We start from the raw sequence: 72,089 nt of genomic DNA on the forward strand, positions 1-72,089 counted from the left end.
TCTGCCACCTTTCAGGATTTGCGATTCTACATCTAAATATACGAACATACTGTACTCTTTATTTTTGATTCAGTCACATGCCCCACTTTCACTGAAATGTGCTTTCACTCTGATCAGTAAAATGTGTGTCATTCGAATTGATTTATATTCACCGTTCCCACTTCAGGCAAAGTGGGCACGAGAGCAGCAGGCGTGGCCGACGAACATGACAGTAAATGAACTAACATTTAATCTACTCTGGCATACAGTGCTTCATCTCATAGTAATAAACTGTAGTCAGTGCTGTAGTTTGACAATATATGAATATATATCGACATTTCCATTTCTTTTAACATCTTGATGATAACAGTTCATGATAACGTTGATGATTGTTGCAGGGCCTGCCGGCTATTCCAGCATCATTTTCACAATCTGTATTTCTTGTTGAAATTCAGGAATTAGCCAGTTCTGTAACCGAGGCACAAATATATCATCTCTGCAGATACTTGGGAACAAACATTTTCCAAAAGCGTTTACAAGACCAAACCTGCAATAGAAGACGAAGCACCTCAGCACAGACTTCAGTATGGATGGCTAGACTTCAACAAACACAGGTAGGAGTTATGCATTCCTAAACTTTAATAATAACAGATAGGAGATTAATAATTAACATTTCAAATGAAAGAAACGTTGAATTGATCAACGTAAAAGTCCTGAACATTGGAAATTAAATTAAATACAAAGTATTATAAGTGCATCAACGACCTGACAGCACCTTGGAAGTATGTGTGTGTGGTGGGGTGTGTGTGTGTGTGTGTGTGTGTGTGTGTGTGTGTGTGCGTGCGTGCGTGCGTGCGTGTGTGTGTGTGGGAAGGGGGAGGGCAGATCACGACTGCCAACTCAAATCTGATTTACACTTGTAGATTCGATTGTGTGATAATCAGATAGGAATTTACCAAAGCAAGTGGGATAGTTAGCGCTTGGAGCCTTTTCTATGATAGCTGTGACCCACAGTCATAGTCTTATAGCATGGAAACTCATCCCTGCCGACTGTATTCCCCAGCCAGCTAGTCCCAACTGCCCGCATTTGGGCCCCAGCCGTCTAAATCTCTCCTATCCATGTACTTATTTAGATCTTTAACGCTGTTAATTTGCCTGCCTCAGCCTCTATTTCTGACAGCTCAGAACCTGATCCAACAAATCTGTCCATTAATCAGATGACATTCGCCCAATCTTTGCAAATCTTCCTCTATTTACTTTGAGTTTCTAAATGTCATCAAATCCAGAGGAAATATTTTGGTTTATTTATTAATTATGAGAAGACGGGGAACCAAGAACGAAAAACTCAGGCTAAGGCATCCTTGGCCATGTATCTACGTTTGAAGTTAAGATCAATCAAGCAGCACAAAAATAAAAAAAAAGCAACAGAAGTATTGAAGGGTAGCTTGTAATGTTTGTACAGAAATTAGTTATGGGACCTCACTGCAACATCGACTGCAAAGAAAATAAAAAATCATCGATTCAACAAATGCATAATCGATCTAAGTATCCTACAATTGAAAACTTGCGTACAATTCCTTGTTTTAAAAAAAATCATGCACATTTGTAAAAACAAAACCGCAGATGAATATTGAGAGAATATCAAGCTGATTTTTCAAGAAACAGCCCCAGTCTACAGCAGCAGATATAATTAGTCGCTTTGACCTCCCTTTGCTTTCTTTCTGCTTCTCTAATTTATTCTTCTCTCTCATTCACTCCCCGTTTTCCCATTCCTTCTGTTTGTGCTTCTCTCTCTTCCTCAATTCCAAGTTGGTTTTTCGCTCTCCATCTCACTGTCGTAAGAACCACCAATGCAGCAGTAGTGGGATGACCAGAAGAGCCCGTACAATACGAAATGCCTCCAACATTCGACAAGTGGGATCCAAAGCATTACTCAACTGCGCGTTAAAGGACTTTTCCTTTCCTGGTGCTCGGGAGGCCAACAGCTATTGCTGGATATTCGCCCAGATAAGGAGAACTGGGAACAGCAAATCCAAGGGAAAACTCAAAAGATGGGAATAAGGGCAGTGTCAAGCAAGCAGTCCGACGTTTTTCCTTCCACATTATACTTCACAATCCGATTTACGGTTTGATGCAAGTTTTAGATGACAGAATACAAAGGAATGTGGTGAACGAGGCTGTTTTGAACACTTGGAGACAGAAGGGACTGCAGATGGTGGAATGTGGACATAACTGTGATGGAGTCTCCAGGTGCGGCTTCCTCCACTTCCAGGAGAAGTCCAAGCGCAAACTGCAGGAACAGCTCCTCAGTTTCCGTCTGGGAACCTTGCAGCCTAACGGCACGAATATTGAATTCTCCCACTTTTAAGTAATCATCTGAACACCCCCACCCAAAAACCCCAACCACGCCTCTACTTTGCTTCCCTTTCCCAGCCTATTTCTCTTTTTTCTACCCTGTATTTCCTCCTTACCTTTGTCCCATCCCCCGGTGGATCTGCTCTCCCCTTCTCCCCCGCAGCTGCTTATCACTATCTCTTAGTTGCATCTATCTATCATCACCTGGTGCCCACCCCGCCTCCCCTCTTTTGTCCACCTATCACGGTTCTGCTTGTCCCTCCTATATATTGCGCCTCCCCTTTCCTTATCTTGAGTCCTGAGCAGGGGTGCTGGCCCGAAACGTTGACCGCCTGTTTTTCTCTACGGATGCAGCCTGGCCTGCCAAGTTCCTCCAGGATCATAGTGTTTTTCATCTAGATATTCCAGTATCTGTAGTCCTTTGTTTCTCTGTTTCTCGCTGCTGCCTGGGTGACCTGACTGTGCATCTTTTTTCCACATGGGAATTATGTGGCTTGTTCAAAAACAATCTCATTGGCGGTAAATAACGGAGATTACAGAAGTGACCAGAAATGTTTGTTGATTGTGCTGCCTTAGCTGACGTTATCCGAATACTTAAGTATACGCCCTTGTGTTCTTTCATCCGATTGATATATACGTATAGCAAAAAGCGCCGGTGCAAGAGCAAACTCCCTAGGAACACCTTTCAGTACATTCCCCTTAATCTCTACTTTCGACACAAAACGCCTAACTACCCTACTTTTCCTGATAAACTCTTGTGAAATGTTGCCAAAGGTTTTCTGGAAACCACGTCCGTTAACTTCACAGGTCCAGGACTTGCAATGACGTCTCTCAAAAATATTTTCCCCCTTGTCTTATCCCTCGGGCCAGGTAGGGCGGATTTTTTTCATTTATTTTTCATTTCCATGTCTTGATGCAAAGGTTTGCGAAATTGCTAACTCAACCTTCTTCTGTGTACAGGAGTGACAACACATATGATGCACTTAAATGGCAATAAAGTACTCTGGGACCAAAAGCAGTCACTAAATGAACTATACAAACAAAAGTGCGTTTCCCCGCGTATTTTACTGTTTGACTTCTTTCATGAAAAGGCCACCTCTCCTTCCCAGTTTATTATCTGCTGCGCTGTTTCTGAAATATGTTTTAGCTGAAAATAATTGACAGTGTTTTCAAATGTCCCCTTGACTTGCCGCAACCGATCACATTGCGACGGCGGAATAAAGCAGGATGTTTCTGCTGGTGTTGATTTTATAACGTCTGCCATTGAAAATATCAATAGTTCATCATTGGACGCTAACAGACAATGTCTGACACATTTAAAACCAATATTTAGCTCATATCAAGACAATTGCTTCGCAGTTCTGTCCAAAATGAACGCGCCACGGAATAACTAAAGGTCAACCTTGCAGAGTAAATATTTAGGTGTATTAGGCAGGATTTCAAATAAGTTATCTAAAATTATCTAAGTTGAACTTTTTCCACTCGAGCGTCAGATGTGATAATGCGAACGGTCTGCAACTTACGTGTTTCAGAGAAACACAACCATCAACCACAGTCAGTTTCCATGATGTCATCAGCAGATTCGCAGGTGTATATTTAATCCTGCGGTTCGCTACTTCTTATTAGCTCGAGCTACGAATGCATTTGTGGTGAGTAATTATCCTAAAACGAAATCAGCTCGGACTCATCTTTTTATAGAAAAGTTGCAAATGTTCTTTCTCAAGCAACAGAAGCCGCGAATACAAGCAGAAAGCTAAAATAGTTGTCTCCTTCGAGAAGACGTGCTCCTCTACATCGCAAGAGATCAAAATAAGAAGGTATTTATAAAGCAACAGAGCAAATGGAATAAGAAGGCCCACAAACACGCGCACGCGCACACACACACGCACGCGCACACATTGAAACGTCGGCGTAACATGCAATGCGTTGCTCACAAATACATATAGTACCAACTTTCATTTACACAGCGACTGCAAATTATCAAGATACATCGGAAGTGCTTTCCAGCGACACTGAGGTCCTGCAACCTGTTTTTGGAGTTAGACAGAAATTAAAAGCAGGACCTTTGTGGTCCAAACTCCAGATTACCTCCTGTGACACGTCCTAGCAATGGGAGAAAAGGGGAATAAGATGGCTGAAAGAGTGGCCGAAGAGCTGGTACAGGAGGGAGGGCTTCAGGTACTTGGATCATTGGGATCTGTTCTGGGGCATTTAGGACCGGTACAACAAAGTGGGGTTACACCTAATCTGGAAGGATTGCAAACTCGGCGCAGGGAGGTTTTGTCACGCTACTCAGGAGTGTTTAATTTAACTTGGCAGGGGGTGGGAAGAACAGAAGCAGTATACAGTAGCAGCTGGGGAGAAAATACAGAGAGTAAACCAATCAAGTCCAGTGGGTAGAGCAAACTGAGGCAGGTTTGGGAGCACGGCAGGTCTGGCTGGCTCAACTGTATTGACTTAATGCAAAGATCCTCACAGTAAGTCAAATTAACTTAGTGTAGTGTTCAACACTTGGAATTAATATATAATTGCAATTACAGAAACATGGTTGAGGTAATGGCTGGACTGGCAGCATCACGTTCCTCGGTATAGAAGTTTCAGAATGGACAGTTGGAAAACAAAAGAGGAGGAGGCGGGTTGCACTGCTGATTAGGGCGAAGGTTATTGGTGAACTCAGAGACACCTTGGGGGACAATGAGGCCAAACGTGTTGAAGAACTTATACCCATTTAAGAAAGGGAGATACTTTGCTGGGGTTATACTATAGTACTCCCAACGGTAAGCAGGAATTATTGGAACAGCTATGTAAATTAATCACAGAAAGGTGTGACAGGAATAGAGTTATAGTCGTGGAGGACTTTAACCACCTCAATATTGACTTGGGTTGTCTTAGTGAAAGGGGTGTAGACTGGCGGAATTTGTCAAGTGTTTCCACGCAAGGTTTTTGAGATAACATCTAGAGTGTCCTGCAAGAGATGGTCCAGTGCTCAATCTTGGCAATGAAACTGGACAGGTGGTGAAAGTGTCTGTGGGGGAACAGTTCAGCAACAGTGACCATTATTCTCCAAATTTCAAAGTATTTATGAACAGGAAAAAGGTCAATCCTCAAGTTTAAGTCTCGAATTGGGGAAAACCTGATTTCAATATCATAATGACGATCCCTTGAAAGTCGATTGGGAGCAGATGATTGAGGGTTAAACAACAGATGACAAGTGGGAGACTTTTTAGAAGTGTGAGTTCCCATCCAGCCTGTTCTAGTTAGGGCGAAAGGTAAGGATGACAATATTGGGGAACCTTGGATGGCAAATAAGATTGAAGGTTTTATTTTGAATTAAAAGAAAGAATGTGGCAGGTAGAGGCAACTGGAATTGAATGGGTCTCTCGAGGAACATAGAGTGTGTAGGAGAGAACTTAAGAAAGAAATTAGGAGGGGAAAACGGGACAATGAAATATCCTTTGCAAGTAAAATTAAGGAGAATCCCAATTCATTCTGTAAGCATATCAGGAGAAGGAGGGTAACCAGGGAAAGATTGGTTCTCTTTAAGGACCAAAGGTGTAATCCATGTGTGTGGCCAGGTGGTGTGGCCAAGAGTATAAATGAATACAACTCCTTTGTAGTCACCAAGGAATGTGGAAGATAATGAGTTCAGGGAGGGGTACATGGATAATCAGGACCTTGTCACTACTAAGAAAGAAGAGATGTCATGGGACACCTACGTGTTGATAAATCCCAAGGGCCACGTAAGATCAATCTCAGCTTGCTAAGGGAAGCATGGGGGGAAGGATATGGCTGGGGCCCGACAGAGGTTTTAGCATCTTCGTTCACTACAGGTGAGGTGCTAGAAGACTGTAAATTAGCAATTGTTCCTTCATTTAAGAACTGAAGCAGGGATTAGCCAGGTAACTACAGGCTGGTGAGCCTTACGTCAATAATGGGGAAATTGTGTATATTTGGAATGGCAGAGAGTGATCAGGGATAGTCATTATGGCTTTTTGCAGGGGAAACCTCTCCTCATAACTTGATTGAGTATTTTTTGAGGAGAAAGCTAAGAAGGTTGATGATGGTAGGATGGTAGAAATTGCTTATTTGGACCTTTGTAAGGCATTTGATAAAGTGCCGTGTGGGAAAGTGGTCCAGAAGGGTCAGTAACATGGGATCCACGGTGAGCTGGGTAATTGGATCCAAAGCTGGCCTCATGATAAAAGGCATAGGATAGTGATAGAAGGATGCTTTTCATTCGAGGTCTGTGATCATTGGTGTATCATTGGAATAAGTGTTGGGACCCTTGTTGTTTGTTATATATTTTAACTGCTGGGATGTGAATGTAAGAGTTCGGCTTAGTAAGGTTGTGCATGATACGAATATTGGTGGTGGTGTGGATAGTGAGGAAGCGTGTAGAAGGCGGCAGCAGGATATAGAATCGTTGAATCGCACCACACAGAAATGGGTCTTTTTGGCCTACCTTATCCATACCGACCATGATGCCTGTCTATGCCAATCCCATTTGTCTGCATCGGGCCCGTATTCCTCTCTGCCTTCACTATCCAATGACTTGTCCAAATGCCTTTGGAAGATTGTAATTTAATCCGTCTCTCCCACCTCCTCTTCCACTTCTCGATAAACACCACCCTCTGTGTGAAAATTCTACCATCAGATCTCCTTTAAAATTCTCCTTTAACTTAAACCTATGCCCTCTAGTCCTAGACCCTCCCGCCCCAGGAAAAGGAAAACTCTGACCATCTATTTACTTATGCCACTAATAATTTTATAAACCACTACAAGGCCACCACTCGGTCTCCTATATTACAATCAAAACAAACCTGCCTTTTCCAGTTTCCTAATCACCACAGCTTTCCATTCCAGGCAACATCATTGGAGAACCTCTTGGGCAATCTCTCTATTTCTACCACATTCTTCGTGTAGGGTGGCGAACCAGAACTATGCACAGTACTTCAAATGTGGTGCAGCTTTCATTGGTCGGCTGACAGCATATACGAGATATGTTATGTTGCAACTTTACAGAACACAGGATAGGAGGACTTTAGTTCTGGCGAGAGATTGGATAGGCTGGGCTTATTTATAAGATAAGATAAGGTTTCTTCATTAGTCACATGTACATCGAAACATATAGTGAAATGCATCTTTTGCGTAGAGTGTTGTGGGTGCAGCCCGCAAGTGTCGCCACGCTTCCGGCGCCAACATAGAATGCCCACAGCTTCCGAACCCGTACGTCTTTGAAATGTGTGTGGAAACCAGAACGCCTGGAGGAAACCCACGCAGACACGGAGAGAACGTAGAAACTCTTTACAGACAGCGGCCAGAATTGAACCCGATCGCTGGCGCTGCAGCAGCGTTACGCTAACCGCCCCAGATGGAGGAGGTTAAAAAGCGACCTGATAGAGATGTATAAAATTCTATGGGGCATAGGTAGTCTAGATAGTAGTAATATTTTCGCCATGGTAGGGCTATCAAAAATACGAGGACATAGGATAAAGTTGAGAGGAAGCAATATTCAAAGGGATTTGGGGAGAGAGATTTTACACAGAGAGTGATTGATATTTTGAACTTACTGCCAGTGGAGGTGCTGGAATCAAATGCAATCACTAAGTTTAAAATACACGTGGACAGGTACCGTGATACTCACGGCTTGGCATGTTGTGGACCTAATGCGGGCCAATGGGATTCTTGTAGATGGGCAACATGATTGGCATGGATGTAGTGGGCCGAAGGGCCCGTTTCTGTGCTGCATAACTTTCGAACTCCAATGTCTTCAAACAGGATATGACTCTGAGACAGGTTAGATCGTATTAGGTCGTGCTACCGATTACTGCTCAAAGCTGCATTGGGAGAATTAATTTCTTGCCGATATCATTTTGTGGATGACATGTAAATTAGATCAGTAGATCACCACGGCCAATGCCAATCATGTTGCCGATCTACATTCATCCCATTTGCCCGCATTGCATTCAGTTGGACGTTTAATTTTCAAGGCGCAGCCTTTTCTTCCGAAGTTCATATATACGTACGTCATTTTTCTGCGCTGGTAGCTTATTTCACGGCACTTTCGAAGTTTACGTCACATTTGCATTGATATATCTTCCAGTAACTTTATATCAGATCTAATTTAGCATAATTCCTCTAATTCTATTCAAAACTGATCTCTGTAAGAAAATTACCGAGCCAAGACATTTTCTGGGCAACGGAACGTTATTAGATATTCTCCACCAATTTATCTGACTGCAGCACAAGTGCCAGAATTTGAATTTTGCAGGCGGGTTGCAGACATCGGAAGTATGATGTGGTGCTTTAACTCTTCAATCATAATGGTAACGAACTTTGTAGTGCTGATAGAGACCAACAATAAGGTGCTGGATTTGCGGCCGAGGTGGGAGAAGGTCGTGATGCTGGGGTGTAAGTCTGCAGCACTTCAGCGCAGCCACAAGGTGGAGCCCGATCTCTGCGCAGTGAAAAGAGGTTTTCTATTACAGATAAGGAGAAAGGATTTTTCTGACAAAGGATTCAGAAGAGAGGGACATAAGTTCCGAATTCCCTTAGGCCATAAAATAACAAAGCCAGGAAACAATTTTTCATTCAGAGAGTTGTAGAATCTGGATCCCTACCCCGAAGAAGGGCGCAAATATTCGGACAAATGGAGATTTTAAGACGGAGATGATGGACTGCTCTTGGTGCAGAATCTCAGGGGATATTTAGTTAAGATAAGCAAATGGAGCTGAACTACAGGACATCCAGTTGGCGAAGGGCTAACTGGTTTATTGCTGCTCCTTTTGTGAGGCCACAGATTCCAATTTTAGATCTATATTAATTTACTAACATGTTTTCAAAGCAAAACTCCGCTGTTGTTTATCGGGCAAAAAAAGGCTCTTATGGAAGTCCCAGACACCCCGGCTTGGTTGACCGGTGGAACATTTGTTGAACCGATGAACAGTGCAGCGGTGTGTACCATCTAATCACTCGAAATCACAATTTCCCCTGAGATTCTGAGCCCGCACTGCAACAGCAAACCCGGCATTATGTGGTGATCGGTACAGGCCGTCCCCGAGTTACGAACGTGATCTGGTTATAAGTCGGAAAAGACACAAAATCAATCGACAAGGCAACCATACTTCCACGTTATTGTAATGAATTGTGTTGGCAAGGGCCAGCGACATGACATTTACTTAGTTTCTTCCCCTGCCGAGATACAATGGTACAGAATCAGGCTGTCCCACGTTCAATGACGGGTTTCGATGGGCTTGAAGAATCAATGCATATTGCACTTTTATTAGAGTATCGTTGCACAAGTATTAATTGAAACGATTACTTGTCAATTTCTAAAGCAACTCCCTCAAGTGGTCTCCTCAGGTGAAACTGGCAGTTTGTGCTCTTAACAGACAATGGTGTCTGATATCTGCGGGGCAGTCACATGAAAACAGCTTTTATTCAAGACTGGTTTTCGTTTGAATTTAATATTTTTTATGGGAACTCATTGCTGTATACGGTGAGTGCATAGGTCGGGCGTTTGTAACTCCTAGAGGGCTTGTACTTCACCTGTCATCGTTGTCTTCCTTCAAACCAGGAGAATTCACTGACCGGGTTTGTGAAACAGATTGGTGGTCTCTAATGACAAGGACTCTGAACACAATCTTACAGATAAATGATTTATTTACAAAGTGAAACGAGGGGAAAAGGTAACGGAGGCAACAAGCACACGCACTGATCATAGCGAGCGTGGGAAAATCGCAACAAGGGTAAAACACACACACACACATACACACACACACACACACACACACACACACACACACACACACACACACACACACACACACACACACACACACACGCACAACGAACTGGGGAGAGACAATCAAGTAAAAGTAATACGATACCTGCCACCCCTTTACTCAGTGCAGCATGGCTCTACGCTACAGTAGATACTAACTGGAATACTCTTGAACCTATCGACAGTGCACACCTTACTGACGATCTCTCCAGCGGCATTCCACGGTTCCTCAGCCTGGGATGAAGTGGGGTGAATCCCTCACAGCAATCAAAAAGAGAATGAACCAGGCACATGTGGCACTCTTTATAGTGCTGGAGGGTTGTTGGGAGGAGTTCCAACCGCGGTAGTTCAAAAAGGCCAATGGCCCAGCGCTGGCAGCGGATAATGGGTCACAATGGCCAATGGCCTGAGGCCAGGTACAAAGGTGTTTAAAGGGACTAATGGGCAGGTGTGCACTGATGGGTGGGGTGGAGCCAAACCTTGATGGACAGTGGTGTGTCTTTTTACCAGGTAATGGGCAGTGCTGTCACGTGACAGCCACAACCATCCACAATACAATCCACCCCTCGAAAGCCACAGCACTCGCCAATCATTACAATGACGGTGACTAAGCCTAGAACTATGTGTCAATGTACAGTACTAATGAAAGTCAGACGTGGTCTTGATAACCTGGAGAGCACAGCATAATATGCAGATAGCAATGACAATGAGAATGAGAGCAGTGGCCCAGTGGATGACAGTTGCCCACCACGCCCCCCCCCCCATAAACCCAAACAGCCACCAGTTTTCCAATGATGAGTGGTGCTGGAGAAGCTGGTCCCTCGCATTTTGAATTTTGGCCATCGAGTCCCCAATGTGAGCAGCCAAGCCGGTAATGTTCATTGACTCATCAGGGATAAACGTGCAGCACTCCTTACCAATCACTGCACAGGTACCACCATCCGCAGCGAGTAGGTAATCCAAGGCCATTCGATTCTGCAGGGCGACCATCCTGACGGCCGTCAGCTCAGCTGCTGTACGCGTCAGGGCGTCATCGGTAAGTTGCAGTGCCACTGCCATTTTGTTGGCCAGTGCCTCGAGCACGCTGGCCATCTGGATGACTTCACAGGGCAATCGGGCCGTGCCATACGTGGGAAAGGCTATCATTCAAAACCCCTCCACCTCCGTGATTACCCTCTTGTCCCAGTGGCCACTGTATGCCGGGTGCTCCCCAAAGTCATCTAGGTCGTGGATATAGGGCACCACAAATGCTGGGAAGCAGCAACTGTACCAGCTCATGGGGAGCCACGGGTAGGCATGGTGGTTGCAAATCCACTGGGTCTCATTCAAGTCCAGGGAGTCTTTAGCTTAGCAGCACCATCAGCAGTGGTTACTGGGGTGACCGGATACCAGTTTCGCTGGCATTCGCTGCGGCTGACTGAAGAGGTGGAGCCATGCTCATTCGGGAGCCTGCACCAGCATTCTTTAGGCTTGGTCACCGGCTGTGCAACAACCATAAGAGTCAGAACTCGGGTGGACGTCAAATTGTAGCAAGGCAAATACTTCTGTGGGGGGCCCTGTGGCTGTCAGACCCATACTCTCCCTGAGTCCTCGGTTTCGGGGGTTTCGGTGTCTTCCCAAGTCGGGAGGTGGGGAGTGTGTCAGATGGCGGGACAGTGGGGACTCTCTCTGGCCAGTGGGCCGTTTATACAGCTGGTCTACGGCCTGTTCCAGCACACGCTCAACCACCCCTGCAGTGTGCGGGAGGGCGTTAGCGTGCGTAATTTCTCTTTAAGCAGGCCAATCATTCTCTCAATCAGGCCTGATGCCTGTGGGTGATAGGGAATATGAAACATGCACGAGGTCCCCGCCTCAGCTGCCCAGTTCTGAATTTTAGCCCCAGCAAAGTGTGAGCCCTGATCTGATTGTATCGCCCATGGGACTCCGTAGATGGAGGAGAGGTGCTGCAATACTTTCATGGTGCTCTTCTGGTCGGCCCTCTCACAGGGCACCACCGCCAGTTCACCGGAGTATGTGTCCACCATCGTCAGGGTGTACTGATTTTTGTTTTGGGATGGGAGCGGTCTGATGTAGTCTATCTGCCATTAGCAACACACTTCCTTGCCACAGCAAATGTGACAGTGGCCATTGTGGCCAACCTCGTGGCCTCACTTGCTGGCAGATAGGACAGTTAGTGACAGTGGTCTGACATTGATCCAATGTCAGAGTGACCCCGAATTGCTCTACCCAACGCCGTGTACCGTCATCCACTAGATGCCCACTCTTGTGGTGTGCCCATGCAGCCAATGCACTGAGGTCGGTTTCAGCTGTGGAGGCGGTGGCACAGCATATTTGGGCAGCGTGGTCCACCGTGGCATTATGTATAGCCTCCTCTGTATTTCTGTGGGTATGAGCATCCACGTGGTGGGATACCTGATCCCAAATAAAACGGCAGTGTCCCTATCCCCAGAGGGGGCTTCCATGAATTTCACACCCCATTTCGTGCCATCGGGCCATCCACACTGTCCTACCATTGGCCACTGCCCAAGAGTCGGTGCAGATTTTGACTGGCCCAGTGGTGTCCCGCAGCGTAAGCGCTACTGCCGCTAGCTTGGCAAGTTGACTGGATTGACCCACTCCCTCATTAGTGAAAGTTTTCCCTGTGGCGGGATGAAATGCCACGGCTGTCCAATATTGCTTCCCCCCTTTCCACCAGCTGGAGCCATCTGTGAACCAGGTGTAGAATTTTTGTTTGGGGTCGAGGGATCGAAGGGTTGGCCCCAGGACACAGGGGAGGGCTGGATTTCGGGTATGTCTGGGGCTTGGTCCTGGGACCGTGGGAAGGAATGACCTGCTCATGGAGGCGGCTGACCCCTTCCAGACTGGGTTCGGCTCAGTCGGCAATATACCATTTCCACTTCACTATGGAAGACGTCTGGGCCTGGCCCTCTATGTGGGTGGAATTGGGGGACTTGATTCAATGCACTATGGGCAGGTGGGTGCGAAGGAAAACAGGGTTGGTGCTGGTTTGGTGTTCGGTGGCGAGGAGTGCCAGGTAGCAGGCGAGCAGTTGGTGATCGAAAGGACTGTAGTGAGCAGCGGCTTCAGGCAGAGATTTGGTCCAGAAGCCGAGCGGGACTCTGCACCCTTGGGCCTTCTGCCAGAGACTCCATTCGGCGACCGTCTCACTGGCAGAGACCTGTAACTCAGAGGGGACAGCTGCCTGGCGGGGAGCAAGGGGCAGTGCTTAACAGCTTGCTTTGCTGTTTCAAAGGCAGCCTGTTGTTCTGGTCCCCATGAGAATGTGGCTTTCTTCCGAGAGACCCTATAGAGTGTTCTAAGGAGCATGGTGAGGTGGGGTATATGCTGGCACCAATAGCCTAGGAGGCCCACGAAGCTCTTGGTGTCAATTTTATTTGAGGGGATGGCAAAATTGAAGATTTTATTCCTGGTAGCCTCGGGGATACGTCGCTGGTCCGTGTGCCATTGTATCCCGAGGAACCGGACATTCAGGCCGGGGCCCTGTACCTTATCCATATTAATGGTCCAGCCCCGTACTCTGAGGGAGGAGATTAGCATATCAGGAGCCTTTGAGACAATAGTCTCAGACGGCCCTTGTAGGAGGATTTCGTTGATGTAGTGGGCAGTTGACACCTCTTGGGGGAGTTGAACGCCTTGCAAACCCCGGGAGATTAAACCGTGACAAATTGTAGGATCGTGAACATAGCCTTTTGGGTAGACGGCAGACGGTCATGGAGGGAGGTGGAAATGAAGGCATTGGCCAAATCCACCACTGCGCCCCAAGGCTTGTGTGGGCGCCCCACAATATCCTCCATTAGGGTGACTATGTCTGGCATGGCGTCAGCGAGGGGCGGGGGGGGGGAGGGGTCAGACTTAATAAGGTGTCTGTAGTCCACCATCATGCGTTCCGTCCCATTCTTTTTACAGACGGACCAGACGGGACTGTTGAAAGGAGAGGTTGCGGGTCTGACGACGCCCTCTCACAGCAGGCATGGGCAGCCTCAATGATATCTTGGTGTCCCCCGGTACTCTGTAGTGTCGTTACAGATTACCTTGGAGAGGGGGGAACAAGAACTGGTTCCCAATTGGCTGCCCCAACTACCACTGTAGCCCGTGCAACTCCGAACATAAACTTGGTATGAAGGGATTGTCCCTTTGAGACATTGATCCCTAGGATTCACTCAGGCGAGGCCGCTATTAATACTTTTCGTGTGTCTTGTATTGTGGGACCCTGCTAGGGTTTTACTACTTGGTTATTAATCGCTCTATTTACTACTTTTAATTGAATATCATAATTGAAGCCCGCTTTTCATTTCTTAGCTTAAACAGACTATTAAACTGAAAGAAACAGTTCCTGATTCTAATTCGTAAGTAGATTGTGAGAGGACTAGAAATTCTTCCTGACCTTTCTACTCAATAGCACTGGGACACAGAGGACGAATTTAGTGAACTGAGCATCATGATTGCGATAACACAAACTGCATGGTTTGGTGCATATAGTTCGGGAGTAGTGCCACACCAGACAACTAGTGTAAAGATGCACTAGCTTGCATATTTTATTGAAGATTTTACCACATATATTTCAATTTATTTCATTTGCAGCTGATAAACCCATACTCTGCTCTGAACCAATATTAGCAAAGCCAAATGCAAAGTAGGAGAAGCAGAGAAAGGCAAAGTTCAACGATCTGAGAGGGACCCAACTAGAGAAAAAATGAACAAAACCCGGCAATGTTCAAGAAACAATGTAAAGGAGACAGGGACTGTCTAGTGCTTGACCTCCTTGTTAAAGAAGAGCTGATAAATATATTATAGCTCTATATTTTGTGAGCTACTTTAACATTATTTCTGTTTATTATTATTTCTTAATTGATGATATTCTTTTCTGATTTTTTAAAGGAAAAGTCATGCTCATATTTGACTGGTGATAAACTTTTGAAGGAATCGTAAACAAATGAATATACGATAAAGATAGACCAAATGTGAGTGCTCGAGTCCAGTGCGGGACAGTCAGGTCCTTTCACTTGGGAAGTAACTGACTTATTCACATCCTATCCATGAGTTTTACTCCCCATTGACATTCAGTTTTTAAAATGTTGTCCTCTGTTGGTAGCTTTTTGATGGATTTCAGGCACTATATCACCAGCGGTCACTCAGGGGTAATTTTGACTTAGTGCAATTTTGTGTAAGATGGTTGATAACAAATACTCAGTATGTATTAAATAACTTTTTATTAGTATTTCTGTGACAATATCCATCGCACAAGTATATGGAATTTTACTGTCCATTTCCAAACCGTCTATAAAAGTATACATTGTTTCTTTTGCATGCAATGTACAGATTGAACTTCATCAGGATTCTGTTGATTACATTTAAATCCAGACACAGTCACTGTATGGAATTTATGGTTTTGTTTGTAGCCCCTATATCGAATACAAAAGCTCATTAAAATGTGTACTTTCAAATCCACTGTGCATTATACACAGTTCTGGTAGTTGTTGAAATTCACTCTGTGCTGTTGAGAATTGCAGTAACTCTTCGGATGCCTTGTATATAATTCTAATATCTTTAATAGTGTCATGACTCAACTGAGGCAATTTTGCCTCAATTTCCCCTGTATCTTATTCTGAGAAATTGTGTATTTCTGAGTATGTACTCCTTGAAGCTCAAATTGTTCACACATATTTTCGAATGGGTTCGATATTCAGGCTTCAGCTAAAACCTATCGGGTTCTTAATCCCCACCCCAACCGCCCTCTCCCTCAACAATCTTCCCCGGGTGTCTCCATTTTCCCACGTCCCTTCCTCTTCTTCATGTAGGCTAACCGACTGCAGCACCAATGGGGCTGGGGGGGGGGCGGGGGCGGAGGTGGGTACAAATTGTATTTGTCCTGTTCCTGTTCGAGGTACTTCCATTCCTTAGGTAGCAATAAGAAGCTGTGACCCTGCTCACCTAGTCAACGCCCCTTTGACAATTTCCAAATATAGAGAAACCGGAGAGAGTTGAAGCACTGTTGCAGCCTGGAGCAGCAAAGACATCAGAGAAAAGAACTATCCCTGAGCTAACCTGAATATTTGTTGTACCGGACAATGTTTCCATTAAGAAAGTGAGCGTCTGGGAAATAATTTAAATTATAATTGAAACAAGCCATGCAATTATATGTATTGATAACAGTAAACAAAATACCTTGGCAACAATAAAAATGTAATATACAAAAGAAGAAAGTAACGTTAAACATTTATTATCTGATTAAGTTTCAAATGAATTGCTAAACTCAAATCTGGGCACTACACTCTGAGACGAATGTCTTAGCTTAAGGAAAGCTGCAAAGTAAACTCATTAGAATGAAACCAGGGATGAAAGAAGAAATTATGCTTGGGAAGCCTAAAGTTGCTGTAGATGTTTTCCTTGTAGCAAGCGAGGTTCAAGATTCAATAGTGGTGTTTGATATGTGGAGGGGGTTTAGTTAGAGACCAATTTTCCACTGGTGGATGGCTGAATACCCAAATGAGACAGATTTAGGATAATTGCCAAGTGAACTAGAAGGGAAGAAGAAAATAATTTTATTCCTTCTTCCGAGGCAATGGAGAGGTCCTCAAAAATGATTTGCTTCTATTCCACTTCCGAGTATTGGTAGATGTCTTTACACAACTTCTTGTATTATTGGCTGGCCATTGAACACCAGCTAACTAATGGTCTTGATGGAACGGGGTTTTGTTTCCATGGCAAACAGATCCACGACATTCACATATAAAGTATTATATTTATTTTATTCTTCCTCCTGATTTTAGCCAGAATAACGTCCACACCATCTTATGCACTGGCTTGTGATCTGGAGTGTTTTCCTGAACGGATGCTAGCAGTAGACGCAATGTGAATTTTAAAAAAAGATTGTGCATATACATGAAGATAAAGTGTTAACATGGACAGATGACTACTTGTCTGCTATATTATTACCATATTCTTTTCAATGAAATTAATATCTTCTTTTGTTGGATGTAATGTATTTCTTCTTTGAAACAACAATATTGTTATCTTACTGGTTCTCAGCTCCAACGTGGATACATAGAATTTGTATTAATACCTATATAAAAGAAAAGAAACACCTTGAACAACAATATTTGTGTCAGGAAAATGAATAATATCTTTTGACGCCAGTCACATTTTTGCCTTAAATAATAACTCCTGAAGGTACAGAAATATATTGTTGAAGTATATTGATTTGTGCATTGCCTTTTCAAGGTCTATAATCACCATACCTCAGGGTGATTATAGAACTTGAAAATGAAGGCAATGCACAAATCTATGTTTTCAGAGGAATGAATATAATTTCATAGGAATGAAACTCTGAAATAGTAATAGCATGTCAGAATCAGTGCGACATCTTATCATGACAATGAAAGTTCAAATCAGAGAGGATTAGGTAAGGTCACTAATAAACTATCACTTGTTATCTGCCACTGAAAAAAGTGAAGATGAATACCGAATGTACACCGATATGATCTGGATGGCGGAGTTGGTGGCTTTGTGGCCAAGTTTGCAGATGGTACAAAGATATGTGGAGGGACAGGTACTGTTGAGGAAAAAGGGTGTCTGTAGAAGGCATTGGACAGGTTTGGAGCTTGGGCAAAGGAGCGGCAGATGGAATAGAGCGTAGGGAAGTGTATGGTCATGCACTTTGGTAGAAGGAAAAAAGGCGTAGACTCTTTTCTAAATAGGGAGCGAATTCAGAAATCGGAGGTGCAAAGGGACTTAGGAGTCCTAGCGCAGGGTTCCCTAAAATTTAACTTGCAGGTTCAGTCAGTAGCAAGGAAGGCAAATGCAATGTTACCATTCATTTCGAGAGGGCAAGAATATAAAAGGAAGGATGCAATGATAAGGCTTTGCAAGGCTTTGGTAAGACTACATTTGAAGTATTGTGAGCAGTTTTGCCCCGTAACTAAGAAAGGATGTGCTGGCATTGGAGATGTTCCAGAGGAGGTTTACAAGAATGATCCCGGGAATGAAAGGGTTAAGCCAAGAGGAGCCGCATAGATAGAGTGGACGGCCCTCACCTTTTCCCTCAGGCAGCAATGGCCAACACCAGAGGACACCCGGTTAAGGTGAGAGAAGAAAAGTTTAAGGAAGTTGTCAGAGGTAGGGTTTTTGCGCAGAGAGTGGTGGGTGCGTGGAACGCACTGCTAGGAGTGGTGGTAGAGGCTGATACACGAGGGACATTTAAAAGTCTCTTAGATAGGCACATGGATGGAAGGAAACGGAAGGTAATAGGCTGTGTAAGAGAGAAGGGTTAGATTCATCATAGAGTAGGTTTATACAGGTCGGCAAAACATCGTGGGCCCAACGTCCTGGACTGTGGTGTACTGTTCGAAGTTCTATGTTCTTATTCTCTGTAGCTTATTATCGTCAATCTAATCTTTCTATTTGCTCGTCATAGAGTAAGACAGCATGGAAACAGGCCTTCTCGGGCCAACTCCCACATGCCAGCCATTGAAACATTTGATAAAATATGCAATGTCCTTAACACGTGGTTCCTCTAATATGTGTCTTGCCAAAATTATTATCAGAACTAAAAGTGCCAATCCACCCAGTTTCAGTCCGACCACAGTGAATCCAATAACGAGTGCAACATGACTGCCTACAGGACCAACAAATAAATAAGAAATCGTAAAACACATCTGTTTTGATAAACTTTTGGGATTGAGGACGACTAGCTACCGCTCCAGTTTTGTGTATTCTGAGTTTGATAATGAAGCCATTGTGGCAACATAGACTCTTCTACAGACGGATGGAGGTGGTTGATGTAGTTAGTGAGGAGGCGTTCTCCCTCTGTTGCTTAAGCAGTGGTTTTGTGTGCTGATGATGCATCACCTCAAGATTGTCAATACCATCCCTAAAGCTTCTTTTCCACTTTGGATGGACATGCGCCAAAAAAATCCAGTGAGTCAATGGGAAGTTGCATTTCTTAATGTAATGTTTGAGCCATATTGATATTTTTTCTCTGTCTACCTAGTAACCTCTTCTCATGACAGAGCTCAGAATATAGTGTCTCTTTGGGGGTTCTGGTATTCGCATGTCGAACGTTGTGTAACTAGACTCTCAGTGGTAGGTATTTGGCCTGGAAGAATACAGTGACATTGGTTTGCTTATCCTTTCAATGATTTTGAAGGATTTGGCATTCCAGTGCCCAAGCTACCCGCTAAAGATAGACCAGGTCTCAGAAACGCGCTCAGGCATTGGCCGTCAACATAGCAGAGCGTTTCATAGGTGCCATTCAATCTTGGCTGTGTAACGATCTCAATATACAACAAATGGAACCGATTGCAAGTTAGTGGTGAGATTTATTGAGAAAGCAAATCCAATTACATAATGACAGAGAGCTCTCTTTGCTCATAAGGGTTACTTATTAAGGTGAAGAAGGCTTTGCTTTCCTCTTGGCATGCTATACCAGACAGTGGGCATCAGCTTCAAAAAATCACAAAAGCTTTCCTTGGACTGTCAGCCAGTAAATACCTCAACAGCGGTTTGTGAGTAACAAGACCAACTGGCATTTACATAGTAGCTTTGGTATAGTGAAACATCCCTAGGCAGTTCAAAGGAGCATTAGCAAAGAAGATTTGACATTAAACGATAAAAGAGAGACATAGGACGGATGATCACATGACAATTAGTGGAAAAAAGGTAAGTGTTAAAGGACCACTTGGAAGAGCGGTCATGAGGCAGAGGGACTTTGTGAAAGAATTCCAGAGCAGAGGACAGGCAAAAGAAGGCTCGTAGAGTGTAAATGGATGAATGCAATGACACTTGCAGGCTGTACATGAGAATCTAGAAGAATGGATATACACTTATTACCATTGAAAAATGTAAGGAATACAAACAGTACAAGGCCATACAAGCCATACAACTCCTGAAACGTTTTGCAAGATTGCAGTTGATTCTCCATTGTAATATAATTTCCCTGCCTGTTATTTATGTACCTTGATTCTGTGTTTTGTTTAAGATTCGCTTGCAGGATCTGGACATCGCTAATAAGGCTAAAAATTATTGCTCTTGATAAGTTGATGATGAGCTGCCTTCTTGAACCACTGCATTCCGTTTGGGAGTTCAAGGATTTAGATCTAGTGACATTGAAGGACTGGCGATATACTTCTAACTGTATTCCTTTACACCTGTTACCCTTGTCCCTCTTGAGGATCTATTTGTCCAAATATCTATCAATCTCAGACTTGAAAACACTGTTACTGAGCATGTGACGTGTTGTGAGGTCGGGAATTATGAAGATTCACAAATTTAAAACGCCAACATGTTATCATAAAAGTATGAGCCTTATTCGAACCACAGGAAGTAGCCTTACTCTCGTCCTGACAAACTTCCCCAGCATCCTATCAATTTCAGAGAGTTCACCTCGGATTTTTCCATAGTCTAGTAATTTATCCTACTCAATCTCTCCATATGATATGCTCATTTTGGTATCAATCTAAAGCAAAACGTATCATTCTTTACATTGGAAACCAAATCTGAACAAACAAACCCTGGAATGTTCTTACCTAACCTCTATACTATTTGTGAAAAGATTTCCTTGATGTTTCATTGGAACTGTCTTGCAAAAAAAAAGCCAATGTACCATCTGCCTTCCGAATTACACAGTGCACTTGTTAACTTCCTGGGTTTATACAAACACACGATATTCCCTCTGTGCATCATTTAGCAGTCTCAGACTGTTGAAAATATTTTCCTACCTAAATAAGCAACTACAGATTTCTCTACATTGTATCCATCTTCAACCTTTTTGTTTTCACGTAACATATACGATATTTGTATCCACTTGATGCTCATTTTCTACAAACTTAGATACATTGCCCACTGTCTTTCCATCCAAGACATGAGTGTGACAAGCATATCAATGGATAAACAGAACCTTTCCCAAATAAACACTGGCAATACCTTAGAATTGTCTTCCTTCCTTGCCAAAAATCTGTTTGGAGCACACTTTGGGACACATATCCAAGCTGACACTGAGGTTCAATAACATTGGTGGTGTTGGCTTCTCATTTCATTTTGTTTTGAGACCCTTATTCATGCCTTTGCTACTTTATAATCTTGACTATTTCAATGCACTCCTCGCTAGTTTCAGCATAAATCCAAAGGCATCTAAAACTCCAAACGTTAAGCTCAAACTAAGTACTTTTCACCCATTATACCCGTGCTCACTCTATCCTAAATACGCAGGATATGAATTTTAAAAGTCTTATCCTTGGTCAAGTTTTGAAGACCCCGTTTCATGACACTCTTCCGTCCCATGGCTGTAAGCTTCTCAAGCTCGACAAGCCCAACTGGATATCCGCACTCGATCTTCCCTCTCCACTTGATCTCCACCCCGAAACTCTAACCCTAACCCAATTCAATCCCTTTGGTGTACAATCTACGTCGAAGCCTTACGCGTTGGTAACCCCATCCTCGTTTCTTTCCACGTTTACTTCACTTTTCCGAGATTGAAACGGTCCTTTAAACCCATCTCATTGTCTATGTGTTTGGTCATCTGCCTTATTATGTCGTTTTGTGGCTCAGAGCTCAATTTGTGCTTGCTTATTCATCTGCTAAGTGTAATGAAAGTCGTACAGGCATTAACTGTGTTCTTGTTAAACGATCGTGTGCGGTTTTTAAATCAAGAAATTGACACGTGTGACGTATTAGGCTTGAGCAGCTTGCCCAGTGATGTTTCACTGCGAGCAATATGGTTCACAGTTATCCCTTCTCCACATTTTCGACCGTTGTCCGCTATATATTTTTAAATCCAGTTGGTGCTTGCCCCGCGCTCTCTGTAAATGTTGCTGGTCTTACCTCGCTCGACGGTATAGGTGACGCTGGCGGGCACCTCGAGGGAGACGTGTGATACCAGGTAGGTGTAGACAGTTCTGCTCCAGGGAGGTCGGTCTATATGCAAGTAACTGGAAACCTCATACAATCCATCAGCCCTCCTGAGTTCCACGTCTTCTATTTCGGCCTGTGTTTCGACATTATTTTCCAACCAAGAGATTTGTATATTCCTTGGATAAAAGGCAGTCATTTCACATTGGAGGGACGACGAAGGCCATGAAAACCTATCCTAGACAACAATTCGCAGGAGTGTTGGTGGAACTTCAAAATAAGAGAAAAAGTTACGTTGGATATTTTCTTTCCTTCTGAATGAACGAAAAGAAAGGATAGGCTCACCACCTCTCGATGTTACAGTCCCACTATCATTCTATCTGTACGGTGCTTCACAAGCTTTCGCCTTTTTCATTGTTTTCTATAGTGCTTATGGTGGAAAGCAATGTAAATTCAAGCAATGTAGAAGGAGTGTGAAACTCAGGACCGGTAATAGGCAGGAACACTGCACTCTTTTGAAAGTGTCAGATTTAGTGCGCGGCTGGTTTGGCAACAACCTTTCTTGTTTCCTACAAAACTGTCCCTTTTAGATATTTCACTTATAGCAAAGGTTGAGAAGTGCTTAATATATCGAGAAATCACAGATTTCTAACGTACGCGTGGGGGAGGCAGTTACATGTATAACTTAGTCTTCAGAATCCACAATTGTTTTGGAAGCTGTTCAGTGCCCGGGATTGAGAATTCTGAAGAAGCACCTTTCACTAGGAGAGCTCACTCCTGAATGCAACCGAGAGCTGTGCTATTTTCCACGCCATGGAAGTTTTATATTGGGAACTAGTTATCGCTGTGTAAATCGGAGCATCCGTAAAGCATGGGAAATCCAAACACAGAGCACATTTCTTCTCCATTTTCCCGAAGGCACTCGGTGTTTTTGAACATATTTCACCTCAATGTGTTTCTACTTTTATTAGCCCTGCGTTTGGCATTTGCGACAGTGAATATGCCCCCGTTAGATCTGCAGTGTATATGTAGCTGTACCTACAGTGTTGTGTTGGCAGTTTATTTATTACAAATCCTTAATTTGTCTTTAAGCTTTATTACCTTTCAGTGTCTGTAGTAATAACAAGTTATTGAATTACGGGCATTATTATCTTCCAGGAAGATCTTAACCTTTACTACCGCAGCTGCAGCGATTCACTGCTGAGAAACTTACCAAACACAACGAGTCTTGAGCCACGTCCGTCTCCGAGAAATTGTTGCTGATGTTTCACTTTGCAGTAGTACATCCCGGAGTCTGCGACGCTTGCATTCGGGAGAATAAATGTTCCACGGCCCTGTTCAACCGCAAATTGCTTTTTGCTGTCTGGTTCTATAAATGTAGCCTCGTCCTCTCTCCACCAATAAACATCAGGACTAAATCGTAATTTGGGGAATGTGCAGAAAACGGAAACGTTGGCTCCCCTGGGGACTTTCAGGTCTTCAGGGAATTGGTCCACTTTGTTCTAAGTTACTTTGCAGGCTGCCAAAAAGTAAACAAGAACATTGAAAACACTGGACATAGAGACATAACCAAAAGAAACAAGTAAGAAACAACGGCAACCGAGTTCTCGAGAGACTGTAATTAACTCTGCAGCGCGTACCAAGTGCAGAATAGTTTGTAACTGAATTTGATCTTCATAAATAGGACATATAACTGCGATTACTTTGCCAAACTGTAGCCAGAAGCACCAGGTACCGAACTCCAACTATCATCGACATGTGGCAAAAATGAGTTGGTCACTGGCTGCAAATGGGGATACTGTCCTTAAACCCCTGTGCAGGAAATTGGATTCCCGAGCAAATGCAAGAAGTGAGTGATCATGACACAGATATCACATGATTGAGGCAGAATAGCCGAATTCAATGAAATTCTAAAGCAAAGCAGATGCAAGAAATATAAAATTAAAAAAAACAGAAAAATGGTCTCTTCCAACAGATGTGATCTGATTTGCTGAGCATTTCCATTATTCTCTGTTTTTATAATGGATTTTATTATACTTTTGCGTGGTAAGAAATCGGAGCTTGGTCTCCTCCCTTTCCCCGGATGAAAACATTCTATCCGAATATCTCTCTCAAATATTCCCGGGATACTGCGTTTACCTCATCTACTTTGGCACTTCTTGTCATTGCTGTGCTCTTTTCGCGATTCTCGAAACGAGGATTCTGATCATCGCCGCGGATTTTCCCCAACACCTCATGGATGTACTTTGAAAATTGAAGGATTTCAAATGGGTGCAAACCATTATTCTACTGATTTATTTATACCAGATGAAATTAACATATTAATTATAAATACATTCACAATACAATTTCTGCATGAAACTTTACATGCAATGCATTTTTGAACAATGGGCTGAGTTTATAGTGCCTGTACCCTTTACCAAATATGAACATAAATATTATAAGGTAAGAATTAGTAGAAACAGGTCATTTGAATCTTTGAACCTGTTCCACCATTCATCTAAATCGTGGCTGATCTATCGCAGCATGATTTTCCTGCAATCCCCATATACCTTGATTCCAATAATACCCATGGTCTCTGTTTTGAATTATTCCAAGTACTGAGCCACAACTTCTGCCTGGGGTAGGGTTAGAGAACTCTGAAGATTCACCACACTCTGAATGAAGACATTTATTCTCATTTCAGTCTTATAAGGCCTGCCTCTTATACTGAGATCGTGAACCCTGCATCCATACTCAGGTAGGGGAAATATCCTCCATACATCCACTGTATGGAGCCCTTCTAAATTTCAGTGGGATCACTTCTGATACCTTTAATTTATTGAGGCTGGAAGCCTCGTCTATTTAGTCTCTCGTCATGCAGCAAATCTGCCAGCCCAGAAGCCCGTCTAGTGAATCCACATTGCAATCCCTCTAATGTCAAGTGCCCTTTTGAGGTAAGGAGATAAGAACTGCACACAATACTGAAGGCATATATAACCTCCAGTAAGACATCTTTACTCAAATCCTCAGATAATAAATACCAGTCCCTTTCCCTGTGGCATGCTGTGGGTAAATAATTGTTGCATGCGACTTGTGTGGAAGGATACGCAGGCTGATTTGTCATCAACTTTTCCCAACTCTCATAATTAATAAAAAAATCTGCTTTTCTCTTTTGCTTACCTCACATTTTTCCACATTCTACTCCATATGCCATGCTCTTATCCACGCAACTGCCCGCTCTTTGAAATCTCTCTACATCCACCTTCCTGCACAAAATCCAATCTAATTTTATAGAATTAGCAAACTTGGAAATATCATGTCTGGTCCTCTCAGGGAGTGAACAACATGAAGATAATAGATAAACAATGTCAGGAAATAGTCCCCTAGTCAAGACTTATTATCCAAGGATAGATGAAGTGATTCATAAGACTAGGCAATGTTGTAATGTAGGACATTCAGCAGCCAATGAGCAACACGCTTTCGTAAAAGGCATTCGTATAATAACCAAACAATAGGACTAAGTAATGCTGGATAAGAGATAAATGTTGGCTTAGAGCTCATGGAGAACCCCCGTTAGTGTTCAGCTCGTTCAGATTTCAAGTTCGCTGACGGAAATCCCATGAGATGCCCTCCTTAAGCAGCGTCACTATTGTGTTCACTGCAGTTTTCCTCTTTTCTAAATTTGCTTTCCAGTTTTTTTCTAGTGGACTTGCCTTCCAGTGTCTCTTCTGTGATCATTGATAGGCGAGTTTTTACTTTTGAGTGAGTTTCAAGCTTTTGTCATAGATTCAGAACCGAAGGGTCAACTTATTAGGAAATGTATAACAAGCCAGGGCTGTTTTCTCTTAAATGACGAGGCTGAAGAATATATCATGGGATGAGAACTGGGCAACCCTTACATAGGACTTTCATGATAACTGGAGGGATATAGTCATGACTTGTATCAAGAGGATTTGCAGATTTGGTGCTCATTGTGGACACCTGTTGTTTGATTGAGAAGCAATTAAAGTGTTGGAAGATGGATGTTCAGGTGGAGCAGTAAATGATGAAGAGGGTAAGGAGGTGTAGATTTGTGAACTTTTAAATTTGCGGAGGAAGCTGGTCTGTGGACATGGATTAGTAAGGCAAAAGTATTTTCAGAAGCTGCATGGTTGAGAGCTTACAGGCCAGAGTGTAAGAAACAAAGGAGATGGAGGGTCAAAAGGATGCAGTGAATAATCCAGGACCAAAATAGTTCCAAGACGAGAGATCAGTTCCCAAGAGAAAACCCATCCAAGAAAGTAATCTGTTCTGAGAACAGAAAAGCCATCTCCAAGAGTAATTCCAGAAACAATTTCCACAGCAGAAACAAAAAACAAGCTCCAGAAACAGCTACATGAACAATAAAATAAAATAAACTTAAGATGCTGGAAATGTGAAACAAAAGCAGAAGATATTTAGATGGTAAGGCAGGGTCTGTGGAATGAGAAATGCTGCCTACGTTCTGATCCAATTCTGACGAATGGATCCGTAGCCAAAACGGCAACTATTTGTAATTTCACAGGAGCCGCCTGACGTGCTGCATGATTCCAGCATTTACTTTTTTTGTTATAACGAAAGCAAGGTCATCTCCGAGAGCAGTTCCAAAAATACGTGCCATAATGGAAAGATCGACACTGAAACCGCAAGCGAAGTGCAGTTGGTTAGTTTGACAGTTATTATAGAAGCATGATTATTTGGAATATCATCAAATTAAGAGCGAATACTAGGTTGATAATCTCTTTGGGGAATTGCCTAGATAAAGGCTTGAAATACTTAAAGCTAAACACGAAGAAACTGATTTGAATGCTGCACCTAAACTAAAACATTTCCAGCAGGAAGATCACATACAATCAAATAAAAATAAGTAATAATAAGATTAATTCGCGGAAACAGAGAGGAGTGATGTACCCAGCGACCTCTGCAGCACATGAAGGACTTGGGGGTAAGGGCCGTAGAAGGGCCGGACCAGATAGAATCAATTGGAGAGTGTAACCAAGGATCATCGGGTGAGAGTGTTGGGGCTGTGGGGTGCTGATGGTGTGAGTAAGTGTAGCCAGACAGCAGTAGAATAGCCAGAGAATGTGAATGTTTGACACCCATGAAGCGTCAGAAATTCCATCCCCGTACAAAAATGCACAAACAGAAGAACGTCTCCATGAACGACGCGTTGAGAGAGGTTTACCGTGTGTATGCGGGAAGGGCTTGGGATGGCATAACTCGTATGCAGGAAAATGTTAGGAGCATTTTCAAGAATTTTAACCTCGTTGTTAACTATTACTATGGTCTAAACTGGAAGAGCAAAAGCCCATTCAAATAAATTAAGAACATCCTCATATGAATCAAGACTCCTCATAGATGGCGCCGGATAACGAAATATCCACATGGATAAAGATCTTCTCAATTGCACTGTTGTTGTCCAAATGGTAGTCGCGGTGTTTCTGTCATGCATTCCTTGTGGAAAAAAGGATAAAGAAGGAGAGGAAGTAGCAGGAAATGCTGCATAAATCTATTGCACAGCAAGAAGAAAGGAGGAAAAGCCTGGAGGAGTCAAAATCGACATGTGCGAGTTCTGCAAAGCTTAATAATTCGCAGCCCAGAAAAAAAGTTTGAGAGAGAGAGAGAAAGCGAGCGAGCGCAGGCAATGTTTTGTGGTTGCAACGTGGGAACTGGTGGACTCCATTGTGTTTAACGTTGTCCCTAACTGCAGTAAGTATAGGTGACTCAAGGAAATTCGTTTCAGGGTCGATGAGCTGGAGTCCGAGCTTAAGATACTTCGACAGCGAGAGGAGAGATAACTCGGCTTGGCGTTCCAGGAGGCAGTCTCAGCACTTGGATTAACCGTCTCCAAATTCAGAATGGTCAGGACAGGGCCGTATGATTACGGAAGAGGAATGCAGAGAGATCCAGAGGGTAGGCCCAGAGGAGCCTCAGATCTTACCTTGTCCAAAAGGAACAAGGTTCTTTCTCCCTGTGTGTATGAGCATAGGACTGCAGCGAGATATTCAACTGTTCGTGGTACCATTGCACAGGGGGCCAATGAAGTGGTGGTGGAGTGGGGGAAGAATCGTGGCAGTTATTGAGTATAACATAGTCAGGGCAACAGATGCAGCAAAGACAGAGAATACAGAAGGATGTGCTGCCTGCCTGGTGTCAGGGTTAAAAACATATTCTCTGGGCTGTAGAATAATTTGGGTGGGAAGGGGAGTAGCCAGTTGTCGTGGTCCGCATAGGCACTGACAACAAAGGGTGGACGATGGAGGAGGTCCTACCGAGAGATTATGAACATCTTGAGGCTAAACTGAAAAGCATAACTACATGGGTGATACCCTCTGGATTATTTTCTGACAAAAAATATATTAAATAGCAGCGTAGGCTTGGGGGACGGGTGGTGGGGGGATCATGTCTGACTAATTTGATTGACTTTTTTTGAGTGTGTACGAAGTATGTGAATGAGTCTTGTGCTTTTGATTTGACCTACATGGGTTCTTTCAGGTCTTTAACAAAGTCCCACATGGGAGACATCCAAAACCCGAAATCAGTATGGGATCCAGCACATTATAGCTAATTGGATCCAAAACTGGCTAGGGAAAATGAGGGAAAGGATGGTTCCCTCTTTTCAGGAAGTTTGGTATTGGAATCTCGTGACCAAGTACTGTATAGCAGAGATTATTTAATATGCTGGTTGTATTTTACCTACCTGAAAGATTGGATTATGAATCTAGAGAATTGTTTAATCGGCTTGCTTATGGCACGAAGATTGTTGGTGTTGTTGATAGTGAGAAGGATTGTGTGTTGTCCACAGAATGATAATGATCAGTTGGTAAGATGCGGATAGAAATATCAGCTGCAATGTATTTCTGAAAAATGTGAAGTGCTTTATTTTGGGGAGATTAAAAAAGCCAGATATGCAGCATGAATCACGGTACCCAAGGAATTACTGAGGAACAGTAGGATCTTATTGTACAAGTCCAAGGATAGCAGAGGACACGGGCACATGTAGATTAGTTGGTTAAGAAGGCATGTGGAATACTTGCCTTCATGATCCAGGACGGAGAATATAGCAGCAGGAAGGTTGTGGTACCACTAAATAAAGCCTTCTTGGGCCAGAGTACTGTGTAGTTCTGGTCGTCAAGCTATCGAAAGGATGCGATTACACTGGAGATCATGTTGAAGGGATTCACCACGATGCTGTTTTGTATGGAAGGAGTCAGCTCTGAAGAACGTGGATAGGCTGGGTTTATTTTATTTAGAGCAGAGAAGGCTGAGAGGAAACCTGATTGAGGCATGGAATATAATGCTGAATATAAGTCGTCCACAACAAGTATATTCAGGCTGTTTTTGTTGTTCTTGGCGCCTGTGGTGTCCTTACAATATGCAGACAGTGCCAGAAGTTGCTTTATACTTTGTTTACCCAGACCAAAATCCCTCAAAACTAGTCCGGGATGTAGAAAAACCACATTTTACCATACAGATATTACTCTCAGAGAATTCTTAAGATCTAAGTCTGGAAAAGTTATTGACTCCATAAGGCACGACTGTTGCGGGACCTTGGCTAACGTCTATTTTTGTATGACTGGTCGAAGCTGAAGAACAGAAAGACACAAAAACTAGGAGCAGGAGTAGGCAAACTGCCCTGCCTGTTACGGATTAGGTTACTATTTGGTGAATGTCCCTTTAAGACATAGCACTGAAGTGTGTGTGTGTGTGTGTGTGTGTGTGTGTGTGTGTGGCGTGATTACGATATCAACGTGATGACGTTTTGGAGCAGTCAGTCAGAGAGAGAGAGAGAAGGTAGAGAGACACCCTGCCTGCTGGTCTCTGTATCGATGGATGAAAAACAATAACTGTGTCTGTCACTACAATCCACGTATGTATTTTTGGAATAATCCAATTGAGTCCACTAGTCCACTTTGTCGTTGACCTGTAGAGGGAAACAGGTATTTGTGTGGACGGCCACGTCTCAAACGCCGTTTCGGGGTGGCAGATAGAGAGGAATAGAGATCATCAGTGATTGAGTTGTCGTATGGGTTCCATTGCGGAACATTTGGATTTCGTAATTACTTCTATTTTCTTTCTACATTTTCTCTTCAGTCAACGGTGGTTTTGAAGAAGCCTTTGCTCACGTTTCACCAATCCCGGACATTCTCTCTTCTCCCTTCTCCCATCGGGCAGAAGATACAACAGTCTGAAAGCACCTACCACCAGGCTCAAGGTCAGCTTCTATCCCCTGTTATAGGACGATTGAACGGTTCGCTAGTACGATGATGGACTCCTGTCCTCGCAATCTACCTCGTTATGACCTTGCACCTTATTGTCAACCTGCACTGCAATTTCTCTATAACTGTGGCACTTTATTCTGCATTCTGTTATTGCTGTTCCCTTGCACTATCTCAATGCACTGTGTAATGATTTGATCTGTATGAATAACATGGCTCAGAGGTGACAGGACTGCCAATTTCTCCAGTCACACATTTCTGGAATTCTTCCAGCCATTGAAGTGTGCTGCTTGCTTCACGATGGCAATGCCAGTAATTCCTGAAGGCGGGAAATGTACTCTCAGGTTCTCTGAAAGAGACCTTGAGAAACTTGTGCACCACATCATCCACAGGAAGAATGTCTGCTGTTCAAGAGGGGCAGGAGGTGCAGACACAAGGGGTGTAGCTATTGTGATTGAAAAATTAGGAAGCGTTTTGTCAGGTCCCTGCTCCCTCCCTCCTCCCCATGTAGTTGTTGACAAAAATAAGTAGCAACTTTCACTCACATTTTCCAGGGTATTTCTTGGAGCCGGTTGAAATTCTCATTCTTATATTGGGATAAAGAAATCTCAGCAGAACAGAGATTTGATACAGGAACAGAATGTTCTACACATAGTGAAAAAACAGGAATCCTTTCTAATATGGCACATTTGGTAACCCTAACAGAAACCTTTCAGGACCATTGCCAGATTAGAGCCCTACCTGGTAGCTTCCTGACGACATGAGAAAGCTGCAATGCAGATTGGACGTGTGACTGGTTTGGCTGATCCTCTGGGCTGAAATGCAAGTAGAGGAAGTGCTGTAGTGTGGTGTAGAGAGGGCTAATGTCCCCCCCCCCCCCACCACCACCACTCCCCCAGTCTGGTGGTGATCAGAAAGCTATGAGATGTAGAATATGTCTGCAAAGGCACACAGGAAGGATCATGAGGTTGGGAAGTTAAGGGGGTGACTTTGTCTTGCAGTGTGAGAGCAGGCCAGTCACATATGTCATTGGTTATAGAATCGTAAAAAAAAGCCATTCAGTTGATTGGGTCTGCATTAACCATAAAGCGCTCATTAACCATAATTCTACATTAATCTCATTTTTGCTCTCCCAACATTCCAGAATTTCCCCCCAGGTTCTACCAATCACCTACACACTATGGTTAGCTTCCAGTAGCCAATTAATCTACCAACCTGCAGGTCTTGAGGATGCAGGAGGAAGCCTGAATACCTTGCAGAAACACACGCAGTCACAGGAAAAACATGCAACCTCCATCCAGACAACATCAGAAGTCAGGATTGTACCCAGGTTGCGGGAGCTGTGAGGTAGCAGCTGGCACCTTTACTTGAAGTTTAACGAGGTCGTGGATTTTATTGAAGTTTATCTCGTTCAAGGGTAGCCTGCATTGACAGTACTTCTCTGAAGGGAGTATATAAGAATGTGGCTCCCTGGTGGATCATCACTCAAGTAAAGAGACCAGTACTTCAGGTGCGGCCTCACCAGTACCCCTGTACAGTTACATCAAACCAACCTTTTGCGATTCATGCACAAGCACTCCCGAGTCCCTCTGCATAACAGCATGCTGCAATCTTTCACCATTTAAACAGTAATCTGATCTTCTATTTTTCCTTCCAAAGTGGATGAGCTCGCATTTACCAACATTGTACTCCATCTGCCAGACCCTTACCCACTCACTCAACCTATCTATATCTCTCTGTAGGCTCTCCGCATCCTCTGCTACATCTATTTAGTTTATTGCCTGTTCCACTGTAATGTTATTATGTGGTGACCTATAGACAACTCCTACCAGTTATTTTTTTCCCTTTACTATTCCTAAGTGCAGGTACGGTAGTGTAGCGGTTAGTGTAATGTTATTACAGCGCCAGAGACCCGGGTTCAATTCCAGCCGCTGTCTGTAAGGAGTTTGTACGTTCTCCCCGTGTCTGCGCGGGTTTCCTCCGGGTGCTCCGGTTTCCTCCCACATTCCAAAGACGCACGGTTTAGGAAGTTGTGGGCGTGCTATGTTGGCGCCGGAAGCGTGGCGACACTTGTGGGCTGCCTCTAGAACACTCTACGCAAAAGATGCATCTCACTGTGTGTTTCAATGTACATGTGACTAATAAAGATGTCTTGCCGTGTCTTGTCTATTGAATACTAAGTCCGTGTGTGCCTCCTACAAGGTGATCGTCATGGGTGCCTGTTGTGCTTAGGTGGCCTCATGTGTAGCATGAAGTGGACTAGTAAGGTAGTTGTTTGCAATAAAGTGTCCGAAGATGCAAGGAAGAGTTAACTATAAGCGTGAGAAGTTTTCAGGCTAAATTTTGAACATGTCGTAATGTTTCCAGTTTGACTATGAATACATGTTCAGTATGACTGTCCCTCGTAAATCACGTTCTTTGCGTTCCTTTAGCTCAAGTGAAATCTGATTCTTATATCAGTGAACCGTGGCGGTTGTTATTCTGTCACTATTCAAATTCAGCTGGTGTGGATTTTGGAGGCTGCACTGCTGGTCTCATTTGGTAAAGTTGCACTGGAAAAACAGCTCAAGGACAAAGAAAATATCTCACAAAATGAATGCTGATTCTTAACAACTGGCATGTAGAACCCAGAGATGTGCAGAGTTAGCGTGATATTCTGCACGCTCATTATTTTCAAACGATCGTCTGAAGATCGCCGAGAAGGCCTTCCTTCCTTTTCTTTTCCCCTTCAAAAGCTTTGGTCCATGAGTGTTGACTACTGTCTAATATTTGCACAAGATCCTATTTGTCATGTGAGGTCGAACTTTATGGATTAGAAGTTCAATGTTTAAAAGATATTTAGAAAGGTACACGGATAGAAACTGCTTAGAGGGATATGGGTCAGACGCAATCAAATGGGACTAGCTCGGAAAGACATCTTGGTCGGCATGGACGAGTTGGGCCGAAGGGCCTTTTTCTGTGCTGTAAAACTCTATGACCCTTTGACTCAAAGTGTATTTAACCACAGGGAAATCATAGTTGAACTCTGTTGGTTTTTGATGCCCTTTATAGCAGTGACCATTGAATTGAAAGGTAAGGGCGGATTGACTGGAGCAGAAAATTTGATAGAGGTCAGTGATGGGACGGGAACGCTATCTGGCTTGTGTGACGTGGTGCACAGCATGTTGGATGTAACTAAACCATCTGCAGAGCTTTAGAGGAAAACATAAAAAATACACAAATTTACCCGTGAAACGTGATAAATTAAAAGTGAAATACTCAAATGTACGCAATTACTCAAGCACTGCTTAGGTAACAATTACATTGTAATGTTGATCCCAATGTTGTTGCAGATGTATTGCTCTGTAATGATGATGAGCTAGAAGGGCGGATAATAGCGTTCATCTGATACCTTGTCCCTGAGTGGCAAGCAAGTGATAGCGGAATCTTGGGCCTTTATGTTGCAGATGGTGAGCAGGTTTTACAATATGTCTCTAACTTTTACTGCTTTAGTCATGACTTTCTCGTACTACTACCCAAGTAATGTCTGATATTCATCATAACTGTAGGCATAACTTTTGTCATGATTTTGAAATTAAATTTCTCTATTATTAATATATGTTGATAGGGTATATATTTGTATACCCTATCAACACCACGCACACATGTACGTACAAGAATAATGTATTCATGTGCAAATTATTTGCAGAGGGGTTGCAAAGCTGTGCAAAACCCTAAACTGACATTATCGTCTCTGCGCAGTTCTAATGGTAGGATTCAGAATCGAAATGGCCTTTCTATCAGAAAGCAGTTAATGTAGTGGTTGGCGTAACGCTTTACTGAACCAGCGACCCGGTTCAATTCCGGCCGCTGTCTGTAAGGAGTTTGTACGTTCTCCCCGTGTGTGCGTGGGTTTCCTCCGGGTGCTCCAGTTTCCTCCCACATTCCAAAGACGTACGGGTCAGGAAGATGTGGGCATGCTATGTTGGCGCCGGAAGTGTGGCGACACTTGCGGGCTGCCCCCCAGAACACACTACGCAAAAGGTGCATTTCGCTGTGTGCTTCGATGTACATGTGACTAATAAAGAAATCTTATCTTGGAACGAATTAAAACGGTAAACATTTATAAACAGAGAAGTTGGGATGATGCTGTGCATTATCATACAATTTTTTTCCCTTTGGAGATGATGTTCTCAATTTGGTTTAATAGATTAGAACTTCACCAATGATCCATCATGAAAACATCAGTAGAAATGACCTTGTTGAGATACTGGCGTCACATTGAGGGCACCCTCCATCCCATAGAGCACTGAAATCATGCCCAATGTAATAGTCTTAGGATAGACCTGATAGTTCAAACCTCGGGATCCATGAAGTGTTGTTGTTAGTCACCAGCAGCAGGACTGTACGTCACCACAATCTGTAACTCCGTGGGCCAGCATATCCCACATTCAACCCTTATTAACTATCAAGCCAGGAATTGACCTTCGGTTAGTGAGGAATGCAGAAGGGCAGCATCAGGCAATGAGAAGGTGCCAGTCTAGTGAAGCTCTAACATGTACTAAACATCAAGAATAGCATTAAATAGACAGAGCTAAATGTTCTCACAGACATGGGGTTAGATTGAAGTTCTGCAGTCTTGCCACATCTTGACAGGAATGGCGATGGACAGTCAGACCTCCAGTGGAAGGGGGAGGCTGCAGGAATATACCCATCTTAATCTATGGGCGGGGGCAGCATGTGATGCCAGGATATTAGGCTGAAGTGCTCACAATGTGTTCAGCAGATAGTGTCGAATAGATCATCCACCTCGGCCACGTCTCGAGATTCTCACCATCGCAGAAGCTAGTCGTTAGCGAATTTGATCCACTCCGCCGTGATATCCAGAAAAGTATGAACACACTGGATACATTAAAGGAAATGGCGCCAGACAAAATTCCAGCTGAGGTACTGAAGATCTATGCTCCAGGACTAGCCAAGCTGTTTCAGTACAGATCTGTGAAATTAAGGAAAAGTGTGGAAGCGATGTTGAGGTGAACTTGCTGCAAAGGTATTGCACTACAATTTAGATTATGCCCTTTGTTCGGGAGAGATGACAAACTGCTGCTTGTTTGTCATTAATGGTTGACTAAAAGCTCCTACTGTTGCCCTATGAAATTGTAGTTCTGTAAGTTAGGCAGTGAGTTTCCTTTTTACCCCAGTTATTGCCCTTAACAACCTACCATTGTACACCAGAACAAATATACATAATATCCTATGGCTCACTAGTTAATGTAGGTATCTATCCGCCCCAGTAACGTCTCGTTCCTAACTCCTGCTGCTATTGGTGTGGAGTTTTCACATTCTTCCCCTGTCTGTGTGGGTTTTCCCCAGGTGCTTCAGTTTCCTCCCACTTTAAAACACACTGGTTGGTTGCCTACTGTAAATTGTCCCTAATGTATGTGGGTAGCAGGAGTTAAGGGACATGGGAGAGAGAATCGTTTGCAGAGAAATGATGAATGGGAATTCCGAGAGCTGGCACAGATTTGATAAGCCAAATGGACTAATCATCAGCAAGTATGAAGTAGACCAAGCAGACCTGCACTAATTCACTTGCATGAGTGTATCTACCTGCTTCTAGCGGTTTGCAAATGCTGGTCGGACTTCAAAGCTGATCTTATGCGCAGCAGTTACTTTATTGAAAGGCTGGTCTCCAAACCCAAATATTCTTGGTGCTTAAGGATCTAGCAAGCCTGCAGTTTGAATCTACTTTAAAATCTGCTTATACATATCGAGGTCTTTCCGGACATATACTTGAACCTGGAGAGGATGAAAACATTTCAATAATGGGGCTAGACTGCACCTTCTAGTTGTTCCGCCCTGCTTCAGTACAGCCCATGGTAATTGTTTACGGAAGGGTGCATTTCGCTCGTGGTTGGAAATTCCTTCTCTGTTTTGTATCCATGCAGGTGCCAGTCACAGCAACTAATAGACATGAAGCCGTGGGTGGATTTGAAAACAAAAACAGTTTTAATACGGTGAAAATAAAATTATTTTTAAAAAGTTGAATTAATGGGTATTTGCTTACAGGACGGAAGTTATCACGCGCCGACCCTGCGAAATGTTTATAACAGCACACTAAATGCACCATGCACTTCTAGAAGACAGCATAACTGGGCGAGCGCAGGTTTTGAATTTGCGCCCTGCATAAAACTGCCTTGGACGTTGAAAGTGCCGGTAGTTGACGGGCCGGGTTCCAATTCCGCCAGATTATCGGCTCAGTGTTGAAGGTGGAAACGACCTCCTCCCTGCTCCCCTGTGATATGGATCGTCACTCCTTCGGCCGGCAGCAATAGATGACTCGTGACGACCCCTTGGATCCGCATTCATTCATAGTCCCATGTTCTCTTTGAAGTATTTACACCTGCGTACACTGTGTGGTTGTCCTTATGTTTAGGTGCTGATGTTTTGTTGCATTTAGGAAGGTTCAGGGCGGCGTAAGTCATCTTGTCAGCCCCGCCTCCTTTAGTCTGTGAAAGTAATTCAATATCGGTTGTTATTGAATATGGGAAGCAATCGATTTTTTAAGCATCTTTGATTAGTATCAGACTGTAGCCGGTTTATAAGATCTTTTCTTACTCCGATTTTCTTATCTGATTGTACTGAGCCTTAATTCTAGGAGCCATTCCGGGCTCCACAGAGCAATGTTTATTTCCGTATTTAACATTAATATATTAGGTTGTTGACAGTGTAATCTATCTAAGGAAATATGTAAACACTTCAAGTAGCATTTATATAACTAAATTCTTAGAATGCTAAGACATTGATGCATAATTTAGCTTTCGGCGTCTGTTCCCAGAAAACTGGTCATGAAGAGGGAGAGCGGTGTTACTGATGGGGCTGCTGTGCCGGGGACCTAGTTAAGGAACGACTCTCGGTTGGCTCTCCCACCGCAATAAAAGAAGTCAGTGATCCAGTCGCCGCGTGGTCCGATGTGGAGTGAGCCACCCTAATGTGCAACGGTTGCTTGTGAGGGTTGGTATTGGGCAGGATGGGTGGTGCAGTGAGGTCGAAAAGTGCTGTGATGCAAGGTTCAGTGCTGAATCTTGGCCGGCACGGTGAGTGCGGACCATTGGTACCGACAAGCTTCAGACCAGCCGAATCCTACAATCCCCGCCATTGCCTCCGGCCGGGGGTGATGTAAGTTGCTGATTTCCCTTCGTCCCAGCCCCGAGATTTCTCTACAATCACAGGGGACCACATTAAGGTTACTGTATCCAAATCTCAGGGCTGTGAAGAGTTGTTCTGCCAAAAAAAGGAGAGGCATCGAACAGGAGATGATGGGCAGAGCCTTCTCGCGCCAGTCCAGAGGAATGATGTCTGGACTGAAGGGATTAAGTTGCAAGGAGACTTTGGAAAGACTGGAGACACAGATGCTGGGATATGGAGCAACGAAAAAAATGCTGGAGGAACTCAGCGGGTCAGGTAGCATCTGTGGAGGGAAATGGACAGTCGCCGTTTCGGGTGGAGACCATTCATCTGCACTGATGAAGGGTCAAGATGAAAGGTCTCAATCCGAAAGATCAACTGTTCATTAACCTCCACAGATACTGTCTGCTCCGCTGAGTTCCTCCAGCATTTCGTTTATTACAAAGGATAGGTTGGTGATGTCTTCCCTGGAATGAAGGGGGACGAGCGGTGACCTTATAAAGGGTCATAAAATTATAAGGGGTTTGGATAGGGTAGATAATCACAGTCTTTTTTCCAGGGTAGGGGAGTCTAGAACAAGAGGGCAGAGGTGAGAGGGAGAAAACTGAAGGGGGGTCAGAGCGGCAAGTTTTTCCACACAGAGGGTGATGGGTATATGGAACGAGCTGTCAGAAAAGATGGTAGGGGCAAGTAAATTACAACAGCTAAAAATATTTCACAGGTACATGGACAGGAAATGTTTGGAGGCATATGTGCCAAGCGCAGGCAAATGGGATTAGCATTGATAGACATCAAGGTCGGCATTGACGAGTTAGTTAAATGACCCGTTTCCGTGTTGTACGATTCCATGAATCCTTCGGGTATACCTGGGAATAAATGACATGTTCCTCCTCGCGTCGACCTTTGGTAAATCCCTTGTCCGCTCTCAAGTTTAGTGTTGCGTAGCCAGTGGTATGTTCAACTGGTGCTTGTCTAGCCTGTTCGAATAAGACATTTAACACTGTTAGCGGCGAGTCTGATGGAGCGGATAGCTGCCTTAAACTAGAACTGAATCTTAATTTGTAAACACGCAGATTAATAAAATTGGGGCCCAGTAACATTCTACATTCAATGACAGTCGCGAGTATCTTACCCATGGGAGGACGTAAATTTCTCAATATAAATACTTTGGCTCTCAAGTCAGAATGGTTTTCAAGCAACAGCTTAAAATCTATACTGTCAATAATATAAACTTCTCAATTCCAACATCCCTTTCTTCCCCGCTTGTCTCTATCTTTCTGCTTCCCAGAACGTTTTTTTGTTGAGTGCAGTGGCATCGGTTCCCTCGTCTTCCTCCGCTCGCCTGGTCTCTTGAAGTGCCCAAGAGCAGGGTCAAAGACTGACGTTTGCCTTATTTATTACCTGGTACTTATACCCCTAGGTCGCTAACAGAAAGTATGACCTGATCATTCCTCCTTTTCCCATTTTCTAATTTAGGGATACCGGGGAGACCTGAAGCACTATTCCAGACTGGACCACCGAAGACAGCAGACGGACGGAGAGCCTTCCGCCTCTTCTCATCTATCTGGTTGCCTTTCGGAATAATTCCATGAAGGAAGTTAGGGCCTGGTGAGAAACTTGAATTACGATTGAAACAGGGAAAGGAATTGGATGGACATGCCGCAGTAACTAAAGATATTTATTTTGGCATAACTGAAGCGTGGCGTATAAAAGCAATAAGTATTCCTATAGCTCACTCACTTATCTCAGCTGAAATATTGCACTCAGATCTGGGCACAACATCCTGAGAGAAAAAGTATCGGTCTGGGGGAAAGTTGCGAAGGAAATGTATTTGTATGACACCAGTGATGAAAGACTAAATTATTCCAGGGATATCTAAAGTAGTTGTGGTCGTTCTGCTTTTAACTGCTAGGATTAAGGATGTAATAAATGTTTGAATGATTTTGAATGAGTAAATACGGAGGAACTATTTGCACGGTAAATGAGTGTGTATACAAATGATTCCGGTTTAAGTTAATTGCCAGAAGAACCAGAAGGAAGATGTCGGGAACATTTTTATTTTTCTCAGTCATTGTCTCACAATTGAGGATGTGTTGCTTCAACTCCAGTTCTGAGCAACGGAACTGTTTTTTGTGTGAATTCTATTAATGGAGATGTCCGTTGAACACCAGCCAACAAACGGTCCTGACAGAGTAGATCAAATTTCCAATCCATTGGCAAACAGATCCAAGACGGCTGGAAACAAGGTTCTGCTGCACAGACGTTATTTTGGTGCAGGGACCAGAACTTCACATGAACCGCCAAACAAGGGCTCAGCAAAGAGTTTGTCAAAGCCTCAGCAAGACTCGCTAACTTTGTACCCTCCCCACCTTGTAATACATTTCAACATATCATTTGTCTTGTTAATTGCTTGGTTTACTTTCAGTCTGATGCACAACGACCGTTCTGCATATTAATCATATTAATTTCTCATTATTCAGGAAGTAATCTTTTTTTCTATTCTTCCAACCAGAGTGAATATTCAACTTCGCACTCTATCTGCCGCTTCATGTATCTGATCTGGGGTGCATTCTTGGAACTTTTAAATAAGAATTGACAGATACTTGAAAATAAAGAGTTCAGATAGACAGTATAGACACCTCTGCACGACAATAGTCTGATATTTTACTCAATGAAATTAAAATTTTGTCTACTGAATGTAGCATTTTTGAAAAAAATCTTTGAAATATAAAGGACATTGTCACCCTACCGGTTCTGCGCTTTGACTTGGTTCCATCGAATTTGTCTTAACATCTAAAAAAATAACGTGATTAACAAAGTTTGTGACAACAAAGTCAACGTTTTGTCTTTGAAGTTCATGACATTTATTGCCTGAAGTAAGGATTCCAGTTAGCGCGGACATATTTGAAAACATTTAGCAATGCTGGTTGTTGAAATTTTATATTTGTACATTAGCTTCTCATACTATTTAATGATGCTGTACCAAATATAATGGGACTTGACTTTGAAATAGTAAAATTGTGATAGCGTGTCAGCAGTTTTGTTAGGTCTCATAATTACAATGAAAATTCAAAGCACGGGTATTTAGATCAGGTCGCCTGCAAAGAAAGTCAAGATCTATGTAAAGTTGCTTATGATACAATCTACTTTCAAAAATGCAATAAATGAACAATTGCAAGTGGTTGAAAAATAGAGGTGTAGAAGATGAATGATTAATTCGAATGAGAAGATGAAATTTTAAGATCCACTTCATTTTGTCAGAGTCAGCTATGAACCACACGATGCTTATGTTATGCCAGCTTTACAATTAACGATGTTCTTTATTCTTCTATAGTCTATTAGCATCAACCTGCTGTTCTTGTTTTCTAAAAATACAATTAGGATGTTAAATCATTTCATTCAATAAATAAAGGTCTTACCACGTGACACCTTTAATCTGAGTATTGTCAGAATTATCATCAGAACTAAATTTGCCAATCCGCCCAGTGCACACCCGAGAATCAGGGCAATATGAGAGCCTACAGGAGAAACAGATAAATTAGAAGATGCAAAGCATATGCACATAGAGGTACGCCGAGGGAATTGCGAAGCAGGAAGGGAGAGCATTTCAAGAATGTTTTTACAATTCCAGTTGCACGCGGATTACAATATATACCGAATGGAACCATTGCAAGTTAGTGGTGAAATGTATGGAAATTCAAACAAACCCTATTACATAATGACTCATGGAGCCTCTGGTTACATATCAGGTGACTACTAAAAGTAAAACAAGTCTTGCATTTCTCTTAGAGTGCGATACCAAACAGTGGGCAAAGCTTCAACAGTTACAAAGCCTTCCATATACCAGGACTGGCACACAGCACCCGTTTCTACAACTTTTGAGGTGTAACAAGAGTAAGTTGCATTTACTTTCGCCTTTATAACCCTATGGCATATAGAAATAGTGTATACTCACAACATTTGATGGCAAATCGCAGATTAGCGGATATCAGGAGAGTTGACCTGATACTTGATGCAATGGCAGAGTTAAAATTACATTTTAAGGAGAGGTCAGGAGACTGAACGGTAGAGGGATGGAATTCCAGTGTAGAGGACATAGGTTGTTGAATTCACAATGAACCGGAAACGGATGGAAGTAATGACATTTAAGTACACAATACTTTAAAACGGGATGACAGTTTACACTGGGTAAGAACATAAGGACTAGGGAATAAGGTCATGGGATATCTCGAGCTATCTTAAAATGTTGTGGTTGTTCCTCTATTATAATCCACTTTCCTGCCTGATATTCATATTCCGTGATCCTCTGCTTTTTCAAGAGAAAGTAATCTGGTCAATACCGACTTATTCCTAAATCCCAGCCGCTCTTTATAACGCGGCGGTGAGCTGCCTTCGCGGATCACTACACTCGTCCCGGTGAAGTGAATCCTACATTACTATTCGGCGGGAGCTCTACGGTTTGCTAGTATCTGCCATGCTCCAAGGCAGGGAATTACGAAGATTCACACCTCTCTGAGTGCTGAAAGTTCTTCTCAATTCAAATGCAAATTTCGCCCTCTTCTCTTAAATTACGTGTGTTGTTCTAGACAGTCACTTTGCCCGTTTGCCCTATTATGTTCTTTTGCAGCTCAGCTGAATCTCTGCCCGCTAACACATCTTGAAAGTGCCTTGAAGGTTTTGCTGTGTCACATGCACTATATACATTCAGCTTATTAATTCACCCGATGTGGACATAATTAAGAACAATAGCGCGGAATGATGCAATGACGCGGAAATTTCTTTGCGCATTGACCTTCTATGATGAATATTTCCCCCTTCCCCCGTGTTTGGACAGATGTCCAGCTACATTTCTAAACCCGGTTAGAGTTCTCCCCGTTCCTTAGCTCTGTTTCCAAACTTACCTGGCCCGACAGTGTAGTCGACTCTGGCGGGCGACGGAAGTGATTCATGTGACACCAGGCAGGTGTAAACATCACTGCCCCAGATCGGCGGCGTTATTTTCAGAAAACTGGAAGCTTCAAACAATTCCTCCACGCTTTTGTTTTTCGCTTCTTCTATTCCGGTCAGAATTGTTACACCATTTCTAAGCCAAGATATTTCTAATTTCTCCGGATAAAAGGCAGCCGTTTTACACACGAGTTTTCGAGGCGGTGAAGTCTCTTCAACTGCACTAATTATTAGGGGAGTTGGTGGAGCTGTAACAAAAGAAGTTATTTTGAATGTTTTCTCTTTCCATGGCAGTGAATTCATGCTCGGTTGCCTCATCACTTCGCGAAATTGCAGCCCCACTAGCGCAATAGTTATCCGTGCGCTCGCTTAAACTTCTGGGCTTTTGATATTGTTTTATATTTCGTCTTACGGTGGACAGCAAAATGTATTCAAGCACTACATAAGGAACGCGAAGCTCGATGTCGGTAACTTAGGGGAATTGAGCCGCTGTTCTGCAGTGCCATGTGGAGGGCGCGGTACGAGCTAGAAGAAACCCGTTGTGTTTGTTTCAAAACTAACTATTATTTAAAGATTTTTCCAAAGACTGAGCTATGTATCATAGAGTGTCATAGAGACACACCGCACAGAAACTGACCCTATACCCGATTGCGTTCACACCGATCAGTAAGCACCATCTCCACTATTTTCCTCGAGCATCCGTATCAACCAGCCTCATCCCTCCACACCGCATCACACCTACCAGGAGCAATTTACGGTAGCACATTATCCGACTAACCAGCACATATTTGGTATGTGGAAGAAACCGGAGCACTGGAGTTCACAGAGAGAACGAGCAACTACGCACGTACTGTACCCAAGGTCAGGATCGAACCTGCCCACTGTGGCTGTGATGGAGCTGTATTAACCAATGTTGCACTGTACATATCCAGATATCACCAATGTCTATAGTCTAGAGGCAAGGTGTAGTTACATATATTGATTAGAGTTTTGTCCTCACAGTTGTTGAGGCAGCTGTGCTGTGTCCATGAAGGAGATTTCAGATGATGCTACTTTTAACTGGGAGAGTTACTATATAAATCGTAGCATCAATAAAGGCGAAGGAACGCGAATGGGAAATTCAAACTCACAGCACATTCCTTCTACACCTTTACCCTTTCTTACACGCACTCTGTTTGTTGAACACGTTCAGTCTGAATATGAGCTCTGTATTCGTCATGAGCGAACGCTGATTTGCGTGCGTTGGATCTACAGTTAGTGCTCAGCTGAATGGAGAATTAATTGCTAAGCTGATTTGAGAGTTTATTACAAGAAATCTATTAAACCTCTTAGTCTTAAACCCAGTTATTTTACGTTTTTGTGATACCAAATTATTGATTCAGGATCCTTATTAATTTCGGAAGAGATATCCGTCTTTCTTCTCAGCCTCAAGGAGTGCACTGCCAAACAAAACTCAGAATATCTCCATCGCATGACCACGGATCTATTTTATGTTAAACAAATATTTGGGGGGAACTTCCGTCGAGAACACAGGCGTTGGGTCTGTACTGGGATATCGTCAGTTACCAGGACCGGAGCCCAGGCGTTTCCCCAAGGTACCGTTAAATCCTGCCCATGTTTTACAGATGATGAGTGTATAAAGAAAACCTTCTTGGAGTGAGATAGTCACGCAGACGGGGATGTTCGGTTCCCAGAATTGGATACCTCGAGTGGAAGAATCACGCCTCTCAATGGGTTGTAAAATTCCTTTGTAACATAACCATGGTGGCCTGAAAGGGATTTTAGCTTCGGTTACAAACCGACGAACAGATGCAGAACATTTATCCCTAGAGGCTTCTCCAGTGTTGAAGTAAATCCTTGAACTGTATCTGTATGTCCACACTGCATACCGCTTGACACAGAACACTAAAAAACTTTACATCGCAATTCCAAGAGGCCTATTTCTTTTTCCGTTACCAGATTTTAAGGGAAAAGTGTTGCAGATTTCGGAGACTTCGGCACAACAATTCCAGGACTGATAATTTGAAACGGTGGCGACAAACTGAAGATATCTGGTGTGTGAATTAACACGGGTTGCGAGTTGAAACTTCTGATATTGTAACAATGGTTGGCATGGAATGGTTGCGTGGTTATTTTTGCCTAAAGGAACCGCATTAGGTTGCTAGTGTTAAAATTCTTGCCTTATCTTCGGTGAGGCGAAATCCGTCCTTCCTTTCACAGCCAATATTTAAATATTCATACTGCTTCAACACCTTCCCTGCAAAATGATTCTAACAAAAGTTCCAATCTAAGTTGTTTTAGTTTAAAAATCCAGTACACAATGGGGATAATAATGCGTGAACCCGGGTAATTGCTTAAAAATGGGTAGTGCGAATCTGCAAGGATATCGATGGGACAGGCCCTCTGGAGAACCACAAAGTGAGGAATAGCACAACATTCATCACCCCACAGATGCTGCTCGACGTGCTGATATTTTTCCGGAGATTTCAGATTTCCAGTCTGTGCAGCGGTTTGCTCTTACAATATAAAACGGAATTAGATATTTATTGAGTTTTCGCCGAGTGATAAAAATTCATACTATTCCCATCAGCGAGCTTTACCTATATCGCAGTGATTTAAAACTCCCCCCCCCCCCACGCGACACTTACCGAACACAGTGAGGTGGGAGCCAGGTCCGACTCCGATAAACTGCTGCTGATATTGCACTTTGCAGTAATAAATCCCGGAGTCTGCGACACTCGCATTCAGGAGAGTGAAAGTCGCGCTGCCCTTTTTAACAGTAAATTGTTTTCTGCTGTCTTGTTGTATAAAACTCTTCTCGCCCCATCTCCACCAAGAAACATGAGGAGTAGCTTGTGATATGGGGAATGTGCAGGACGTAGAAGCATTGCCTCCTCTGTGAACGATCTGTTCTTTGGGGAATTGGCCCACTTTGCTCGAAGTTACTTCCGCGGCTGCCAGAAAATAAGCGAGAACATTGAAAACAGTTGCACAAATTGGACAAGGAAAAAGAACCAAGAGACAAAAAGTACAAACGTAATTTATAAACAGCGACAAACGAATTGGGGAAGCACTGTAGGTAAATTCGCGGTGGTTAATCAACATGGAATTTTCTTAAACAGGATTGGATATTCGGAAACAGCAGAAGTAACGAAACGTACCCCACCAAACTGTAGCCAGAAGAGTCAAGTACCGAACTGATGCTTTAACCGACATCTCGCAAATAATGTGCTGACAGCTTGCTGCCAATGAGGGAAGTGTCCTCAAAGTTTGTGTAAGAATCAGTATTTCCTGAATTAACGTTTGACGCTTGTAATCATGACGCAGGATATCACGTGAAAGTGGCGTGTGTTTCGCGTTGAGTTCTGTTTTGGCGGTGTCCCCTCCCATCTTTGTATCTGAGGTAAAACTGTCTTCCAGACTTACCTGGGACACTGTGCAGAAATAATCTACCGTGGCGATCTTTATCAACCCGTTGCGCTCTTCTCCATACAATGAAGGGCGATTCAGACCAGAGCCGGGGACCTTCCTCCAACATCTCATGCAAGGCACTTCTTCATACAATTGCTGGAGCAATGAGTGCAGCCAATTATTCCGGATCCGGTGCTTAGGCCTTAATGTTATTTTATTAACTCTCTCACCTTCCATGTAAGCATTAAGCCATAGGAACTACAATGAGGATTAATAAACCCGCATTTCTTCTCTCCGGCTCAGAGCTGTTGAAACCAATTGTAACGTAAACATTGGTATTGAGACTAGCATGTTCAAGTGTTACAGATATTTACTCAGTTGGCCTGAAAAGTGTATTAATAGCTGCAAACGAAACCTCAAGGAGAAACTAACTCGAATGATGGACACTATACTGCAAGGGAAAAAAAAATGTCAATAAAAGTGAGGCCTTTCGTTCACATTCACTCAACTTGCCATATGTTTCGGTGTCCAGACATCCGCAATGCCAGATAAATTGTCCAGAATTAGGAGGACATAATTTTTCAGTGGAGCAGCTCCCAACTGCCACGCAGATGACCTGCACAATCCGTTAGTAACAGTAAAGCCGGATAGACTGTAAGTTACTTCCGAATGTTCGGAACCTCTAGCCGCTTTGCTAACGAGCTTGCGTCAATGGTTACCCAGCATTCTGTCACTGGAAACATTTTATTATTATTTCTTCAAACATATTAGTTCATAATATTGAATACCGCTATAACTCTCTCTAAGCTTCAAAGAATGTCAGATTATCCAGTCTCTCTAATTACCTTAAGTCTCTAACCTCTTTCCTGTATAACTTTTCACTTCACCCTTTAACCTTCCTAAAGTTTGATGGGCAGATTGGAACACCATACCCCAGCTGAGGGTTAGCCTGTGATTTTTATAAAGCTTTAGAAGAACGTAATAACCTTTCTTCTCTGTGCTCCTATTAACGAAGTCAAGGATCCATTATGATTTCCAACAGCCATTTGGTTTGTTCTGCCACATTTCAGGATTTGCGATTCTACATAGAAATATACGAACATACTGTACTGTTTATTTTTTATTCAGTCACATGCCCCACTTTGACTGAAATGTGCTTTCACTCTGATCAGTAAAACGTGGGTCATTCGAATTGATTTATATTCACCGTTCCAACTTCAGGCAAAGTGGGCGCGAGAGCAGCAGGCGTGGCCGGTGAACATGACAGTAGATGAACTAACATTTAATCTACTTTGGCACACTGTGCTTCATCTCATAGTAATAAACGTAGTCAGTGCTCTAGTTTGACAATATATGAATATATATTGACATTCCCATTTCTTTCAACTTCTTGATGATAACAGTTCATGATAACTTTGATGATCGTTGCAGGACCTGCTGGGTATTCCAGCATCATTTTCACAATCTGTATGTCTTGCTGAAATTCAGGAATTAGCCAGGTCTGTAACCTAGGCACAAATATATTATCTCTGCAGATACTTTGGAACAAACATTTTCCAAAAGCGTTTACAAGACCAAACCTGCAATAGAAGACGAAACACCTCAGCACAGACTTCAGTATGAATGGCTAGACTTCAACAAGTATCGGTAGGAGTTTTGCATTCCTAAACTTTAATAATGACAGATAGGAGATTAACAATTGCCATTTCAAATGAAAGAAACGTTGAACTGTTCAACGTAAAAGTCCTGAACATTGGAAATGAAATTAAATACGAAGTATTATAAGTGCATCAACGACCTGACAGCACCTTGGAAGTGTGTGTGTGTGTGTGTGTGTGTGTGTGTGTGTGTGCGTGCGTGTTTGTGGGGAGGGGGAGGGCAGATTAGTACAGCCAACTCAAATCTGATTTACTCTTGTAGATTCGATTGTGCGATAATCAGATAGGAATTTACGAACACAAGTGGGACAGTTAGCACTTGGAGCCTTTTCTATGATAGCTGAGACCTACAGTCATAGTCTTATAGCATGGAAACTCATCCCTGCCGACTGTATTGCCCAGCCAGCTAGTCCCAACTGCCCGCGTTTGGGACCCAGCCGTCTAAATCTCTCCTATCCATGTACTTTCTTTAGATCTTTAACGCTTCTAATTTGCCTGCCTCAACCTCTATTTCTGACAGCTCAGAACCTGATCCAACAAATCTGTTCATTAATCACATGATATTCGCCCAATCTTTGTAAATCTTCCTCTATTTACTTTGAGTTTCTAAATGTCATCAAATGCAGGAGGAAATATTTTGGTTTATTTATTTATTATGAGAAGACGGGGAACAAACAATGAATAACTCAGATTAAGGCATCGTTAGCCATGTATCTGCGTTCGAAGTTAAGATCAAGCACGCAGCAGAAAAGTAAAAAAAACAACAGAAATATTGAAGGGTAGCTTGTAATGTTTGTACGGAAATTAGTTATGGGACCTCTCTGCAACATCGACTGCAAAGGAAATTAAAAAAATCATCTATTAAACAAATATATAATGGATCTAAGTATCCTACAATTGAAACTTGCGTACAATTCTTTTTTTTTAAAATCACGCATATTTGTAAAAATGAAACCGCAGATGAATATTGAGAGAAAATCAAGCTGATTTCTCAAGAAACAGCCCCAGTCCACAGCAGCAGATATAATTAGTCGCTTTGACCTCCCTTTGCGTTGTTTCTGCTTCTCTAATTTATTGTTCTCGCTCGTTCATTCCCCGTTTTCCCGTTCCTTCTTCTGTTTGTGCTTCTCCCTCTACCTCAATTCCAAGTTTTTTTTCGTTCTGCATCCACAAATGCAGCAGCAGCGGGATGACCAGAAGAGACCGTACAATACGAAATGCCTCCAACATTCGACAACTGGGATCCAAAGCATTACTCAAGTGCGCGTTAAAGGACCTTTCCTTTCCTGGTGCTCGGAAGGCCAACAGCTATTGCTGGATATTCGGCCAAATAAGGAGAATTGGGAACAGTAAATCCAAGGGAAAACTCAAAATATGGCAAAAAGGGACGTGTCAAGCAACCAATCCGACATTCTACCTTCCACATTATACTTTACCATCCGATTTACGATTTGATGCAAGTTTAAGATGACAGAATACAAAGGAATGTGGTGAACGAGGCTGTTCTGAACACTTGGAGACACAAGAGACTGCAGATGGTGGAATGTGGACATAACTGTGATGGAGTCTCCAGGTGTGGCTTCCTCCACTTCCAGGAGAAGTCCAAGTGCAAACTGCAGGAACAGCTCCTCATTTTCCGTCTGGGAACCTGGCAGCCTAACGGCACGAATATTGAATTCTCCCACTTTTAAGTAATCGTCTGAACACCCCCACCCCATACACCCTAACCACACCTGTTCTTTTCTTCCCTTTCCTTGCCTATTTCTCTTTTTTCTACGCTGTTTTTCCTCCTTACCTTTGTCCCATCCCCCGGTGGATCTGCTCTGCCCCCCCTCCCCCGCACCTGCCTATCACTATCTCTTAATTGCATCTATCTATCATCACCTGGTGCCCACCCCGCCTCCCCTATTTTGTCCACTTCTCACGGCTCTGCCTGTCCCTCCTATAATATTGCGCCTCTCCTTTCCTTATCTTCAGTCCTGAACAAGGCTCCTGGCCCGAAACGTTGACCGCCTGCTTTTCTCTACGGATGCAGCCTGGCCTGCGGATTTCCTCCAGGATCATACAGTTTCTCATCTAGATATTCCAGTATCTGCAGTCCTTTGTTTTTCTGTTTCTCGCTGCTGCCTGGGTGACCTGACTGTGCATCTTTTTACCACATGGGAAATATGTGGCTTGTTCAAAAACAATCTCATTGGCGCTAAATAACGGAAATTACAGAAGTGACCAGAAATGTTTGTTGATTGTGCTGCCTTAGCTGACGTTAACTGAATACTTAAGTATGCAGCCTTGAGTTCTTTCATCCGATTGCTTTATACGTAAAGCAAAAAGCGTTGGTGCAAGAGCAAACTCCCTAGGAACACCTCTCAGTACATTCCTCTTATTCCCTACTTTCGACACATAACGCCTAACTACCCTACTTTTGCTGATAAATTCTTAAATGAAATTTTGCCAAATATTGTCTGGAAACCATATCCGTTAAATTCACTGGTCCAGGACTTGCAATGATATCTCTCAAAAATATTTTTCACCTCGTCTTAGCCCTCGGACCGGTAGGGTGGAATTTTTTCATTTAGTTTTCATTTCTATGTCTTGATGCAAAGGTTTGCGAAATTGCTAACTCAACCTTCTTCTGTGTGCAGGAGTGACAACACATATGATGCACTTAAATGGCAATAAAGTACTCTGGGACCAGAAGAAGTCACTAAATGAACTATACAAACAGAAGTCCGTTTCCCCGCGTATTTTACTGTTTGATTTCATTCATAAAAAGGCCACCTCTCCTTCCCAGTTTATTATCTGCTGCGCTGTTTCTGAAATATGTTTCGGCTGAAAATAACTGACAGCGTTTTGAAATGCCCCCTTGACTTACGGCAAACGATCACATTGCGACGGCGGAATGAAGCAAGATGTTTCTGCTGATGTTGATTTTATAATGCCTGCCATTGAAAATATCAATAGTTCATCATTGGACGCTAACAGACAATGGCTGACACATTTAGAACTGATATTTAGCTCATATCAAGACAATTGCTTCGCAATTCTTTCCAGAATGAAGGCGCCACGGAATCACGAAAGGTCAACCTTGCAGGGTAATTATTTAGGTGTACTTAGCAGGATTTCAAATAAATTATCTAAATTTAACTTGTTCCACTCGAGCGTCAGATGTGATAATGCGAGCGGTCTGCAACTTAAGTGTTTCAGACAAACAGAACCTTGAACCACAGACAGTTTCCATGATGTCATCAGCAGATTCGCGGGTGTATATTTATTCCTCTGGTGCGCTACTTCTTATTATCTCGAACTACGAATGCGTTTGTGGTGAGTAATTATCCTAAAACGAAATCAGATCGGACCCATTCTTTTTATAGAAAAATTGCAAATGTTCGTTCTCAAGCAACAGAAGCCGCGAACACAAGGAGAAATCTAAAATAGTTGTCTCCTTCGAGAGGACGTGCTCCTCTCCATCGCAAGGAAACAAAATAAGAAGGTATTTATAAAGCAACAGAGCAAATGGAAAAAGAAGGCCCGCAAACACCCGCGGGCGCACACACACTCGCACGCGCACACATTGAAACGTCGGCGTAACATGCAATGCGTTGCTCACAAATACATAAAGGATCAGCTTTCATTGACACAGAGACTGCAAATCATCAAAACAAGACACGTCGAAAGTGCTTTCCAGCGACACTGAGGTTCTGCAAACTGTTTTTGGAGTTAGACAGAAGTTAAAAGCAGGACCTTTGGAGTCGTAGCTCCAGATTACTCCCTGTGCCACGTACTAGCAATGGTAGAAAAGGGGAATAGGATGGCTGAACGAGTGGCCAAAGAGCTGGTACAGGAGGGAGGGCTTTAAGTACTTAGATCATTGGGATCTGTTCTGGGGCAGGTGGGACCGGTACCACAAAGTCGGGTTACACCTAATCTGGAAGGATTGCAAACGGCGCAGGGAGGTTTTGTCACGCTACTCAGGAGTATTTAATCTAACTTGTCAGGGGGTGCGCAGAATAAAAGCAGTATAGCAGCTGGGGAGAAAATACAGAGAGTAAACCAATCACGTCCTGTGGGTAGAGCAAACTGAGGCAGATTTGGGAGCACGGCATGTCTGGCTGGCTCAACTGTATTGACTTAATGCAAGGAACCTCACAGGTAAGTCAAATTAGCTTAGTGTAGTGTTCAGCACTTGGAATTAATATATTATTGCAATTAAAGAAACATGGTTGAGGTAATGGCTGGACTGGCAGCGTCACGTTCCTGGGTATAGAAGTTTCAGAATGGACAGTTGGAAAACAAAAGAGAAGGGGGCGGGGTTGCACTGCTGATTAGGGCGAAGGTAATTGATGAAGTCAGAGGTACCCTGGGGGACAATGAGGCTATACGTGTTGAAGAACTTATACCCATTTAAGAAAGGGAGACCCTTTGCTGTGGTTATACTATAGTACTCCGAATAGTAAGCAGGAATTATTGGTATAGCTATGTAAATTAATCACAGAAAGGTGTGACAGCAATAGAGTTATAGTCGTGGAGGACTTTAACCACCTCAATATTGACTTGGGTTGTCTTAGTGAAAGGGGTGTAGACTGGGCGGAATTTATCAACTGTTGCACGAAAGGTTTTTGAGGTAACATCTAGAGTGTCCTGCAAGTGATGGTCCAGTGCTCAATCTTGGGAATGAAACTGGGCAGGTGGTGAAAGTGTCTGTGGGGGAACAGTTTAGGGACAGTGACCAGAATTCTCCAAATTTCAATGTATTTATGAACAGGAAAAATGTCAATCCTCAAGTTTAAGTCTCGAATTGTGGAAAACCTGATTTCAATATCATATTGACGATCCCTTGAAAGTCGATTGGGAGCAGATGATTGAGGGTTAAACAACAGCTGACAAATGGAAGACTTCTTAGAAGTGTGAGTTCCCATCCAGCCTGTTCTAATCAGGGCGAAAGGTAAGGATGACAATATTGGGGAACCTTGGATGGCAAATAAGATTGAAGGTTTTATTTTGAATTAAAAGAAAGAATGAGGCAGGTATAGGCAACTGGAATTGAATGGGTCTCTCGAGGAACATAGAGTGTGTCGGAGAGAACTTAAGAAAGAAATTAGGAGGGCAAAACGACACAATGAAATATCCTTGGCAAGAAAAATTAAGGAGAATCCCAATTCATTCTGTAAGCATATCAGGAGAAGGAGGGTGACCAGGGAAAGATTGGTTCTCTTTAAGGACCAAAGGTGTAATCCATGTGTGTGGCCAGGTGGCGTGGCCATGGGTATAAATGAATAGAACTCATTTGTAGTCACCAAGGAGAGGGCGTGGAATATAGTGAGTTCAGGGAGGGGTACAGAGAAAATCAGGACCTTGTCAGTACTAGGAAGGAAGAGATGTCATGGGACACCTACGTGTTGATAAATCCCAAGGGCCACGTAAGATCAATCTCAGCTTGCTAAGGGAAGCATGGATGGAAGGATATAGCTGGGGCCCGACAGAGGTTTTAGCATCTTCGTTCACCACAGGTGAGGTGCTAGAAGACTGTAAGTTAGCAAATGTTCCTTCATTTAAGAACTGCAGCAGGGATTAGCCAGGTAACTACAGGCTGGTGAACCTTACGTCAATGATGGGGAAATTGTGTATATTTGGAATGGCAGAGAGTGATCAGGGATAGTCATTATGGCTTTGTGCAGGGGAAACCTCTCCTCAAAACTTGATTGATTATTTTTTGAGGAGAAAACTAAGAAGATTGATGATGGTAGGACGGTAGAAGTTGCTTATATGGACCTTTGTAAGGCACTTGATAAAGTGCCGTGTGGGAAAGTGGTCCAGAAGGGCAAGAAACATGGGATTCACAGTGAGCTGGGTAATTGGATCCAAAGCTGGCCTGGTGATAAAAGGCAGAGGGTATTGATAGAAGGATGCTTTTCATTCGAGGTCTGTGATCATTGGTGTATCATTGGAATAAGTGTTGGGACCCTTGTTTGTTATATATTTTAACTATTGGGATATGAATGTAAGAGTTGGGCTTGGTAAGCTTGTGCATGATACGAATATTGGTGGTGGTGTAGATAGTAAGCAAGCGTGTAGAAGGCGGCAGCAGGATATAGAATCGTTGAATCGCACCACACAGAAATGGGTCTTTTTGGCCTACCTTATCCATACCGAACATCATGCCTGTCTATGCCAATCCCATTTGTCTGCATCGGGCCCGTATTCCTCTCTGCCTTCACTATCCAATGACTTGTCGAAATGTCTTTGGAAGATTAATTTCATCCGTCTCTCCTACCTCCTCTTCCACCTCTCGATAAACACCTCACTCTGTGTGAAAATTCTACCCACAGATCTCCTTTAACATTCTCCTTTAACTTATTCCTATGCTCTCTAGTCCTGGACCCTCCCACCCTAGGAAAAGGAAAACTCTGACCATCTATTTATTTATGCTACTAATAATTTTATAAACCACTACAAGGCCACCACTCGGTCTCCTATATTACAATCAAAACAAACCCGCCCTTTCCAGTTTTCCTTATCACCACGGCTTTCCATTCCAGGCAACATCATTGGAGAACCTCTTGGCCAATCTCTCTATTTCTACCACATTCTTCGTATAGGGTGGCGAACCAGAACTATACACAGTACTTCAAATGTGGTGCAGCTTTCATTGGTCGGCTGACAGCATATACGAGATATGTTTTGTTGCAAATTTACAGAACGCTGGATAGGAGGACTTTAGTTCTGGCGAGAGATTGGATAGGCCGGGCTTATTTATGAGATAAGATTTCTTCATTAGTCACATGTACATCGAAACATATAGTGAAATGCATCTTTTGCGCAGTGTGTTCTGCGGGCAGCCCGCAAGTGTCGCCACGCTTCCGGCGCCAACATAGCATGCCCACAGCTTCCTAACCCGTATGTCTTTGGAATGTGGGTGGAAACCGGAGCGCCCGGATGAAACCCACGCAGACACGGAGAGAACATACAACCTCTTTACAGACAGCGCCCGGAATTGAACCCGGGTCGCTGGCGCTGTAATAGCGTTACGCTAACCGCCCTAGATGGAGGAGGTTAAAAAGCAGACTGAGAGAGATTTATAAAATTATGCGGGGCATAGGTAGGGTAGATAGTAGTAATATTTTCGCCATGGTAGGGCTTTCAAAACTACGAGAACATAGGATAAAGGTGAGAGGAAGCAATATTCAAAGGGATTTGGGGCGAGAGATTTTACATGGAGAGTGATTGATATCTGGAACTTACTGCCAGTCGAGGTGGTGGAATCAGATGCAATAACTAAGTTTAAAATACACGTGGACAGGCTCCGTGATACTCACGGCTTGGTATGATGTGGACCTAATGCGGGCAAATGGGATTCTTGTAGATGGGCAACATGTGGTGGGCCGAAGGGCCCGTTTCTGTGCTGTATAACTTTAGAACTCCAATGTCTTTAAACAGGGTTTGACTCTGAGACAGGTTAGATCGTATTAGGTCGTGCTACTGATTACTGCTCAAAGTTGCATTGGGAGAATTAATTTCTTTCCGATATCATTTTGTGGATGACATGTAAAAATCATAATAAATTTTTATCTGGCATGAAATTAGATTCAGTAGATCACCACAGCCAATGCCAATCATGTTGCCGATCTACATTCATCCCATTTGCCCGCATTGTATTTATTTGGACGTTCAATTTTTCAAGGCGCAGCCCTTTCTTCCAGAGTTCATATATACGTACGTCATTTTTCTGCGCTGGTAGTTTATTTCACGGCACTTTCGAAGTTTACGTCCTATTTGCATTGATATATCTTCCAGTACCTTTATATCAGATCTAATTTAGCATAATTCCTCTAATTCTATTCAATACTGATCTCTGTAAGAAAATTACCGAGCCAAGACATTTTCTGGGCAACGGAATGTTATTAGATATTCTCCACCAATTTATCTGACTGCAGCACAAGTGCCAGAATTTGAATCTTGCAGGCGGGTTGCAGATATCGGAAGTATGGGTGGTGCTTTAACTCTTCAATCATAAAGCTAACGAACTTTGTAGTGCTGATAGAGACCAACAATAAGATGCTGGATTTGCGGCCGAGGTGGGAGAAGGTCCTGATGCTGGGGTGTAAGTCTGCAGAACTTCAGCGAAGCCACAAGGTGGAGCCCGATCTCTGCGCAGTGAAACGAGGTTCTTTATTACAGATAAGGAAAAAGGATTTTTCTGACAAAGGATTCAGAAGAAAGGGACAAAGTTACGAATTCGCTCAGGCCATTCACCAACGAAGCCAGGAAACAATTTTTTCATTCAGAGAGTTGTAGAATCTGTATCCCTACCCCGAAGAAGGGGGAAATATTCCGACAAATGGAGATTTTAAGACGGAGATGATGGACTGCTCTTGGTGCAGAATCTCAGGGGATATTAAGTTAAGATAAGCAAATGGAGCTGAACTACAGGACATCCAGTTGGCGAAGGGCTAACTGGTTTATTGCTGCTCCTTTTGTGAGGCCACAGATTCCAATTTTAGATCTATATTAATTTAATAACACGTTTTCAAAGCAAAACTCCACTGTTGTTTATCGGGCAAAAAAAGGCTCTTATGGAAGTCCCAGACACCCCGGCTTGGTTGACCGGTGGAACATTTGTTGAACCGATGAGCAGTGCTGCGGTGTGTACCATCTAATCACTCGACATCACAATTTCCCCTGGGATGCTGAGCCCGCACTGCAACAGCAAACCCCGGCATTATGTGTTAATGGGTACAGGCCGTCCACGAGTTACGAACGGGATCTGATTATAAGTCGGAAAAGACACAAATTCAATCGACAGGGCAAACATATTTTCACTTCATTGTAATGAATTGTGTTGGCGAGGGCCAACGACATGACACTTACTTAGTTTCTTCCCCTGCCTAGATACAATGGTACAGAATCAGGCTGTCCCACGCTCAATGACTGGTTTCGATGGGCTTGAAGAATCAATGCATATTGCACTTTTAGTTGAGTATCGCTGCACAAGTATTAATTGAAACGATTGCTTGTCAACTTCCAAAGCAACTCCCTCAAGTGGTCTCCTCAGGTGAAACTGGCAGTCTGTGTTCTTAACAGACAATGATGTCTGATTTCTGCGGGGCAGTCACATGAAAACAGCTTTTTATTCAAGACTGGTTTTCGTTTGAATTTAATATTTTTTATGGGAATTCATTGCTGTATACGGTGAGTGCATAGGTCGGGCGTTTGTAACTCGTAGAGGGCTTGTACTTTACCTGTCATCGTTGTCTTCCTTCAAACCAGGCGAATTCACTGACCGGGTTTGTGAAGCAGATTCGTGGTCTCGAATGACGAGGACTCTGAACACAATCTTAGAGATAAATGATTTATTTACAAAGCCAAACGAGGGGAAAAGGTAACGGAGACAACAAACACACGAACTGGTCATAGCGAGCGTGGGAAAATCGCAACAAGGGTAAAACACACACACACACACACACACACACACACACACACACACACACACACACACACACACACACACACACACACACACACACACAACGAACTAGGGACAGAGAATCAAGGAAAAGTAATACGATACCTGCCACCCCTTAACTCAGTGCAGGCACGGCTCTACGCTACAGGAGATACAAACTGGAATACTCTTAAACCTATCGACAGTGCACACCTAAGTAATGATCTCTCCAGTGTCATTCCACGGTTGCTCAGCCTGGGATGAAATGCGGTGATTCCTTCACGGCAGTCAAAAAGAGAATGAACCGGGTGCATGTGGCACTCTTTATAGTGCTGAATGGTTGAGGGGGGTGGGGCGAGTTCCAACCCCGGTAGCTCAAAAAGGCCAATGGCCCAGCGCTACCAGGGGCTAATGGATCACAAAGGCCAATGGCTTGAGGCCAGGTACAAAGGTGCTTAAAGGGACTAATGGTCACGTGTGCACTGATGGGTGGGGTGGAGACAAACCTTGATGGACAGTGGTATGTCTTTTGACCAGGTAATGGACAGTGCTGTCACGTGACAGCCACAACCATCCACAATACAATCCACCCCTCGAAAGCCACAGCACCCGCCAATCATGACAATGACTATGACTAAGCCTAGAACTATGTGTCAGTTGACAGTACTAATGAAAGTCAGACGTGTTCTTGATAACCTGGAGATCACAGCATAATATGCAGATAGCAATGACAATGAGAATGAGAGCAGTGGCCCAGTGGATGACAGGTGCACACCATCCCCCCAGAAACCCAAGCAGCCACCAGTTTCCCCATGAGGAGTGGTGCTGGAGAAACTGGTCCCTCGCTTTTTGAATTTTGGCCATCGAGTCCCGAATGTGAGCAGCCAAGCCGGTAATGTTCATTGACTCATCAGGGACAAACGTGCAGCACTCCTTACCAATCACTGCACAGGTACCACCATCCGCAGAGAGTAGGTAATCCAGGGCCATTCGATTCTGCAGGGCGACCATCCTGACGGCCGTCAGCTCAGCTGCTTTACGCGTCAGGGCATCTTCGGTAAGTCGCAGTGCCACTGCCATTTTCTTGGCCAGCGCCTCGAGCACGCTGGCTTCTGGATGACCTCACTTGACAATCGGGCCGTGCCATACGTGGGAAAGGCTATCATTAAAAACCTCTCCACTTCCGTGATTTCCCTCTGGTCCCAGTGGCCACTGTATGCTGGGTGCTCCCCAAAGTCATCAAGGTCGTGGATATAGGGCACCACAAATGCTGGGAAGCAGCAACTGTACCAGCTCGTGGGCAGCCACGGGTAGGCATGGTGGTTGCAAATCCACAGGGTCTCATTCAAGTCCAGGGAGTCCTTAGCTTAGCAGCACCATCAGCAGTGGTTACTGGGGTGCCCGGATACCGGTTTCGCTGGCATTCGCTGTGGCTGACTGAAGGGGTGGAGCCATGCTCATTCAGGAGCTTGCACCAGCATTCTTTGGGCTTGTTCACCGGCTGTGCAACAACCATAAGAGTCAGAACTTGGGTGGACGTCAAATTGCAGCAAGGCAAATAGTTCTGAGGGGGCCCTGTGGCTGTCAGACCCATACTCTTCTTGAGTCCTCGGTCTCGGTGGTTTCGGTGTCTTCCCAAGTCCGGAGGTGGGGGGTGTGTCAGATGGCGGGACAGTGGGGACTCTCTCTGGCCAGTGGGCTGTTTATACAGCTGGTCTACGGCCTGCTACAGCACGCTCAACCACCCCCGCAGTGTGCAGGAGGGCGTTAGCGTGCGTAATTTCTCTTTAAGCAGGCCAATCATTCTCTCAATCAGGCCTGATGCCTGTGGGTGATAGGGTATATGAAACATGCACGAGGTCCCCGCCTCAGCTGCCCAGTTCTGGATTTTAACCCCAGCAAAGTGTGAGCACTGATCTGATTTAATCGCCCATGGGACTCCGCAGATGGAGGAGAGGTGCTGCAATCCTTTCATGGTGCTATTCTGGTCGGCCCTCTCACAGGACACCACCACCAGGACACCGGAGTATGTTTCCACCATCGTCAGGGTGTACTGATTTTTGTTGTGGTGTGGGAGCGGTCTGATGTAGTCTTTCTGCCATATGCAACACACGTCCGTGCCACAGCAAATGTGACCCAGTGGCCATGCTGGCCAACCTCGTGGGGACAACCAGATAGGGCAGTTAGCGACTGTGGTCTGACATTGATCCAATGTCAGAGTGACCCCGAATTTCTCTACCCAACGCCGTGTGCCTTCAGCGCCTAGATGCCTACTCTTGTGGTGTGCCCATGCAGCCAATGCACTGAGGTCGGTTTCATCTGGGGAGGTGGTGGCACAGCATATTTGGGCAGCGTGGTCCACCGCGGCATTATTTATAGCGTCCTCTGTATTTTTGTGGGTATGAGCATCCACGTGGTGGGATGCCTGATCCCAAATAAAACGCCAGTGTCCCTATCCCCAGAGGGGGCGTCCATGAATTTCCCTCCCCATTTCGTGCCAACGGGCTATCCAGCCTGTCTACCATTGGCCACTGCCCAAGAGTCGGTATAGATGTTGACTGGCCGAGTGGTCTCCCGCAGGGTAAGCGCTACTGCCGACAGTTTGGCAAGTTGACTGGATTGACCCGCTCCCTCATTAGTGAAAATTTTACCTGTGGTGGGATGAAATGCCACCGCTTTCCAATATTGCTTCCCCCCTTTCCACCAGCTGGAGCCATCTGTGAATCAGGTGTGCAATTTTTGTTTGGGGTCGAGGGATCTAAGGGTTGTCCCCAGGACACAGGGGAGGGTTGGATTTCGGGTAGGTCTGGGGCTTGGTCCTGGCACCGTGGGAAGGAATGTCCTGCTCATGGAGGCGGCTGACCCCTTCCAGACTGGGTTCGGCTCAGTCGGCAATATACCATTTCCACTTCACTATGGAGGACCTCTGTGCCTGGCCCTCTTTGTGGGTGGAATTGGGGGACTTGATCCAATGCATTATGGGCAGGTGGGGGCGAAGAACAACAGGGTTGTTGCCGGTTTGGTGTTCAGTGGCAAGGAGTGCCAGGTAGCAGGAGAGCAGCTGGTGATCGAAAGGACGGTAGCAAGCAGTGGCTTCAGGCAGTGATTTGGTCCAAAGGCCGAGCAGGACTCTGCACCCTTGGGCCTTCTGCCAGAGGCTCCATTCGGCGACCGTCTCACTGGCAGAGTCCTGTAACACAGAGGGGACAGCTGCCTGGCAGGGAGCAAGGGGTAGTGCTTGCACAACAGCTTGCTTTGCTGCTTCAAAGGCAGCCTATTGTTCTGGTCCCCATGAGAATGTGGCTTTCTTCCGAGAGACCCTATAGAGTGGTCTAAGGAGCATGGTGAGGTGGAGTATATGCTGGCACCAATAGCCTAGGAGGCCCACGAAGCTCTTGGTGTCAATTATATTTGAGGGGATGGCAAAATTGAAGATTTTATTCCTGGCAGCCACGGGGATATGTCGCTGGCCCGTGTGCCATTATATCTCGAGGAACAGGACATTCCAGCTGGGGCCCTGTCCCTTATCCATATTAATGGTCCAGTCCCGTACACTGAGGAAGGAGATTAGCATATCAGGAGCCTTTGAGACAATAGTCTCAGACGGCCCTTGTAGGAGAATTTCGTTGGTGCACTGGGCAGTTGACACCTCTGGGGGGAGTTGAACGCCTTGCAAACCCGGGAGATTAAACCGTGATAAATTGTAAGACTGTGAACATAGCCTTGGGGTAGACGGAAGACGGTGATGGAGGGGGGGGGGGTTGGAAGTGAAGGCATTTGCCAAATCCACCACTGCATGCTAAGGTTTGTCTGGGCGCCCCACAATATCCTCCATTAGGGTGACTATGTCTGGCATGGCGTCAGCGAGGGGCGGGGGTGGGGTCAGACTTAATAAGGTGTCTGTAGTCCACCATCATGCGCCCCGTCCCATTCTTTTTACAGACGGACCAGACGGGACTGTTGAAAGGAGAGGCTGCGGGTCTGATGACGCCCTCCCACAGCAGGCATGGGCAGCCTCAGTGATGTATTGGTGTCCCCCGGCACTCTGTACTGTCGGCTACAGATGACCTTGGAGAGGGGGGAACAAGGACTGGTTCCCATTTGGCTGCCCCAACTACCACTCTAGCCCGTGCAACTCCGAACATAAACTTGGTATGAAGGGACTGTCCCTTTGAGACATTGATCCCTAGGACTCACTAAGGCGCGGCCGCTATTAATACTGTTACGGGTCGAGGAGGTTGGTTCCCGACGGCCATGTGTATAGTAACTTCCCTCGCAGGCAAAAGAGAACCCCCAACCCCTCTGTCTGCATCTGTGCCCCCTTCCACCCGACGGGGTCTCCCGGGATGATGCTGCGTTGGGTACCCGTGTTGAGTGCCACCCACCTCTGTACATACCCCTTTCCCCAATGAACCGCTACTGGTATATGTGGCCTCAGCTCCCCTGAGCAGGGGAGGGCGATGGAAAAAATGCGCCGGGAACTCTGGTCTTCATCCTATGGGAGGGGGGTGGAGGTCTTCCATACCGTGGCTGAAGATTCCTGCTGGCAGAGACATGAACATCTCTTGTTTCAGCAGGTCCTGGAGCTCAGCCCTGAGATCAGGAGAGACTGTTCTGAGTGGGGGAGGGGCGGAGGCAGTGTCAGTGTCGGCGGAGGAAGCACATGTGGTCCGACGGTTCGGGGCGCACCCTGTGTTCGGCTTGGACACCGGGGTGGTTGTGGGTCTCCCCCAACCAGATTTCCCTTCGCAGAGCTCTTTCCACCGTACGTACGGGGCGGAGGTTGGGACCCCATCTATGCTGTCACAATCCACCCCTGTGCACATCAGGTGCAGGTATAAATGTCTGCGCGTGAAACGTGGGGTTGTGTCTCCAGCCCTCATCTCCATGGACCTGGGGGGGGGGGCGCACCCCGCTGCATGTACTCTAGCCCTTTCGGGAGGTGACGATGTCATGTACAGTGTTCCCACTAGCCGGTCCCATGAGGGGCAGGACTGCTGGTGTCAAGTCGGAGCTTGCGGTGGCGATCAGGTATCCTGCTAGCACACTGGTCACCCTGGTATTTTCTAAAAACTTGTGATCGCCGGCCCTCTCATAAATGCCAGTCACCAGTGCCCGTTCCTTGATGACCCTGGTGCCCTCACTGACCATGCTCCATTGTGGTCGCCCATATAAATCCCAATGGAGAAGGGTACCGTACCCTCATGGCAGTCACGACCCGATCCTACAGGGTAGAGTCATCCCGGGTCCCTCCTGGTGGCGGCCACAGGGCATTGTTTACGCTCTGTTGGTGGGACAAGCTCCCCAGGGTGCTCGAATTCTGGTGAGAGAGGCTCACTTTGGGACTCCCTTCATCCCACAGTCGGAGCAGCCATACGGCCAGGTGCTCACCCAGTTGCTGGTGGTAAAGATCCGCCAGCTGGGTCAGCTCCTTGACTGAGAAATCCCGGGTCTCCGTAGTTTCGGAAGAACCACATCATTTCCCCCTGCGGTGGCCTCATCCCCATTCCCCTCCCTCCGTGGCGGACCTGGGATCGCGTGGTGACGGGTCGAGCATGCAGGGGTTCGGGTGAATAGAGGGGAGGACGGGTGTGATGAGACCCAGGCTCCTCGAGCACCCCCTTCTCATCATTATCTATCCATATATCCCCATCCCCCAGCCATGCATCCAGCTTGTCAACGCGCCAGACCAGGGCTCGAATTTTGAGTGGGTCCGGCTGCCCGCCAGACCGGCGAGCTGCCTGCACCTGCTGCAGTTGAATGAGCCGGCAGGCGACATCTGTAGCTCTGGCCTCGAGGTTGTTGACTCGGGTCTGGGCAGCCTGGACTGCCTCCTGCAGTGTACAGCAGCGCTGCTGGAGCACCTCTATCTCCTTGTCTTTCTGGAGACACATATCCCAACCTGGCATCTCAGGAGGGACGTAAACAGCCAGAAGGCACCCCTTTGACTCCCTTTGGCCTTGGGGAATCCCAACCTCTGGAGGAGGGCGACCACGTGGTCCCCTGATTTCTCACCACGGGTGTCTAACTGCTCGGCCCAGTTCACTGGTTTACTGTGGTCCGCCAGCATGCTGGCCAATCTCCCAAATCCCTCACTCTCGTCGGTCCACCCAGAATCCCATCTTGGGTGCCTGCACTGGCTTTCTTGTCCCTATTCCAGAACATCCCTCCCCACAACTGTTTTCAGCCAAGACCTTTGAGACCCTGCTTGCAGCGCCAATTGTTGTGAAACAGATTCGAGGTCTCAAAGGATGAGACTCTGAACACAGTCTTACAGATAAATGATTTATTTACAAAGATAAACGTGGGGAAAAGGTAATGGGGAGAACACACGCACACACGCACCGGTTATAGCGAGCATGGGAAAATCACAACAAGGGTAAAATACAGACACGCAAACACAACGAACTGGGTACAGACAATAAAGAAAAAGCAATACGATACCCGCCACCCCTTGACTCAGTGCAGGCACCGCTCTATGCTACCGGGGATACTAACTAGAATGCTCCTAAACCTATCGACAGTGCACACCTTACCAACAATCTCTCCAGCGGCGTTTTACGGTTCTCGGCCTGGGACGAAGCAGGGTGAATCCCTCCGAGCAATCAAAGAGAATGAACCGGGTACATGTGGCACTCTTTATAGTGCTGGAGGGCTGGGGGGTCCACCCCATGTAGTTCAAAAGGGCCAATGGCCCGGCGCCAGCACGGCCGAATGGATCACAAAGGCAGAGGCCCGAGGCCAGGTACAAGGTTGCTTAAAGGTACAAATGATCAGGTTTGCACTGATGGGTGGGGTGGAGCCAAACCTTGATAGACAATAGTGTGTCTTTCGACCAGGTAATGGGCAGTGCTGTCACGTGACAGCCACGGCCCTCCACAACACACCAGGGGCCTAATAGGTAACGCCACTCCTTCGGTAAGCGGACATCGGGGCAGAATGCATGTCACTGATCAGGAGCCCCCCAAATTGCTGTTGACATGGTTTCCAAAGGGGCAGTAATAATAACAAATATGGACACATGGGGATAGTTCATCCTTGCGTGGACGTGCAACACGGACCATCAAGCGCGATTTTCCTTTACTTCATCGGATTTGGAAATCAAGCGCCAGTAGTTCAAAATTGTCCGTTTACGCAATGGACCCAAAAGGGAAAAGAAATTCCATGAACCCTGAGCAACGCTAAGTTTTAAAGTGAAAACAACCTAATTACCGACAACCCAACCATGAAAATATTTAATGACTTCTTTACAGGGAGTTGCATAGGAAATTGTTTATTGATGCCGCGAATAGAATTAGAAGATTCCAACACAAAGCCTCACACCGGATGATCTGTTACGTAATGAACTCATTGCCCGAAAGGGTTCTGTAACAATGGCTGATATGCAATGTCAGTTTCACGTGTGGTTAAGTTGAAGATCTATCCCACCGGTGTTCCGCCGTGATGGGAGTCCTGCCAACACTAATTTAAACTCTTCCGGACTATAATTATTCCACGTCTCCAAAAGTAACATTCAGAGGTGGACTTATTTAAATCAGTAAAAAGTGTGTTGAGTAAAACACGGTGAGCGATTTCCTCAGGCAAAGAAATTCCTGACTTTGCACAATACTGATAAAAACCTGGTTGGAGTGTCACAGCTCCCCTGATTTCATTTCCATCGACTTTAATGGAAAGATCTAAATAAGACTTTCATTTCTCTACCTTTCAATGCTATTAATTCAATCGCGTCCAATATCACGGTTGCATTATCTTATTTCTAAATATTTATTGGTCTGTTTTTTAACATTAGAAGACGTGGAAATAAAGCACATGTCGGCACAAGGAATTCAAGGTGCTGTTGAAAGAGACCATGGCTCCAGATAGAATTCCCAACCACAAATGGCAACCAGAGACTGTGAGGCGGACCGGCACCCGGTCACTATTCTTCAATGGTAATAAAACTCTGGAAATATGTGAAAGCAACTGACAACTCGCTGATACTCAACTTACACTACGTACGTAGGCTACGTTAGGGATTGATATGACATTTCCAGTGCAGCTTTCTAAATTTCGTGGAAACAGTGAAATTTTCAGCAGAATGTTCCTCGTTTCAGTCAGTTGTTTCTAGCACGATCTGTTAAAGAAGCACAGCATTTAATGCCTACATAAACTGAATGACTGTGATAAAGTTCTATTCCTCCGCTTCCTTGCCCATTCACGGCCAAATGCCCAGATTCCTTTGTGTTCTCTGTTCGATCTGATATTTCGACCAAGCGGGCAACATTTAACACGGAGCCCAGAAAAGAGGAGGATAAATTAATCGTGGACGGTGGTGCAAAATTGCTGATAGCTAACCATATTTAAATTCTGCCAGGTTTTCTATTCCACCGATTTCAATATAACCCCAAATCGGACAGGTTGTACAACGAACGGCCGATTTGGCATTGCCCATTTTGTGCTGCCGTTTAAATTGAATTTGTAGCCTTTGTCTTCAGTAGGGATTGGAAGTCGAGGAAGAGGGAATTACTGCCAAAGGCGAACCTGAATTTCAGTTTTGAATTCATTGCGAACACTTTATTGGACAGGAACCAACGATTTAATCCTGTGGGATATTATTTTTCAGAAGCAAAAGCAGTGAATTGAAAACCAATTCTACCGCGTGCTGAAATCAGCTCGTTCAGCGGAATCTGCGACCTTCGCAACCCGTGCATGAAGTCAAAGTAACACAACCCGTGCATGAAGTCAAAGTCAGTGTAATTGGTTTAATGAAATATTTGGGAAATACATTTGTTTTAATTTTAACGAGTTTTTCAGATTATTCCTAATCCCTTAATGCAGCAGCATCACCAGAGCAGACAGACTCTGTCAGAACTCACGTAATACTCCTTCATCGACTAGAATACTAGAACCAAACAGAGTAATTGCATTGGTTTCTGTGGGCCAGTTTTCTCGACAGTCAGGGGGTAATCGCAAATCTGCGTCTTTATTTTTTCTCTCTCTCTCTCTACGTTGCTCAATATGCATTGAGCCAAGAGAAGCGGCTGAGCAGATCAGTAATTGACGGTGTAGAGGGAGGAAGCCGCTCTAGCTACCCCCAGCTGAACTACAACCACTCTCATTGTGCAATTACTCTTTTAGACGTCTCAGCGTTGGAACTACTACTTCTGCTTTAACAATGGTCCCGTAACAGTTCAATAAGGAGGCAGACTTATATTCCCTGTTATTAACGATTGTTAACAGTCGCTTCATTTTCTGAAATCCTGAAGTCTTAAATTGAAACACTTTCGCAAGGATGGGTGAATTTTCCAAATATAATCGCAATACTGGTGATATTCGTGGTGTGCAGGAGATTGTTGTCCTATTTAGGTCTGGTGATCTTGCTATGGAGAATTGTCATGATTCTGCAACATTTACGGATGCGAACAGAATCCCTGATATTGACAGTGTGTAAAGTGCGGTCGAAGTGCCTGCTATTATAATATCCTTTCAGTTAATGTGATGTTACTTACCTATTTGCAATCAGATTTGATTAGAGATGTGAGGATGTACTCTGGAGATAAGCGTAACTCACCTTTGAATGAGACCGATCTTAAATTAATTCCGAAGATCGCCAATATCAGTAGAATGACCAATATTCCCAGCACAAAACGAAGAACAGCAAAGAGCGCCCAGTCTGCAGACATACGGAGACATAAGACAATAAGTCCAAGTAAACAAGCAAGTGATGAATTTTAGTTTTATAAAGAGCCTTATCAAATGCTGGTATACTCCAAAAATATTCAAATAAAATATCAGTAACGACATGACACTCGGCAAAATTAAGCGGTCTCTTGCATCCGGTATTAATAAAATTGTTCTTGTAAGAAATGAATACAAGCGATACCTTTCCAATTGAAGATGGTGTAAGACATGGAAGGGAGCCTGCAGGGAGTGGTGTTCACATGCACCTGCGGCCCTCTCCTTCTTCGGGGAATTTCAAAGATTCGCACATCCCTGAGTAGTGAAATTTCATGTTTCAAATGTAGAGAGAAGATCTTTTATCCTAATATGTGCCTTGTTGCAGACAGTCTCCTTCCCCATGTGCCGTATGGTGTCCTTTTGCAGCTCAGAGCAGAATATTTGTTGCTAACACATCTGTCAAGTGCCTTGAAGGTTTGCTTCGTCACAGGTACCATGTACATTCAACTTATTCACACAACTTACGCGGATATAATTTAGAAAATAAATGTCAGCGCGGAATGACGTATTAGGTTTGTGCATGGATCTTTTAAACCTTGCTCACTGTTTAAGCACCTGTGATGCTCCGAGGTAAAGAATTACAAAGATTCATACAACTCTCAGTAGTGGAATTTTCCTTTACTACAGACGCAAACGTCGCCCTTTTACCTAAAACAAGGTGTGTCTTGTTCCAGGCAGACTCCTTACCCTTGTGCCCATTATGTTCTTTGGCGGCTCAGAGCTGAATTTTTGCTTACTAACACATCTCGAAAGCACCTTGAAAATTTTGGTACTATGCATAGTTCAGTTACTGATTCACCTAACGCGGATTTAATTCAGAATAAGTAGCGCAAATTATATATTAGGTTGTTTGTGAATAGATGCGGTTCACATTCCCCCCTCTCCCTGTGTCTGGACAGATATCCAGCGACAATTATAAAGCGGGTTGGAGATCTCCCTCTGTTTCCAATTTTACCTGGCTCGAACATGTAGTTGACTCTGGCGGTCACGTTAAGGGAGGCATGTGACACGAGGCAAGTGTAAACATCTTTGGCCCAGGTAGGCTGCGTTATTTCGAGAAAACTGGAAACCAAATACAATCCCTCCATGCTACGGGCTTTCCTGTCTTCTATTCCGGTCTGAATCGTTACATTATTTCTTAGCCAGGAGATTTCTAAGTCTTCCGGATAAAAGGCGGCCGTTTTACACACCAGTTTTCGAGAAGGCGGTGAAAGTTCTTCAACTAGAACAATCTTCAGGGGAGTTGGCGCAGCTAGAACAGAATAAAAAATGTTGAGTGTTTTCTTTCCATGTCACTGAATGCATTCTCGTTCGCCTCATCACCTCGCGATATTGCAGTCCAGATAGCACATTAGTTAAACACGCTATCTCTTTTAAACTTTTGGGTCTGGATTTATAGTTAAATATATTCAAATAATACCGAAGGAATGTGACGTTCCTTGCAAGCAATATGCGGGGAATGAGGCGTTGTTTTGAAGGGAAGTGTCAGATTTAGTGCGTGTTGGGAGATGGCAACAAACTTCAGTGTTTACTTCAAAAGCAACTATTTTTGGACGTTTATTGTGGAAAATGAAATATGTATGACAGAGTGTCATAGAGACACACAGCACAGAAACAGGTGCTGTGGCCTATTGCGTTGACGCTGATTATTAAGGATGCATTTCCACATCCCATTTTTCTCCAACATCCCTATCACCTCGCCTTTAACTGGCCTCACCCTCCCCACCACAACGCACCTTTCAGAGGCAACTTTTAGTAGCTACTTATCCAACCAACCAGTACGACTTTGGCATGCGGTAGAAACCGGGGCATCGGAGGAAAATTCATGCGTTCACGGGGAAAATGTGCAACTTCACACAGACTCCACCGAAGCTCATGATTAAATCTGTCCTATGAAGCTGTGAGACAGCAGTGCTCACAATGTGGCCCTGTATATATCCGAATGTCACCGAGTTCTATGGTCGAGGGGCAGGATGTAGTTACATGGAAGAATTAGTTTCGTCCTCAGAATTGTTGAAGCAGCTGTTCAGTGCCTGGGATAAAGATCTCAGATGATCTCAACTGTGAGTAGGAGAACTTTCCCAGAGCACGAACTGTAGACTAGAGCATTTCATACTACATGACAGAGTTATACTGATAATTAGTCGTTGTTTTGCAAATTGTAACACCAAATTAAGATGAATTAAAACGGATGAGAAATCCAAACTCAGAGCACATTGCTTCTACACTTTTTCCTTCCTTAAGCGGACTCTCTTCGTTGAACACATTTAGTCTGAATAAGGTTCTATTGATACCAGCTCCATATTTGTCATTTACAAAACTGATTTGCGTCCGTCCATCAGATCTACAGTCGGTGCTTAGATGGAATGAGAGCTACCTGTTAAGATGTTTTCAGAGTTTACTGCAAACAATCTGTTTATCACCTTAGTTTTAAATCTTCTTACTATAAGTTTTAACTGTAGAATTTATTGAATCAGTATCGTTATGAACTACGGAAGAATTGTCAGTCTTTATTCTCAGCCTCAGGGAGTGCGCTGTCAACGGAAGGTCGGATCTTCTCCACGACATGACCACGGATCTGTTTTCTGTCGAATATTTGGGGGGATGTTGGATGGGGAACCCTGTTCTCTTCTCTCTCCGGAACTTCAGCCCAGGGTTTGGAACGTGTCAGGGTAAATCAGGAGTTACTAGGACAGGGGCCCAGGCGTTTCCCCCACATACCGTTAGATCTTGATGTTTTACGGATATTGAGCTGATAAATGAAATCCTCTTGGAGCTAAGCAGGCGCTGAGACTGGAATATTGCGTTCCGGGACTTGGATACCCCGAGGATAAGAATCACGCCACATCTACCAACGGTTATAAGATTCCTTTGCTAAATAACTGTGGTGCTTTGAAATGGGGGTTTCAGATTCTGTTAGAGAACGAAGACCAGGAGCAGCACATATTACCCTCGATGCCGCTGTGTTGTGCAGTTAGATCGTGGATGACTTGTGCGACAACCCCAACTGCATACCCTGTGAAATGTATCCCGTACACCTGTATACTCCAATGCTAAGAGGTCTATTTCTCCTTGGGTTTCCAGACTTTGAAAGAATACAGTCACAAATTTCCAAGAATTCGGCGTAACAAATATTGGATTGACAATATGAAGCGGTGCCGCCAAAAAAGATAACTGAATTAGCATGGGTTGCGAGGGGACTGTTTTTCTGAAATTGTGTTTATCGTTGGCATAGAATTTCAGTATTGCTTAAAATAACCAAACCAGAATGGAGGTTTTAAAGTTGTTGCCTTGTGTTTTGTGAGGAGAAATCTGTCCCTCCTGTCACAGCCAAGATTTAAACATCCACACTGCTTCAACATCTTCCCTGCAAAACGATTCTGAACAACAAAACGATACCTGGCGTGTAACTTAACATGGGGTGCGGGTGGACACTTCCAAGCTTTACCTTGTTGGCGTGGAATGGTTACTTTTAATATTGCTCAGAAGAACCATTCGAGGGTGGACGTGTGAAAATTGTTCCCTTGTGTCCTGTGAGGAGAGATCTGTCCGTCCTGTCACAGTCATTTATTTCAAGCCAATGTTTAAACATTTTGCTTGTAAAACTATTCCAACAATTGCAATCCAAGTCTTGGACGTAAAACACTCCAGCACATCATGGGGATAATGAGTGAATCTGAAACCTGGGAAACTACCGTAAAACGGGAAGGTCGATTCAACAGGATGTCAATGGAAAAGCTCTCTGGAGAAGCACGAAATAAGGAATAGCACAACCTTTCTCGCTCCACAGATATTTCCCGATGTGACGATTATTTCCAGAGGTTTCAAATTTCCGGGCTGTGGGGCGGTTTGCTTTTATAGTATAAAACGGAATTAGATATCATCGAGTTTTCGCCGAGTAATAAAAGTTCATATTATTCCCTTTAGCGAGCTTTACTTATATAGCAGGGAGCTTAAGTTCTCCCACTTACGGGACACTTACCGTACACTGTGAGGTTGGAGCCACGTCCATCTCCGATAGACTGCTGCTGATATTGCACTTTGCAGTAATACATCCCGGAGTCTGTGGCACTCGCATTCAGGATAACGAAAGATGCGCCGCCCTTTTTAACAGTAAATTGTTTTCTGCTGTCTGGTTCGAGAGGTCTCTTCTCGTCCCATCTCCACCAAGAAACGTCAGGAGTAGTTTGTGATATGGAGAATTTGCAGAACATAGAAGCATTTTCTCCTCCGTGGACGGTCAGTCTTGTAGGGAATTGGTCCACTTTGCTCGAAGTTACTTCGGCGGCTGCCAGAAGATAAGCGAGAACATTGAACACAGTTGCACAAAGTGGCGAAGGAAAAATAAACATGAGACGAAGATAAAACAGTGTCAAGCGAATCGGAGAAGCTCTGTAAATAAATTCGCGGTGGGTAACCAACATGGAATATTCTAAAACAAGATTTGATTTTCGGAAACAGCACAAGTAACTAAACGTACCCCGCCAAACTGTAGCCAGTAGAGTCATGTACCGAACTAATGCTTCAACTGACATCTTGCAAAACATGAGTTGGCACCTTGCTGCCAATGAAGGAACTGTCCTCAAAGGTTCGTGCAAGAAACACCATTTCATGAATAACTGCTTGACGCTTGTGATCATGACATAGGATATTACATGACAGTGCAGTGGGCTTCGACTTTCGTTCTGTGTTGGCGGAGTCCCCTCCCATCGCCCAGATGAAAATTTTCTGTCTGAAGTACAATTCTGTTCCAGACTTCCCCCGGGAACCGCTTTCAAATAATCTACCCGAACCATTCTCACCTTGATCCAACATCTTATCCGAGGGACTTCATAAAGGAGCTCGAGCAGTGAGTGCAGCCTAATATACGGGTCCGGAATTCGGGGATTGGTATCCTTCTAATCTCTCTCATCTTCCCCGTGTCAGGACTTGATGTCACCGGAACAACAATAAGGATTAATAAATCCGCACATTTATTCTCTCCGGCTGAGAGCTGTTGAAACCAATTGTAACTGAAATTTAACTATTTATATCTGTATGTCTCAGGGTTTGAGACACTGACTCAGTTGGCTTGAAACGTTTATTAATAACTGCAAATGTAACTGCAAGGAGAAAGTAAGCAGACTGGTGTACATTGTACTGTAAGGTAAAACAGAGAAATCAATGAAAATGCGGCCGTTCGTTGACATCGATTCAGCTTGCCGGAGGTTTCCGTCTCCAAACCTCAATGCCAGTGAAGTTGATCTGAATTACGAGGAAATATTTCTCTAGTGGCGCAGCTTCCAACTGCTATTCAGATAACCTGCACAGCCCTTTGGGAACAACAGGACCGGGATACACTGTTAGTCACTCTCAAATGTCAAGTACCTCTGGTTGCTTTGCCAATCAGCTTCCGTCAATGGTTACCAACCACTCTGTCATAAGAAACATTTTCTTCTTATTTACTCTATCATATTTGAATACAGTTGTTAGACTCTCTCTGAGCTTCTAAGAATGTCAGATTCCCCAGACTCTAACTACCTGAAGTTTTCCACCACTTTACTGTACAT

The sequence above is a fragment of the Pristis pectinata genome, chromosome 13 (assembly GCF_009764475.1).
Source record: "Pristis pectinata isolate sPriPec2 chromosome 13, sPriPec2.1.pri, whole genome shotgun sequence".
Lineage (NCBI taxonomy): Eukaryota > Metazoa > Chordata > Chondrichthyes > Rhinopristiformes > Pristidae > Pristis > Pristis pectinata.